Source organism: Pelophylax lessonae, assembly GCF_965119305.1.
Source record: "Pelophylax lessonae genome assembly, chromosome: 13".
In the NCBI taxonomy this organism is placed as follows: Eukaryota; Metazoa; Chordata; class Amphibia; order Anura; family Ranidae; genus Pelophylax; species Pelophylax lessonae.
This window is the reverse complement of record NC_138780.1, coordinates 207,960,765-208,032,853: the sequence shown is the minus strand read 5'-3', so window position 1 is coordinate 208,032,853 and position 72,089 is coordinate 207,960,765. Positions and strand designations below refer to the sequence as shown.

Genomic DNA, 72,089 nt, shown 5'->3' with positions numbered 1-72,089 from the left:
CTGTGCAATGGTTCCCGTTCTAATAGGAGCAACTCAAGTCACTCCGACTTGGATAAAGTTTCCTGCACCTTTTTTTTGCAAAGTCGGAGCGACTTGCATTGACTTCCATTATGAGAAGTCGTTGCAAGCCGTGGTGCACGGGGCGACAGCATTAGTCGCCCGAAGTCGGGTCGGATCAGTGTGAACCGACACTTAAGGTAGTACATAAAATCTGGTGGGTCTTAAATGCCAGTTTTGGATCTAGTGGGAAAGGTTAGAACTAGTGATCGACCGATATTGTTTTTTTTTTTTTAATGCCAATACCGATATTTTGATCATCTGATACCGGTATCGGCCAATATTTTCACAGGGATCTGGGGGTCTAAAAGGCCACAAACCCCCCTCCTCGGAACTGAAAAGTATTAAAAATGCAAAGTTTGGCTGTTTTGAATGCTGTCAGTGTTATTAATTTGGTGCCAAGTACCCGGAAGTGATGTCATGAAATCACTTCCGGGTTTTTTACATGGAGACCCAATCAGAGCCTAATGCGGCTTATATCGGGTCTTCTCTTCGGCGGCGGTGGAGGTAGGATGCCCAGGTCTCCCGGTGGGATGGGAGACCCGGGCGAGCAGCGGGATGGGGGAGGGGGGGGGCATCCCCCTCCTGCTCCTTGTAATGACAGCCGAGTGACGTCTCAGTCACATCGATTGTCATTACAAGACAGCCAACCCTCGGCTATGGACGCCGGTACCGGGGTGATGCCTTTAGCTGCAGGAATCACTCCGGAACAGCACTTTCCCGAAATATCGGTAACCTCAGGGGCCGATTCCGATATATCAAGTGCATATCGGCCCCCGATATATTGGCAGTGCCGATAATCGGTCGATCCGTAGTTAGTACCTCTGTCAGGGGCAAGTGATCTGTATGTCCTACTCAGGATGTTTCCTTACATTTAGTGAGAGGAAGTCTGCTCAATGCCCCAGAATAGAAAGAACGTGGGGGCAGATTACATTGCAATGGGGGGGGGGGGGGGGGGTGCAGATTACATTGCAATGGGGGGGGGGGTGCAGATTACACTGAAATGGGGGGGGGGGGGTCCCTTTTCTCAAACATTGAGAATTTTGGTTTGCCTTGCTGCTTTATAATCATTGAATCACACGAACACACACTGTGAGAAGTTAACAGGTTATAGCTTAAGGTGAGGCTTTAAGTATCTGCTATGGCTGTGTGATTGCGCCAAATTACAAAGTAATGAGTATATAAAGAAATTACATTTAATATGTGAAGATTGTTGTCATTCGCTTCTGGAAGAGAATTTTCACCTTAATTTCATCTACAACAGGAATCTTACCCAAGCCTCTCCACAAATGGCAATTCTTAATATAAAAAGAGACAAATTTCCACCCCGATATAGATCTATAGTATTCCACATACTGACAGCATCTCGTATAACAGGAACAGCAAAATGGAAAACGAATCTCGCACCCAATATATCTGACGTTAGACCGTTAATATGAAAGAGAATAGCTTGTACCACCAACATCTTAAACATTTGCATATAGATGAGCAACGTGGACCCTTCTCCACCCAAACACATGAAACAAGCCGATCATTCATCAATGATTTCTCCTCTTCACTACCATCATTAATATTTGACAACCTTCCTACCCAAACTCCATGGAAAATGGTGCAATCCTCCTCCTCCCTCATTACCCCCCCTTTACATCTCCTGTTCTCCCCCTTCCCCCCCCTTTACATCTCCTGTTCTCCCCCTTCCCCCCCTTTACATCTCCTGTTCTCCCCCTTCCCCCCCTTTTTACATCTCCTGTTCTCCCTCATACCCTTCTTCCCTAATCCCACAATGGGTAAATACTGAACTTCTCTGACAACATAAACTGAGGTTTACCTAATCTATATGTTTTGTTGTATCTTTACATTTACTGGAGACCCTAAGGCAAGGGGGTGACAAACTCCATTTCCCTGAGGGCCGCATCAGCATTGATTGCCCTCAAAGGGCCGGTTGTATCTGTAAGATTAGGTGTCCAGAGCACCCCACCCCCTCTATATCCGATGTAAAGAGCCCCCTCACTATCAGAAGTCAAGAGTTCCCCACCCTCCCTTACATCACAGTAAAATCAGAGGAGGGCTGGAGTCAGCTGCATGGTGAGTCCAATGGAGGAGGAGATGAGGGGGTGCTGCGGCTACTTAGATAAGTGCAGGATCTGTAGGAAGAGTCCTGTCCTCCTCTCTGTTGCTGATTGCTGACACAGGGTGGGGTGGAGATGAGGGGGGTGCCGCAGGAGAGGTATGAGGGCCACATGAAATGGCCTGGCGGGCCGCATTTGGCCCACGGGCCTTGTGTTCAACACCTATGCCCTAAGGCTAAATCAAGGAACCATTGTCAATTGGTCTGAGAAGATGGGGGTGGTGCACCTCGCCCCGGGGCACAGATTGATCCTGATTGGGGGGACCTTCCCTGCACTAAAGTTTGGTATTTCCATGACACAAAGCATGGACACCGAAGAAACCTACTAAAGCATTGTTCTGATATCGGTCTCTATGTTAATCTATCTGATACCATTTAGAAGTCACAAGGCTCAGAGAGGAAGACCAATGTTTACCTCCTCTCTGCCCTTTGCTTTATGATTTGTTTTCCTATAATCCTTTGTATTGCTATCCTGTTCTCCCTTTTGTCTTAGAAGAAAACTCAATAAAAACGATTGAAACATAAAATTTAAAGATTGTTGGTTTAATAATTTTTTCAGCACCGATCGGTCAAGCCGTCCACCGCTTACTCCTCACCCAAGCCTTCCGTCCGGACCGCCTTCTGGCCATGGCTCATGTCTTTGTCTCCACCATCCTGGGGGAATCCTTTATGACGGTCATAGATCAGCCATTGGATCTGGCATTCATCGTGGATACAGAGGTAATGAGCCTCAAAAACAAAAAAAAACTGTATTCCCAATAAAAGCAGCAGATAAAATGTAAACCTTTACTAATGAATTGATGGTTATATATTACAAATAATTTGTGTGAATTCTGATTTCCGCAGGTAAAGCCCAGCACTCCAGTACTGATGTGCTCCGTTCCCGGATATGATGCCAGCGGACGGGTGGAAGACCTGGCAGCAGAACAGAATACACAGATTACAAATATAGCCATTGGTATGGGCTGTTGGCTCTCTAAGCAGGGACGGTTACATGGGGCGGTTACATGGGGCTGTTAGTGTATTGCTGGATCTTTTGCTAATGGCAATTGTATTTTTTTTCACTTTCAGGCTCTGCAGAAGGATTCAACCAAGCAGAGAAAGCCATCAATACAGCTGTGAAGTCTGGAAGGTTGGTTCTAAAAAGTTTTTGCATTTTAGGTACTGCAGAATCCTCCGTCCCAATCAGGCCTCATAGTTTCCTCGCTCCAGCCCCCATAGTTTCCTCGCTCCAGCCCCGGGTGCAGGCTCCCAGCTGTGCCTTGTGATTGGTCACTCAGACATCCAGCTGTGCAGGATGGGAGTAAGAAATATACTCCCCATACACTACAGGAAAGGGGTAAAGTGCAGGAGTTTCATACTGGCCTACTTGGCACAGACCTGGAAGAAATACAAAGGACACCAAGATTCACATAAGAATTCACCGGCCTCTTTTTTGTACTTAGGCCGAGTTTTAGAGTTGGTTAAATTGCCTTGCTTGGCCAGAACCCATTTTCACTTTAATCTGTCTGGTAGTGCAAACATTACATGCAAAGAACAGTAAGATTGTATTGGGGTCAGTGGCCGTTACTTTGCATTGGGGTCAGTGGCCGTTACTTTGCATTGGGGTCAGTGGCCGTTACTTTGCATTGGGGTCAGTGGCCGTTACGTTGCATTGGGGTCAGTGGCCGTTACGTTGCATTGGGGTCAGTGGCCGTTACGTTGCATTGGGGTCAGTGGCCGTTACGTTGCATTGGGGTCAGTGGCCGTTACGTTGCATTGGGGTCAGTGGCCGTTACTTTGGTACCAGTTGCTGTTTGCTCTGTACCGGATTTGACAAAGAGCCTGCTCACACCTTTGTGCTGTAGTAATGTTTAATACTGCAGTGACCCAGCTGGTGTGAATGGACCTTTAGGTTCAGTTCACACTACTGCAACCTGAGTACTACTTTGATGCGACTTTGTCTTGTGCAGGTATAGATATGTAGAGAGAACCTGCGTGGGCATGTTCCCTTTCTTTTATAGCGCTCTTGCTATCAGTTTTTTTGCTAGTTATGTACCATTGGGAGTCCCACACCCCTTTCACTAATATAGGGGTAAGTCAGTAAGGCCACTATTCCCCAGTCACATCCCAGAGTACTGGGGTGTAGACACACATTTTGTGATGCATTCAGAGATAACCGCATACAGGAAGATGTCCGATCCCAATCGCCTCCATATAGAGGAGGTAACTTCCAATAAAGTCTATGGGCACGGATCTGATAGAAGCCTTGAAGTAGCACAGGATCCTTTTCTAAAGTCGGAGTGACTTCAGTAGGACCGCTCTCTATGACTTATATGGGATTTCACACGTCATGGGACTTGGGGGTCTTATAAGTCAGATCCCAAGTCATGGCGGTGTGACCTCAGCTGGATAATGTTCTATGGGTGGAATAACGGGAACATTTCTGACTGCAGGTGGGTGATGCTGAAGAATGTACATCTGGCGCCAGGCTGGCTGATGCAGCTGGAGAAGAAGCTCCACTCTCTACAACCGCATTCCTCCTTCCGACTATTTCTGACCATGGAGATCAATCCCAAGGTACAGCCTGAAAAATTGATCCAACATTAAAAATAAAACGTTTTTATCTGCTGTGTGCTGAGCCTTTAATTTCTATTCTAGGTCCCTGTGAACCTGCTGCGTGCCGGACGGATCTTTGTGTTTGAGCCTCCTCCCGGTGTGAAGGCCAACATGCTGAGAACCTTCAGCAGTATTCCAGTCTCCAGGATCTGTAAGGTACGGAAGGGAGGGCGTCACTGAGGATCCACCAATCCGCAAACTAAACATCCGTGACATCACTAAAGCTTTCTCTCAATTTCTAGGCTCCAAATGAGCGTGCCCGGCTCTACTTCCTGCTAGCTTGGTTCCATGCCATCATCCAGGAACGTCTGCGCTACGCTCCGCTGGGTTGGTCTAAGAAATATGAATTTGGTGAATCTGATCTGAGATCTGCCTGTGACACGGTGGACACCTGGTTGGATGACACGGCTAAAGTAAGTGACTGGGAGGGTAGCAATGTTTCTATGTGTGGGAGGTCATTTAAAGCCTGGCCACACTGATCAGATTTTGGGCAGTCCCTGCTAAACGGGCCGAATTTCAGAGGTCAAGCGTTTCATCGACTTCTGTCAAAGGGATGAACTGCAAAATTGCTGTAGATTAGCAGCTGCTGCCACTGCCCTGGGGGGGGGGTCAGATTCTTACCAGTCTATGGCCAGGTTTGCCCCCTGTCTACCATTGTACGTTTATAATTGGCGCAGTATACAGGGGGGGGTCCTACCAGTCTATGGCCAGGTTTGCCCCCTGTCTACCATTGTATTTTTATAATCGGCGCAGTACAATGGCGGGGTGGGGGGGGGGGTGATTCCTACCAGTCTATGGCCAGGTTTACCCCTTGCCTACCATTGTACGTTTATAAATGGCCCAGTACAATGGCAGGGTGGGGGGGGGGCAGATTCCTACCAGTCTATGGCCAGGTTTACCCCTGGTCTAACATTGTACGTTTATAAACGGCGCAGTATACAAGGGGGTTCAAACAAGCTTGCAGCTTTGAGTTGTTTTTTATAACTGGCAATCGGCTATCCTATGAAAGTGACCCCCCCCCCCCCCCCCCAATCATTGTTATCGGACCCTGAAGGTTGGACTCCCAAAAAATTGCCGGATTTAAAAAGCAGCGCTTCTGATGAGCTTTCACTGCAGAGGAATCTTTTAGCTTTGTGTGTTTTAAATGGAGAGTGACTGATTCACCACCAGAGAATGTTTAATGAAGTCACATTCACTGCTTGATAAATGGACCCCTGGGTGTTCAGCTTCCATTACTTACCTCCATCTGAATCCTTTTCCAGGGCCGCCAGAACATTTCCCCCGATAAGATCCCATGGTCTGCCCTGAAGACTCTGATGGCGCAGTCCATTTATGGAGGCCGCATTGACAACGAATTCGATCAGCGGCTGCTCAATACTTTCTTGGAGAGGCTTTTCACCACCTCAAGCTTTGATGCCGATTTTAAACTTGCTTGTAAAATCGATGGGCACAAGGACATCCAGATGCCGGATGGGATCAGGTAATTTTGTAGATATTATTCTACAGCTGTCATTTTTTCTATCACTGTTGGTAAAGTCTGAAATCCCAGTCTGTCCATTTATCTTCACCTATTAAAATTATTTTTTTGGTTTTGTGTAACGGTTTGGCACAGAGCAGCCACAATCCTTTTTCTTGTGACCCCCACCAGTGCTCCTGGTTTCTCTCCATTGACCAGGTCATCGATTCCCCCATCCCCCCTCCACCTATACTGGGGTGGTAAGGGGGTCTGGCTACCTCCCTTGGGCAGGGTGCTTTACTGGCAATGGGGGGTGGTTGCGATCGGGTGGGGCTCCTGCCACGGGGCCCCCCTTCTTGTTGGGTCTTGTCGTCCTGAGTCCCTTGGAGCCGCCATTTTGCCGAAGCCTATTCTGTGTAGGCTGGCAGCCATGTTTGTGTAGCCGCGGCGGCCATTTTTTATTAGTCCAGCATTGAATTGAGTGGTGGCCATTACTGTGGAGCCTTCTGTGCATCCATTTTAGCTGTGGGAGCCCCTCCTCCTTATCCCCTGGTGCTGACTCCTGGGCCTCTTTTCTTCCTGGACAAACACACACACGGAGTGCTTTGATCCTTGTGCTGCCTGGTGGGGTCTTCTCCCTCTCTGCTACAGGATAGGGGGGTGCTCTGTGGCTGGCGACCAGGTGGTGTTACCAGCATGGTGGGGGTGTCCCTTAGCGGTGTTTTTTTGCACTTTTTTGTGGGTTATCCTTATTTCTCATGGAGTCCTTGAAGCACATTTCCCCACTTGACCCCTTTCAGAGCCTGCGGGGGCCTCCGGGTCCCAACCATTCATTGATGCACTGACGGCGGTCCTGAAGTCCGTTGTGTCCCGGGTGGAGGTGGCTTTAGGGTGGCTCTTTCCTCTTCTTTCTATTTCTTTCTCTCTTTCCTTTTTTTTTCATTTTCTTTTTTTTTTTTCCTTTTTTTTTCATTTTCTTTTTTTTTTTTCCTTTTTTTTTTCATTTTCTTTTTTTTTTTTCCTTTTTTTTTTTTCCTTTTTTTTTCATTTTCTTTTTTTTTTTTCCTTTTCTTTTTTTTCTTTTTTCTTTTCTTTTCTTTTTTCTTTTTTTTTTTTTCCTTTTCTTTTTTTTCTTTTTTCTTTTCTTTTCTTTTTTCTTTTCTTTTTTTCTTTTCTTCTTTTTTTCTTCTTTTCTTTTTTTATTCTTTTTTTTCTTTCCTTTTTTTTTCTTTCTTTCTTTTTTTTTTTTTTTCTTTTTTTTCTTCTTTTTTTTCTTTTTTTTTTTTTTTTCTTTTTTTCTTTTCTTTTTTTTCTTAAAAAAAAAAGAAAAAAAAACTTTTATTTATTGCATTGAGGCCTTCAGAACATTACATCTGATGACGAGTGCTATACACAGGCATTGCATGAGGTTTTCAGTGTCTCCACCAGCTATATGACCTGCAGTTATGAGGGAGGAGGAATCGCTGTGGCGCACTGGACAGTCTGTGTGGTGGCTGATGGGACGTTAGTGTGAACAATCCCAAACCTAAATGAAGCCGCTGTGGGGGCGGAATGTTGTGTGTGTAAGCATGCTGCTTGTTGCATCCGAAATATGGTGATTGTATGAAGCAATGTCTAAAACAGACTTGTATTAGGGAATGTATTGCAGACATTTACTGAATGTTTGATCTTTGTTTTAACATGTAATGTTTTGTGTTTTCTTGTAGACGTGATGAGTTTGTACAGTGGGTTGAAATGCTGCCTGACACGCAGACCCCGTCCTGGCTGGGATTACCGAACAACGCAGAGAGAGTCCTCCTCACCACTTTTGGTCAGTTCAGCATATGCCTTAAACCCTTTTGGAGTTTATCCATGGGCTGCTTTACTCGCCACTCTTCCAGCTTTTCCTTCCCCGGTGTCCTCCATCTTGTTGCGGTTTATTAATGTCTTGTCACATTGTTCTTCGATTCTCCTGTAACACGCGTGTGTCTCATGATTGTGCCGCTGCAATGCGTGGTTGAAGTTGTGACTGATTTCTGTCTCTTCTCGGCCACACATTGGCGGTTGTCACCTCTGTTCTCATCCTTCAACAGTCTTGTATTTTCCTGGCATTTCTGACTCCTCTGCCTGTTAACTCTGAACTCATCCTTCTCTTTCCACTACCGCAAGAACGGAAGCCTTTTTTTTTTTAATTTTTTTTGGGCTTTCTGTTTTTGCGGTTTCCCATCATTTTGGTAGAAGTCTGTATTCAGAACTAGAACCCAACTGCAGCCAGTGCAATTGTATAGATTGCATTGGGGGCCCTAAGGCAAATGTACTGCGGCAGGTCAGCTCTATTGCATAAAATCCTGTACCTGTACGTCCTTTCATGCAGTAGTCACTAGGGGGCGTGATCTCGCACCAATTGGACATGGGGGAGCCAATCAGCAGGTCTGGCGGACCCGATGTCTGCTGGCCACCTGCAATTCTTCCCGAGAGAGGCAGAACAGCGGTCTGGCTATGTAAACAAGGCAGATCACAGTTGTGACCGGGGAGAAGATGGAGATCTTTCATTCCTAAGCAGGAACACGGATCTGTCTCTTCACCCCCCCCCCCCCACACACACACTCACACACAGTTAGCAAGCACTCCCTAGGGACACATTTAACCCTTTGATCGCCTCTGATGTTAACCCCTTTCCTGCCAGTGTCATTAGTACAGTGATAAAAATATGCACCGTCACTGATCACTCTAATGTCACTGGTCCCCCCAAAAAAGTGTCCGGTGTCTGATTTGTCTTCTGCAGTCCTGCTAAAAATCACTGATCGCCGCCATTACTAGTTAAAAAAATTAAAATGACATAAAAAAAAATCCCATAGTTTTGTTGACCCTAACTTTTTGCGCTAACCAATCAATATACGGTTAACAAAAATATGTAGCTGAATACATATTGGCCTAAATTGAGGAATTTTTATTTTATAGCCGAAAGTTAAAATAAATAAATAAAAAAAATATATATATAAAATTCTAAATTGTCCCTTTTTGTTTTTAGCGCAAAAAATAAAAACTGCAGAGGTGATCAAATGCCACCAAAAGCTCTATTTTTGGGGGAAAAAAGGACATAAATTTTATTAGGGTACAGCGGCGCACGACTGCGCGTATGTCAGTTAAAGTAACGCAGTGCCGAATCGCAAAGAAATTGCCTGGTTATTAAGAGGGTAAAACCTTCCGGGGCTGAAGTGGTTAAACATGGGTTCCTATAGAACACGTTCACAGCAATGCGATTTTATGGCTCTGCGTTTTTGGAAAGGGTTAGAGACTTTTTTAAAATCCAAAATGCTTTTTGCAATTCAATAGACTTCATTGGAGAAGCTGCAGAAAAGTATTTTGTGCATTTTTGCCACGATTTGGGTTTTTCCTTTTTAAATCTGCCCAGCAACAAATTTGCCAAAACAAAAATGCAAATCGTGATTAAAAAAAGCTGCATAAATTCTCAAAAGCAACATACGTAGGTGTAAATGGAGCCTTACGCTTCTATTCAGGGTGTGACATATTCAATGGCCCCAATCCTGGTTTAATCTCCCAGGCGGTATTCACTCGGTTACTCTGTAGTGAAACTTCCCTTGTCCCTGCGATCCCTGATGTCCTTCCGGCTGATGCCGGTGTTCTATCAGATTCTGCAACCGAAAGTGATGCTGGTATGAAAAAACTTACTGCGCATGCGCTCCTACATGGCTGCTATGCGTTCCAATAGCTTTGCTTTTTTTTTTTTTTTAATCAGAAACAAAGTTTATTAAAAGAAAACAAGAACTTACAGGCCGCACAAAACGTACTGCTTTACAAAAGGAGAATTGACAATCGGATAACATTAGTATCTCCCAAAGGAATCCAATAGCGTTGCTAATGTGACAGAACACGAAGCAGCGGCAGACATCTTCTTACACCCAGGCAACTCTTGCATTACAGCCCCATTTTAACAGAAAACTCACCTTCTATACTGAAATAGACTATTTCTCTGCGACCGAGTGAAATAGTCGATTTTAACATATAATCAGTTAGTTGCTGACCAAGTGCAGGGTGTACCAAGATGGCCGTCGCCACCTTCTACCTGCAGGTTACTCGCTATATTTACTATATTGCAAGAATAGAAATGTAATCCTGTTATTCAGTATATAAGGAGCGTTCACTGCTAAAATAAATGTAAAATTCAAGACTTGGCTGGGTGTAAGAAGATGGCCGCCGCTGCTTCCTGTTCTGTCACATTGGGAAAGCTGTTTGAACGCATGGCGCATCCGCAGTAAGTTTTTCTCGTCCGAATGTCCCTTCCGGTTGCAGAATTTGATAGGTAGCGGTATTCTGATAGAACGGCATCAGTCTTCCGGGTTCCCTTCCCTGCGAGCACCACGATTCAGAGTGGAATCGGGCGGGAAATTAAAAAAAAGTGCACAAAACATAACATGATACATTGTGATCTGTTAGGATTACATTACCATATCAAACCATTTCACCTCCGCTTTCTCCCCAGTGCCCTGCCTCCACTGTTATGGTTTTAATTTTTTTAATTCTTTTATTTATATTAATAATTTTATTAAACAGTTTTTTTATTCACTTTTACTGTTTCTTTTCTAAGAATTACAAGCCTACAATATAAAACAATTTCCATGCAAAACAATGTACCGCTTTTGACATTACAGAATACTGACATAATCAGACCGCCAGGGAGGTTGATGGGGGATCTTATGATCTTAAGGCCCCCCCATTATCTAATGGGGATCTTCTCCCCCCGCAAGCTGTAAGTCTGAAAAATAAAACCAGCGGCCATGCAGGGCTCCACTATACAACCGCGTCATCCACTCAGTGTTCTCTGAATGGGAGAACTACAAGGTCCAGCAGCCTTGGGGCTGTCTGCTTTTACTACTGTGCAATGTGTATTTTGGAGCTTGTAAAGCATTGCATTGCACGCAACCGTCAGCCAGTCTCCTTCAGATCTGTCAGTGTATGTGTCTGTACCGGTGAGCAGATACGCTGATAGGAAGAATCAATAAACTACCAGAGCCCTCCACAGCACCGTGGTAAATCAGTGAGGACTACAAGCCGACCACCACTAAGGATATCGGTGCTTGTAGTTCATTCATGAATGAATGAATGGCCGTGTGGGGGAGGGGTGTCGGTCATTCGTACAGTTTTGGCTGGGATTAGATGTTTGATAAATAGAGGATTTTAGATGACACTCTTCAGACAGAGAACCTTCAGGTTGTCCCCCTGTGCACACGTTTGGATCGTCCTCCAGCCCCGTTCTTTTGTTGTGCTTTTTTGTGTTCTTTTTGTGTTTTTGTTTCAGATTGAGTTTAGTTTGCTTTACTTTGGCCTGCATGTTTTTGTTTTCTCCCCTCTGTGGTTCAGGCATTGATATGATCAGTAAAATGCTGAAAATGCAAATGCTGGAGGATGAGGACGACTTGGCGTACGCAGAGACAGAGAAGAAGCAGAGGAAGGACTCCACGTCTGACGGGCGCCCGGCCTGGATGAGAACCTTGCACACCACTGCCTGCAACTGGCTGCACGTCATTCCACAGTCCCTCAACCACCTCAAACGCACCGTGGAGAACATAAAGGTTAGTGGACAAAAAAGGGTGATGGGCCTTTCAAAGGAAGTCTATGGGGGTGCAAGGTGTGAGAAGCCTCAGGTGGAAGTTGCTGTTAAAAACAGTTTGCAGACTAAAGTCTGTCAACCCTGTCCTGGGCCTGGTAAGCCGCTCTGTGACTGAGGAATAGCAGTTCCCATCTGAGGATAATTCAGCTGCTGCAGGTATGGTGACCGCTCCTCCTTGTATCCTTGTAGGTGTGGTGGCCGCTCCTCCTTGTAGGTGTGGTGGCCGCTCCTCCTTGTAGGTGTGGTGGCCGCTCCTCCTTGTAGGTGTGGTGGCCGCTCCTCCTTGTAGGTGTGGTGGCCGCTCCTCCTTGTAGGTGTGGTGGCCGCTCCTCCTTGTAGGTGTGGTGGCCGCTCCTCCTTGTAGGTGTGGTGGCCGCTCCTCCTTGTAGGTGTGGTGGCCGCTCCTCCTTGTAGGTGTGGTGGCCGCCCCTCCTTGTAGGTGTGGGGGGCCGCCCCTCCTTGTAGGTGTGGTGGGCCGCCGCTCCTTGTAGGTGTGGTGGGCCGCCGCTCCTTGTAGGTGTGGTGGGCCGCCCCTCCTTGTAGGTGTGGTGGGCCGCCCCTCCTTGTAGGTGTGGTGGGCCGCCCCTCCTTGTAGGTGTGGTGGGCCGCCCCTCCTTGTAGGTGTGGTGGGCCGCCCCTCCTTGTAGGTGTGGTGGGCCGCCCCTCCTTGTAGGTGTGGTGGGCCGCCCCTCCTTGTAGGTGTGGTGGGCCGCCCCTCCTTGTAGGTGTGGTGGGCCGCCCCTCCTTGTAGGTGTGGTGGGCCGCCCCTCCTTGTAGGTGTGGTGGGCCGCCCCTCCTTGTAGGTGTGGTGGGCCGCCCCTCCTTGTAGGTGTGGTGGGCCGCCCCTCCTTGTAGGTGTGGTGGGCCGCCCCTCCTTGTAGGTGTGGTGGGCCGCCCCTCCTTGTATCTTCATTGAAGGACAAAGCTGGATCTTCAGATTGTAACGGATGGGTGTGCAGTTTCCAGTTATGAGTTGTATGATGACTGGGTGCTCTGGGGACATTCCCTTCCTCTGCCGTGACCTCTGGGGCGCTTCCCGCTCACGGATTTTTGGCATTGTCAGTACGAGGCCACAGTCCTGGAAGCCTCTGTTTTCAGCCCATAATGCAGTCCATGCGGTATCAGGGTCCTGGGGAGCCCCCTTTGTCCTTTTTCTGACTCTCAATAGCTGGTTGGGGAGGGCCCGCATTGAGTGGGTGTTATTGCAATTAGCCCTTAGGTGTACTTTTTCCATTGCCTGCATCCATGTCTGAGGCCTCGGACGAGATCTCCTTTTCTCCTGGGGACCTGGATTGAGGGCCTTTTTTTCTGTCAGTGGGAATAGTTCCTATCAATACCTGCTTGGAAGGACTCTGAGGCCAATTGAGAGCCCAGAGCAATCTAGGCTGGAGAGACTTTTTCAGAAACCAAGCTTCACCGAAGAGCCCAACGGAGGCTTCCAGGACTCTGGGCGTGTATGGGGCAATGTGTTGAAAAGGTCAGAGCTGGAATCCAGCACACCAGACAGGCTGTGACTGGCACAGGAAGGGAGAGGATCTCCATACCCAGAGCACCCGTCCACTGCTAGATAGGGAGCAATTCCCAAAAGAGAACTAAACACCAATCTGTGATGATCTAAAGCAGTGTTTCTCAACTCCTGTCCTCAGGATCCACTAACAGGCCAGGTTTGCAGGATCACTGAAATACATACCAGGTGATATAATTTGCTTCTCCGTGATTTCTGTATCCTAGTCTGCATCTCCCCAAGGTAATACCTAAAATCTGGCCTGTTAGTGGGTCCTGGGGACAGGAGAGGAGAACCACTGATCTAAAGATCCAACTTTGCACTGTAATGAACCTGGCGAAAAATTTTACACTGTGCACACAAGTCCCTTTTTTTTTTTTTTTTTCCTCCTTTACCTGTCCTGCCATAGTCCTACCTGCTCTCCCTTAGTTTGTGAGTGAAGCTGGAATCCCAGCGTCCGCCAAGCTGTGACTTGGCTTTTATACCGAATAGTCTTGGTAGTAACTAGTGTGTCATGGGAAGGTGAGGCCTTGACTTTGATTCCTATAGTTGGTGTAACGGAATTGCGACCCCCCCCCCCCCCACCCCCCCCCCCACAATGTGCTTCCGTCAGAATACCGCTCCCTTCAGTCTTGAACATGGATATCCGATCTAGCCGAGAATAGCTTGTCTAAGATCTGAAACATTTATTGAACAAACTCACATATATATATATATATATATATATATATATATATATATATATATATATATGTATGTGTATGCCCCTCCAGGTCAGGTGCCTGATTACATTATCATATGCAGATGAGCTTGTGTACAGAAATATAATTAACCTGAGCTAATTATCTAGCCATCTGGACAGAAACAATAGGTGAATGAGAATCCACATCTAGACAATGTTATAATTAACATGTTAATTAACTTGGCACTGCAACAAGGCTAAAACAAAATACATAACGCATCATCCTACGTATAAACACGGAACACCTTATTAAACAGACAATAGCAGGAGACCTCAGTAGCAGAATGTCCCTCTCCTACTTTAAAGTACATAGAATCCACATCTAAGCAATGCTTTGATTATTTAGGAGTCAGACTTCATGGTAACAGGTATAGGTCTCACAGTGTAAAGTGGGATTCAATCTTCATATATTTATTGAGAAATGTTATTGATAAATATTTCTTTCCCATTTGAAGTAATCCAAACCATTTTCTCAGTGTTCATTCAGTAGTTGTCCATTTTCTTGGTAACCCTGTGCCCCTAATAGACACAGGGTGAGTTACACATAGGAGGGGGCTTAGGGAGCTGAGAGGGAGATTTTCCAACCTCTCTAAGGTAAGCTGGGTTCCATGGGCCCATAGTCAGTAGGCGAGAGGTTAGCCTGCAGTCCCCTCCACAAGCCCCTGTCCTGAATGAGTTTGTCACAGTTGGTGTTTGCAAATCTGCCCAGAATTTATGGGATGCTGGAAACGGGTGCCTGCAGATACCGGATATTTTATATGGAAAGGGTTATGTTCAGATATTTGGTGTTGGGGTGCAAAGTCTCTATGGCGCAATAAAACGTGCTAATCTGAGGATCTGCAAACCTCAGATGAACCCTGAAATCTTCACTGACTATGTGAAGGCCATCAGATAGCTTTATGATGATTTGTCCATACAGGACATCTGCTATGCTCCGCCTTGATGTGTTTACTGGAAATGTTCACCTGTATTCTCCTTGCAGGATCCGCTCTTCAGGTTCTTTGAACGAGAAGTCAAGATGGGTGCCAAATTACTGCAGGATGTGCGCCAAGATCTCACCGATGTCGTCCAGGTCTGTGAAGGAAAGAAGAAGCAGACGAACTACCTGCGCACACTGATCAATGAGCTAGTGAAAGGTAAGTGGCCAGGACAGATTCTACCTCATCTTCTGGGGTCCCCCACGGGCACTCTCTGCTTCTCTTCTGTGACTGCCCCCACAGCAAGCTGGCTGATATGGGGGCACTCATACTGGCATGCTCCTGAGCAGAGCGGTGTACGTCAATAGACCCACACAGCGTCTCCGCCTGATCCACCAGAGCTAGAGCCCCAAAGTATATGGAATCATTGAAAATGTTTGTCCTTTTTCCTGCAGGCATCTTACCTCGAAGTTGGTCTCGTTTCACCGTCCCAGCCGGGCTGACGGTCATTCAGTGGGTGGCCGATTTCAGTGACCGCATTAAACAGCTTCAGAACATTTCTCAGGCAGCTGCTGCCAGCGGAGCCAAGGAACTAAAGGTAGGTCAATTGATTGCATGTGGTGCGATATACGATATACAATCTACTAGTGATCGACCGATATCGGTTTTTCGTTTGCCAATATTTTCTTCTTTTTTTTTTTTCACTTGACAGGTACTCTTGTGGAGGGATCTGGGGGTCTAACCCCAAACCCCTTCTCTGCACTTGAAAGCATTCAAAACGCCAAGTTTGGCTGTTTTGAATGCTGTCATTTTTTTTAATATGGCACAGAGTACCCGGAAGTCACTTCCGGGTTTTTACATGGAGACCCAATCAGAGCCAAATGCGGCGTTGATCGGGTCTTTAGTAGCCATGCAGGCTGGTTGCCCCGGTCTCCTGGTGGGACGGGAGACCCGGGCGAGGCGTGGAAGGGTGGCGGAAGGGGGACGGCCCCTCCATTCCTTGTAATGACAGCAGAGTGGCTTCTCAGCCGCATCGGTTGTCATTACAAGACAACCGACCGCTGACTATGGACGCCGGTACCGGGGTGATGCCTCTAGCTGCAGCCATCACTCCGGCACAATCACTTTCCCGAAATATGGGCAATATTGGTCACCTTGGTGGCCGATTCAATATATCTGCCCTTGATGTATCGGCTTTGCCGATAATCGGTAGATCACTACAATCTACATGTAATGTCATCACCAACATGGAGTAACAAGCTTCTCGACAGACTTAAGATAACTCGGGATTTTGGGTTTACAAGCAGTCAGACACTTCTGTAATGTTTCACACTTTGGATGTAGCTCTACTTTTATTTCAGTTTCTGGTCCATTTTCTGTTCCACAGAACCTCCACGTGTGGTTGGGTGGTCTGTTTGTCCCTGAAGCCTACATCACCGCCACCAGGCAATACGTGGCCCAGGCTAACAGCTGGTCGCTGGAAGAGCTCTGCCTGGAAGTCAGCGTGACCACTACCCAGAATGCCGTGCTGGATGCTTACAGCTTCGGAGTGACAGGTATGCCCAGCTGCCTGATGTATACATATTGCACTGGCATGATTGTCCTAATATTGCACAGGCATGATTGTCCTAATATTGCACAGGCATGATTGCCCTAATATTGCACAGGCATGATTGCCCTAATATTGCACAGGCATGATTGCCCTAATATTGCACAGGCATGATTGCCCTAATATTGCACAGGCATGATTGCCTTAATATTGCACTGTGGAAAGGGGCAGTACACCTTCCTGCAAAAAAGGCTCAACTGAGGCTTCAGCAGATTTTCAATGCAGCTCTTGGAGGGGAGTTTAGCTTGAAGGGAGACCCAGAGAGTAGAGAAAGGAAGAAGTCTTGAGAGGGAGAAGACTCTGTAGTCTGTTCTTTGGCTTCTTCTGCTGAGACGATGGGTAATCTTGCCACCAGTGGCATCCTTGTCATCATGACTTGGCCTGAAAAGACATCCCTTGAAGGTCATCCAGGACAAAGTCTCTGCAATGAAGTGCTGGAGATAAAGTGCCCCCTCCTCTAATTTACTGCCATGTGACAAGGTTTTTAGCACACGGTCACACCTGAGATTTGGTGTTCAGGTCCAACCACAGCAGCAGTTGGGTTTTGTTTTTTTCTAAGTGACAGCCAGATGAGGGTGAAGGGAGCTCTGCCAACTATAGAAAAGGCTTGTGCCACTTATGAGGCTGGGTTCACACTGATGCGATGCCGGAACCACAGCGATTCCTGTGCAGGCACTGCTCTCTGCAAACTGTTACGGGTGTCGGTGTAAAGTTAATGACCCCCCATGCAGTGCAAACTGTGGGATCGAATCGCATGGGTCTGAACACCCATGCAATCTGATTCCAGTGCGGACCAAAAAAGGCAGCAATTTGGTCTAAACGTGATGTAAATTCAGCCATACAAACTTTATTTACATCGTATGTGATGTGTACAGCAATGCTGTGCGAATCATATGCGATGTCTGGCAGCGCACAAGTGTGAACCCAGCCTCAAACCTTTATATTCTGCTGCATCCTCTACTGGGATGGAAGTATCTTGAGGTGGGACGCGGCCCTATCCACAGTGGGAATAGACCACTTCTGTACAAAACCAACATAAGAGATACAAGGCTGATTTGCTGGGGGGGGGGGGGGGGATCTCTGTCCCCAGGTCACTCCACTTAGTTAATGTGGCACACGCTGTTTCTGGCATTTTATTCTGTCATTTATAATGGTGCAGAGAGTTTAGTCCCTCAGTTTTTGTGGAATGGTTAAGAAAAGTTGTTTGGCTTTACTAATTTCTAAAATTTAATCACATTTTAGGTCTCAAACTTCAAGGAGCGACCTGTACCAACAACAAGCTGTCCCTTTCTAACGCCATCTCTACGGCGCTGGCTCTTACACAGCTGCGCTGGTCCAGACAGACCAACGCTGAGAAGAAGGCCAATGTGGTGAGTAGAACTCCAGAGTAGAGATGGGTAAAGCCAATAGACTTTTCTGCAAATTAGTTCGCTAGTGTGAAAGGGGCCTTAATCGGGCAGCCTATCAGGTTTTTCAGGCGGACCCGATCAGACCCTCCATTCTCCTCTATGGAGACACGTCTGTTTACACCCACCGACATCCTATCTACTAAAAACAGATGGGTGGGGGATCCGTTCCCCATCTGTTGATTGGATGGCAGTCAGGTGGTCCCCTTACATCTAGTAGAAAAGGAAAGTCCAAGACGCCCTGAGGACCACCTGACTGCCATCCAATCGACGAATGGGGAACGGATCCCCCACCCATCTGTTTTTAGCGGATAGGATGGCGTGAAAAGGAAGAAGTAATTCATCCAGGTGACAGACCCTTCCCCAGTGTATATATACTGTACTCACCTGAAATATATGACCAGAAGGTCAAACAAGCCATTCCCATAAAGGGTAAATCCAAAGGCAATGGACTCCAACTTCACCCAATCACTAACCAGGCTAAAGATAGGGACTTTATCTCCTCCAGGGATAACTTTTATCAGGTCCTGTCCTCAGCGGTCACTGTAGAAGAGTCCTCGGCCTGTGATCAGGACATACAGGGGTCCCCTTCACCTGTCAGGCCAGAGCACCACTTCCAAGTTTCCTCCAAGAGGGAAGACTTGTTCTGGCCTGACAGGTGAAGGGGGGACCCCTGTATGTCCTGATCACAGGCCACGGCCTCTTCTACAGGGACCACTGAGGACAGGACCTGATACAAGTCATCCATGGAGGAGATATCTTTAGCCTGATTAGTGATTGCGTGAAGTTGGAGTCCATTGTCTTCAGATTTACCGTTTAAGGGAATGCTTGTTTGACCTGCTGGTAACAGAGCACATCTATTTCAGGTGAGCGGGGTGTATATACACTGGGGAAGGAAGGGGTGTATATACACTGGTGAAGGGTCTGTCACCTGGATGAATTCTTCCTTTCACACACTGATTTGGATTGCTTGGATCCTCTGGGCGTCTTGGATTTTCCTTTTCTACTAAATTTTTATATTTTAGAAATATTTTTAGTGCGCTGCAGTTTTATAATTTATTTATGTTTGAGGTTATTTACCGTTGCATTCGTATGGTAGGAATCCATTTGCGCTGATTGTATTACTATTTTTATATCGGTCCCCTTACATTCTCCTGCCCATAGAGGAGAGAGGTCTGCTCTGCATTAAGTGGACACAGACCACCAGCAATCCGAAAAACAATCAGATCTTCAGCTCACAGCCATCTTTCTTTCTTTATTTTTAGGTCACTCTTCCGGTTTACCTGAACTTCACTCGGGCCGATTTGATCTTTACGGTTGACTTTGAAATCGCCACGAAGGAAGACCCTCACAGCTTCTATGAGCGCGGCGTGGCCATCCTGAGCACAGAGTAGACGCCGGCCCTCATTTCTGTTTCCAGTTTTTATGTTCTGCATACAAGAAAGAGAAGAAAGTTTTATGTCAGGTGGTGGAAGGAATGTGAGAAGCGGAAGGAATACATTGAAGTGTATATAGAGGGTCAGGGAGGTGATTGGTTATATGGAGAGAGGTATATAGAGGGTCGGGGAGGTGATTGGTTATATGGAGAGAGGTATAGAGGGGGTCGGGGAGGTGATTCGTTGTATGGAGAGAGGATTTGGTAGGTTCACATTTAGACGGTGAGAAGGATGCAGGTTTGTTCGTATTTTATAACAGAAATAATTGGTGACATCGAACATTTATTGTCTTCTCGGTTTATGGAACCGTTATCCTGTATACCGTGTTCACTGCAGTTTAGGAAAAGTGTGCCGCTTTAAATGTTTTTGTAGTAATCTGTGAAATGTCCACATTTTATCCGAATAAATATTCAGTACGCGATTTTGTGTGCGTTTTGATTCTTCTGTATTTACAGCTGAAGGCAACCGAAAAATCAGAAGATACCTTTTATAGCGCAAAGAGTAAGCTTGAACCGTTAATGAGAACATCCAGAGGCGTAATTAGAACCTTCAGGGCCCCGATGCAAGAAACATTAAAGGGCCCTCCTGGCCGGGGGGCCCTTACCTTCAAGCCTGAGGCTCTTCTCACTGAGCCTGGGGCCCTTTTATTATGGTTCCGCAGTGGGCCCCCTTCCTGCCATCTTGGGGCCTCCCCGCGGTGGTGGAATGCCAGAGCTTGGTAACAACAAGTGTGACCTTTGCAATCCTGGAAGTTCACCCACTGGTGTCAGTCATTTTTATTTTTTGGTATTTTAATTGTATTTTTAATCATTTTATTTTTTTTACATTAATCATTTTATTTTTTTTACAATGTGACTGACTATGACTCTGTCCATTCAGAAAAGGAAGGAGCTGTATTGTGACACATCCCCTGCAGCAGCCAGCAGGAGAGGGAAGGGAGAACAGTGTGTGTGGGGGGGGGGGCAGGGGAGCACACAGGGGCCCAGAGACAGTAGAACACAAGTGAACTGGATAGGAGGGGTGGTGGGGGCAGCATACAGAGGAACCAATCTCCTCCTCCTTTTTCCTTCTGTAGCTGCAGGGGAAAAATGTACAGTGATTTCTCTACATGCTGCCCCTCTCCTATCCAGGTGTACAGGTCCCCTGGAGCATGGGGTCCGGTTGCAATTGCGACCCCTGTAGTTACGCCCCTGGGCACATCAAGTGTGTTCAACTTGTACTGCTCTGCTCATTACTGCCGTCTGATGGCTGCTTTGGTTCATTACAGGCACTATATACCTGAAAAGATGTTGAGTGGCCTTTGCCTGGGTTTTACTAATAAAGACATGGCATGCTGCACTTAGATTACGCCCTCTTGTCTTTAACCTAAATGATATCCCTGACTTCTTGCATATCTTGGAAACTTAGGTGTAGAGACCTCACTGCTCCAGTTCCTACCTTACATGTCTCACTCAAGCAGGAAGGATGGTGCTGCCTTTTATAGGATTTTTATTTTTTCTTGTGGCCCTTCAACAAATAGGAATGTTTGTGTGTCATCAGAGTGTACGGTGTACACCAACCGTATTCTGTGCCATGTCCTATGTTATAATGCAAAATGGGAATTGGAGGAGGATTTGGACTTTAGTTACATAGTTAGGTTGAAAAAAGAGACAAGTCCATCTAGTTCAACTAATAAAAGGGAAAAAAACATACAATCCCATATACACAATCCTATACCTGCTGCTGATCCAGAGGAAGGTGAAAAAACCCCAGCAAAGCATGATCCAATTTACTACAGCAGGAGAAAAATTCCTTCCTGATCCCCCGAGAGGTAAAAGGATACTCCCCTGGATCAACTTTTACCCATAAATATTAGTAGCCATTTATATTATGTACACCTAGAAGAGAGAGAATAGGAAAGCTAGCCGGATAATGACAGAGCGCGGATCATCAAACTGTAACAGCTTTAATTGTAATTGCCGGGCGCTCGCCGACACACACAGTCCCGCCTCCTAGCCCGGCTTCTTTGATAGACAGAACACAAAGGAGCTGGGCTAGGAGGCGGGACTGTGTCGGCAAGCACCTGGCAATTACAATTAACCACTTCCCGCCCGCCCTATTACAAAATGACGGCGGGAATGTGGTTGTGTTATCCTGACCGGACGTCATATGACGGCGGCAGGATAACACCGCTCTGGGCGCCCCCCGGGGGCGCGCAGAGCGGTGATGGGAGGTGTCAGTCTGACACCCTGCACCTCCGATCTTGGTAAAGAGCCTCTGACGGAGGCTCTTTACCATGTGATCAGCCGTGTCCAATCACGGCTGGTCACATAGTAAAACAGGAACAGCCGTTGATCGGCTTTCCTTAGTTCGTGCCTGACAGGCACGAGTAAAGGAGCGCCGATCGGCGGCTCCCCTGACAGGGGGGGGGTCGGCACTGGTAATCAGATCATTGATTACCAGTGCAGACCCTCGGGGGGGGGGGGGGGATGCCACTAGAACCCCCAGGGATGCCCACTATGACCCCAGGGATGCCCACTATGACCCCAGGAATGCCCACTATGGCCACCAGGGATGGCAATCAGGGCTCAGGGAGCCCCCCATTGCCCTCCCCATCAGTGATGCCCACCAGTGTCCTCCCGATCAGTGCTGCCCACAAGTGCCCATCATTGCCATCCTTTAGCGTCGCCCACCAGTGCCCATTATTGCCCACCAGTGCCGCCTATCAGTGCCCATCAGTGCCCACCAGTGCTGCCTATCAGTGCCCACCAGTGCCGCCTATCAGTGCCCACCAATGCCGCCTATCAGTGCCCAGCAGTGCCGCCTATCAGTGCCCACCAATGCTGCATATCAGTGCCACCCCATCAGTGCCACCCCATCATTGCCTCCTCATCAGTGCCTGTCAGTGCAGTCTCATCAGTGCAGGAAAAAACTTATTTATTTACAAAATTGTATAACATAAACAAAAAACTTTTTTTTTTTTTTTCAAACTTTTCTGTCTTTTTTTTATTTGTTTAGCAAAAAGTAAAAATCGCACAGGTGATCAAATACCACCAAAAGAAAGCTCTGTTTGTGGGGGGAAAATTATATAAATTTGGTGTAAGTACAGTGTTGCATGACCGCGCAATTGTCATTCAAAATGCAACAGCGCTAAAAGGGGAAAATTGGCCTGGGCGGGAAGTGCCCTGTATTAAAGTGGTTAAAGCGGTTACAGTTTGATGATCCGCGCTCTGTCATTATCCGGCCAGCAGTGGCAAAGTGGGGGGGAGGGGTGTCAAGCCGGTACTCGCGCCGATCATCTCCTCTGGTCATCAGCTGCTCCCTCAGTCTGTGCTGCGCTGCTCGCGGGGGCGGTAAGAAGGTGAGCGCACAAGGATTGAGCAGCCTCCCTGTGTGAATGGATAGGAGGAGCGGTGGGGCGGCTGCATATAGAGCCGCTGGATGCCTGAATCTCCTCTCTGCAGGCATTCAGCAGTTGCAGGAGGAATATGGAAAGATCAATTCCTCTATATGCAGCCGCTTCATCCCCCTCCTATCCAACTTTCTTTTTTTCTTTTGCTAGCCCCCTCCCAGTGCTCTTCAGCCTCCCCCCCGCCCTCCAGACCCTTGATGGGCACTGAAAATGTTAATATTTATTTTTGTAACTTCTGCATTAATGCAAAAACATTTTACAGTGTAATTTTATGAGGGCGTTTTTAAGGGTGGAGCAGGTTAGGAGTTGGGTGGGGAAACTGGTGGTGAGTAACCTTTAAGCCCCGGTTCACACTACTGCGTGTGCGGGGTTCGCATGTCATGTCGGAGCGCACTGCTCCGACATGACATGCGATCAGCTGTGCGGTGCGAGTATAGCCATACAGTTTGTATGGCTAAATTCGCACCGCACCCGCAGCAAAGACGCACAGGAGGCATTTTTGCTGCCGCATCAGGATCGGATCGCACAGCGGTTCACACTTGTGCGATCCGATCCTGTGCGAACTGCACGATCGCACTGCGATATGCGATCAAACTGGGGGTGTCGTTAAGATTACATTGACACCCCCAGCGGATCGCATATGGCAGTGTGAACTGCCGGGGGTGCGTGTGCGATGCGGGAACAGGCTGCGAATTCGCAGCCTTCCCGCATCGCATCAGTGTGAACCGAGCCTGAGGCCTGGCTAGTAGCTCAGGACTTTAAAATTTGAATATAAATATAAATTTTTTTTTTTTTTTTTTTTTAAGCAATCTAATGAGCTGGCCAGAACCACCTCCTGGAGGGAGTCTATTCCACATTTCTTACTGTGAAGAAACCTTTCCATATTTGAAGATAAAATCTTTTTTCGCTAGATGTAAAAAGTGCCCCCTTGTCCTCTATGATGACCTTATGGTGAAATTGGTGTTCACTTTATGGGCCCCTTCTGTATTTATACATGGAGATCATATCTCTCCCCCCCCCCCAATATCTCACATAAGTGAGTACACCCCTCACATTTCTGAAATGAGACTTTGCTACAATGTAAAGTAGTGAGTGTACAGCTTGTATAACAGTGTAAATTTACTGTCCCCTCAAAATAACTCAACACACAGCCATTAATGTCTAAACCGCTGGCAACAAAAGTGAGTACACCCCCTAAGTGACAATGTCTGAATTGGGCCCAATTAGCCATTTTGCCTCCCTGGTGTCATGTGACTCGTTAGTGTTACAATGTCTCAGGTGTGAATGGGGAGCAGGTGTGTTAAATTTGGTGTTATCGCTCTCACTCTCTCATACTGGTCACTGGAAGTTCAACATGGCACCTCATGGCAAAGAACTCTCTGAGGATCTGAAAAAAAGAGAATTGTTGCTCTACATAAAGATGGCCTAGGCTATAAGAAGATTGCCAAAACCCTGAAACTGAGCTGCAGCACGGTGACCAAGACCATACAGCGGTTTACCAGGACAGGTTCCACTCAGAACAGGCCTTGCCATTGTCGGCCAAAGAAGTTGAGTGCCGTGCTCAGCATCATATCCAGAGGTTGTCTTTGGGAAATAGACGTATGAGTGCTGCCAGCATTGCTGCAGAGGTTGAAGGGGTGGGGGAGGGGTCAGCCTGTCAGTGCTCAGACCATACGCCGCACACTGCATCAAATTGGTCTGCATGGCTGTCATCCCAGAAGGAAGCCTCTTCTAAAGATGATGGACAAGAAAGCCCACAAACAGTTTGCTGAAGACAAGCAGACTAAGGACATGGATTACTGGAACCATCTCCTGTGGTCTGATGAGACCAAGATAAACGTATTTGGTGTCAGATGGTGTCAGGCGTGTGTGGGGGCAACCAGGTGAGGAGTACAAAGACAAGTGTGTCTTCCTACAGTCAAGCATGGTGGTGGGAGTGTCATGGTCTGGGGCTGCCAGCACTGGGGAGCTACAGTTCATTGAGGGAACCATGAATGCCAACATGTACTGTGACATACTGAAGCAGAGCATGATCCCCTCCCTTCAGAGACTGGGGGGCAGGGCAATATTCCAACATAACGACCCCAAACACCTCCAAGATGACCACTGCCCTGCTAAAGAAGCTGAGGGTAAAGGTGATGGACTGGCCAAGCGTCTCCAGACATAAACCCTATTGAGCATCTGTGGGACATCCTCAAACAGAAGGTGGAGGAGGGGAAGGTCTCTAACATCCACCAGCTCTGTGATGTCATCATGGGGGAGGGGAAGAGGACTCCAGTGACAACCTGTGAAGCTCTGGTGACCTCCATGCCCAAGAGGGTTAAGGCAGTGCTGGAAAATAATGGCGGCCCCACAAAATATTGTCACTTTGGGCCCAATTTGGACATTGTCACTTAGGGGTGTACTGACTTTTGTTGCCAGTGGTTTAGACATTAATGGCTGTGTGTTGAGTTATTTTGAGGGGACAGTAAATTTACACTGTTATACAAGCTGTACACTCACTACTTTACATTGTAGCAAAGTGTCATTTCTTCAGTGTTGTCACATGGGAGGGGTGTACTTACTTTTGTGAGATACTGTATATGGTGGGCAAGCATACTTGCTAGAAGTAACAGCCTGCAAAAGGGACCCGGATTCATAAAAACTTTCTAACCAATTGGGGGGGGGGGGGGGGGTATTAGCCATTCTGCCAACGTGGGAACTTTCCTTAAAATTGGCACATACATGAGATGATTTAGTGGGAGGGGCACAGACACATTACATGCATGTTCTACCTGAGGAGGTTAAAAAAAAAAAAAAAAACGCTAACATTTTAATTTCCAGTCATGGCCAGTTTGTATATTACTATTAACCCTCTCTACACCACTGAACATTACCTGCACATACCCATCTCTGCATTCAGATAGAACATTTCTTAATTGCATTTTAAAAGTAGTCGGTCACAACGGAGACAGGCGCTCACCAGCAAAGCAGTGTCATGCAGCTGTGCACCAAGGTGGGGGGAATGGGAAGTTGGGGGGGGGGAGAGTCCAACATTGCACCTAGCATGGTGGTTTGCAGCCATACTACAGGCAGCTCTCTCTGACTTACACTGTATTTATACATAGTGATCATATCCCCCCTTATGTATTTATACATGGTGATCATATCCCCCCTTATGTATTTATACATGGTGATCATATCCCCCCTTATGTATTTATACATAGTGATCATATCCCCCCCTTATGTATTTATACATGGAGATCATATCCCCCCCCTATGTATTTATACATGGTGATCATATCCCCCCTTATGTATTTATACACGGAGATCATATCCCCCTTATGTATTTATACATGGAGATCATATCCCCCCTTATGTATTTATACATAGTGATCATATCCCCCCTTATGTATTTATACATAGTGATCATATCCCCCCCTTATGTATTTATACATGGAGATCATATCCCCCCCCTATGTATTTATACATGGTGATCATATCCCCCCTTATGTATTTATACATAGTGATCATATCCCCCCCTTATGTATTTATACATGGAGATCATATCCCCCCCCCCTATGTATTTATACAAGGTGATCATATCCCCCCTTATGTATTTATACATGGAGATCATATCCCCCCCCCTCTGTATTTATACAAGGTGATCATATCCCCCCTTATGTATTTATACATGGAGATCATATCCCCCCCTCTGTATTTATACAAGGTGATCATATCCCCCCTTATGTATTTATACATGGAGATCATATCCCCCCCCCTCTGTATTTATACAAGGTGATCATATCCCCCCTTATGTATTTATACATGGTGATCATATCCCCCCTTATGTATTTATACATGGTGATCATATCCCCCCTTATGTATTTATACATGGTGATCATATCCCCCCTTATGTATTTATACATGGAGATCATATCCCCCCCTCTGTATTTATACAAGGTGATCATATCCCCCCTTATGTATTTATACATGGAGATCATATCCCCCCCCCCCCTCTGTATTTATACAAGGTGATCATATCCCCCTTATGTATTTATACATGGTGATCATATCCCCCCCCCCCCCCCCTCTGTATTTATACAAGGTGATCATATCCCCCCTTATGTATTTATACATGGTGATCATATCCCCCCTTATGTATTTATACATGGTGATCATATCCCCCCCTTATGTATTTATACATGGTGATCATATCCCCCCCCCCTATGTATTTATACATGGAGATTATAGCCCCCCTTATGTATTTATACATGGTGATCATATCCCCCCTTTTGTATTTATACATGGAGATCATATCCCCCCTTATGTATTTATACATGGAGATCATATCCCCCCCCTTATGTATTTATACATGGAGATCATATCCCCCCTTATGTATTTATACATGGAGATCATATCCCCCCTTATGTATTTATACATGGTGATCATATCCCCCCCCCCTATGTATTTATACATGGAGATTATAGCCCCCCTTATGTATTTATACATGGAGATCATATCCCCCTTATGTATTTATACATGGTGATCATATCCCCCCCTTATGTATTTATACATGGAGATCATATCCCCCCCTTATGTATTTATACATGGAGATCATATCCCCCCCTTATGTATTTATACATGGAGATCATATCCCCCCCTTATGTATTTATACATGGAGATTGTATCCCTCCCCTTATGTATTTATACATGGAGATCATATCCCCCCCTTAATCTCCTCTTCTCAGGAGAGAATAAATTCAGTTGCTCTAATCTCTCCTCATAGCTGAGCTCCTCCATGCCTCTTATCAGTTTGGTTGCTCTTCTCTGCACTTTCTCCAGTTCCCCGATATCCTTTCTGAGAACTGGAGCCCAAAACTGAACTGCATATTCCAGATGAGGTCTTACTAATGATTCCCCCCAGATCCTTCTCCGCTATGGACTCCCCCTAGTATATATGATTCATGCATATTCTTAGCTCCAAGTGCATAACTTTACATTTATCAACATTAAACCTCATTTGCCACTTTAGGCGGAGGAATTACACATTTTGTTAAATAAAAATTAACGACTTTTTTCAGCATCAAAAGTTAAAATAAAACATCACATATACAACAGGAGCATCATCTTTCAGGTAATGCTACCCTAAGAGTACGCTGTACCCCCAGACTTGTGGTGATAACCGTGTAATACTGAAAAGTCAGACTGCCATGTATTGATTTCATGTTCTTTATCTGGAAATGATGTAAATTCTCCTGAAGAAGCAAAGAAGCCACACGGCCTGTTGGGCTGAATCCAGCTGTCCTGGATTGCAGCGATTTCTGAATTTTCAGTATTACAATTACACTCGGTCTTCTCACTTATCATAAGTCTGGGGGGGGGGGGGGGGGTAGAGCTTACCTTTGGGTAGCAGTTTAAGTATGAGGCTACTCTTGTGATCCTTCTCCTTATTCAGTTGATTTATTAAAAGAGATGCAAAGAATACCCAAATTGTGCAAAAGAAGAAGGAAAAAAAAAAAAAAACTGCTATGATTGGGAATGGTGCGCCCTGCCTTGGGCTACCAGCACCGATGTAAACGGCTTTTTGCCTTGCCTGTAAAAGTCATTCCTTGCAGTGCAAATCCAGAGAAGACGGTTATATAGGCAGGACCTTCAGCTGATTGGACAATGGCAAAAAACAATTGCAGTGAGGATCCCCCCCCCCCCCCCATAACCCCTCCCACTCCAAGCAGGCCGCAGTTCTTTAGCAAGCAATAAGAGGACTACAGAGAGAAGGGTCACCTGAAATGGATTTTACAGGCAAGTAAAAGATCCAGTTTTCTTGTTCATACAGTATAGGGCTCAGGCAGATTCAGGGGTGACTTGGACATCCCAAAGCAATACTGGGGGTGGGGCTAAAAAGAGAAAAACACCAAAGGGTCCAGAATCAAAATCAAACAGCAGCCTAAAGCACCTTGTGACCATAAACTGCACTAGCCAATGCAGGAACATCCACCAAGAAAAACTTGGTGAACAGAAGACCAGGTGGTGGTCCTACAATCTACAACCTGGCCTGATGTCAAAAAGTCCAGGATGCATTCCCCATACTCCCCCCCCTATACTTGCATCACTCGCAGAGCCCCCAACAATGCAGAGTGTCCAGCGCGCCCATCCAATGCAGAGTGTCCAGCGCGCCCATCCAATGCAGAGTGACCAGCGCCCCCATCCAATGCAGGGTGACCAGCGCCCCCGTCCAATGCAGGGTGACCAGCGCCCCCGTCCAATGCAGGGTGACCAGCGCCCCCCCATCCAATGCAGGGTGACCAGCGCCCCCCCATCCAATGCAGGGTGACCAGCGCCCCCCCATCCAATGCAGGGTGACCAGCGCCCCCCCATCCAATGCAGGGTGACCAGCGCCCCCCCATCCAATGCAGGGTGACCAGCGCCCCCCCATCCAATGCAGGGTGACCAGCGCCCCCCCATCCAATGCAGGGTGACCAGCGCCCCCCCATCCAATGCAGGGTGACCAGCGCCCCCGTCCAATGCAGGGTGACCAGCGCCCCCGTCCAATGCAGGGTGACCAGCGCCCCAGTCCAATGCAGGGTGACCAGCGCCCCCCCATCCAATGCAGGGTGACCAGCGCCCCCCCATCCAATGCAGGGTGACCAGCGCCCCCCCATCCAATGCAGGGTGACCAGCGCCCCCCCATCCAATGCAGGGTGACCAGCGCCCCCCCATCCAATGCAGGGTGACCAGCGCCCCCCCATCCAATGCAGGGTGACCAGCGCCCCCATCCAATGCAGGGTGACCAGCGCCCCCATCCAATGCAGGGTGACCAGCGCCCCCCCATCCAATGCAGAGTGACCAGTGCATGGGGATTAGAACGCCGCCTGAATACAAAAAACCAAGTTCTTCTGCTTACCCGGCAGGGAGGCTGTCATACGAAGTCCCGCCTCCTACCTACGATAAATGTCACCAGTGTTCTGTCTATCATAGGTAGGAGGCGGGACATTGTATGACAGCCTCCTCACCAAGTAAGCAGAAGAACTTGGCTTTTAGTAATCCAGCAGCGCTCTAATTCCCTTCCCCTCCGGAGGCAGCCCAAGCGGGAACTATGGTGCCCCCCTGCTCCAGTTCACGGTGCACCATGGAGGTCTGGTCACCCTAGGGTGGCAGCCAGGCTAGTAGGGAAACCAGCGGCTGTGGCTGCGCCCCCTAAGCAGCAGTGCGCTCTAGGCGGCTGCCTAGTTCGCCTAGCGGGAGCACCAGCCCTGCAAGGAGCCGAGTCTTCACCTCCTCATTAATACTGGGAGGTCTATACCAAACTCCAATGATAATCTTTGCATTACGCACACCCATGTACATTTCACCCATACTGCTTCAGACTCAGCACACTCTCCATCAAATAGGTCCTCTTTCACACTCACTTTGAGTATACTTCTCACAGAGACAGACACCACCACCCCCCCTCCGTTTTGCCGTCTTTCCAAAAGGGAGCATAGCCAGTAATTATTGCTCTGACTCCTTTAGCCATGTGCAATTTGATTTGCATTTTTCAACACAGCAGTTAGGATTCACCTGGTAAATGTGAAGAGAAAAAAAAAAAAGTGGCTAGAGCTCCCTCTACTGGACAGAAATATTTAAAAAAATGTTTTGCCAAGAAAAAAGAAACTATAGAAGAAAAAAAAGCACGAAATATTACCTTCCAACCCTGTATGTGAACATGTACATCATGAACACACTTTGTCCCCGTAGGTCTAAGATATGTACACAGTTATAGGATTTCTCTTGCCACATTACATTTCACTACAGATCACATGATCTGTAACCATGCTGTTGGCTGCAGATGTGAGCCTCAAATTATGAGCAGGTAGTGACTTTACTGACCCTTCGACCAGGAACAAAAGGAACCGACTCCACGCCGCTTCTTCCTGAACAGAGCCGAGGAAGAAGCTGCTGACTGTTAATGAAGTGGAACCGCGGCTCAAAAGTTTTCTTTTGAATTTGGACGGAGTGATGAAAGGATCAAACTCCCGATGATTTTCTATTGGTGAGGAAAGGAAAGCGATTAGGCTCTGTTCACACATTCACATCTCGGATCGTGGGCAGAATCGGCGCGATACAGTCTCCGACAGTCTCCTGCAGCAGGTCTGCAGTCTCCGACAGTCTCCCGCAGCAGGTCTGCAGTCTCTGTCAGACTGCAGACCTGCTACGGAGTGGCTGCAGTCTGAGTGTTTTTCTGTATGATAGAATGTTATGTGTGGCCATTTGGGGGTGTCAGGGACCACATTCGAGGCCCCCTATATCAAGAAAGTTAACAACCATAGATGTAAGCTCATTGGTTGGAGAAGAAAGTACTCAGATGGACTTACAGGTCAGAAGAAGAGCTGTGTGATCAGTTTAGAGTCACCCTCCTTGCTATGTACAAAAGTAATAGGGGGGGGGTCACAATTCTACGCATGTCACAGATTTTGCCAGGTAATTATTCCTAGATTTCTTTTTTGGAATGTATTCAGCAATTTGGATGGAGTTACCAAATATATTACTGGAGCCCCTGAATGCTTCAACCACTTCCACCAGCATTACCTAGAGAAGCCACACCTCAGACAGAAGTAATCAATTTCCACATTTATTTCATTATGAGGGTACAGCAGACAGGTAAACAGAAGCTGCTAAGGCCATTCAGTTCATCCCGGGATCATCTTTAGCTCTGTGGGCAGAAAAAATGTAATGAATACAGAAAAGGAGCCTTAAAATCTCCGATAAGATGACATAAAAAGTCTGAACATATGGGACCTGGAGTCATTCAAATCACAATAATTCAATACAACTTGAGCCAGAGAGGGGGGAATAATACTTCTATTACAGAGAATGGAAGGGAGGTAGAAGAAACAGGACACCAGAGAGGGGGTATAATACCTCTTCTATTACAGGGAATGGAGGGGAGGTAGGAGACACAGGACACCAGAGAGGGGGTATAATACCTCTTCTATTACAGGGAATGGAGGGGAGGTAGGAGACACAGGACACCAGAAAGGGGGTATTAATACCTCTTCTATTACAGGGAATGGAGGGGAGGTAGGAGACACAGGACACCGGAGAGGGGGGTATAATACCTCTTCTATTACAGGGAATGGAGGGGAGGTAGGAGACACAGGACACCGGAGAGGGGGATATAATACCTCTTCTATTACAGGGAATGGAGGGGAGGTAGGAGACACAGGACACCGGAGAGGGGGGTATAATACCTCTTCTATTACAGGGAATGGAGGGGAGGTAGGAGACACAGGACACTGGAGAGGGGGATATAATACCTCTTCTATTACAGGGAATGGAGGGGAGGTAGAAGAAACAGGACACCAGAGAGGGGGGTATAATATACCTCTTCTTTTACAGGGAATGGAGGGGAGGCAGGAGACACCGGACACTGGAGAGGGGGGTAGAATACCTCTTCTATTACAGAGAATGGGAGGGGAGGTAGGAGAGAGGGGTAGAATTCCTCTTCTATTACAGGGAACATTTATCTGGATTTGGGATCTGTTGGAAATCTGACCGGGTTATCTTTCCACACATTCGCCTATGTTATGGTGGATAGCTGTAAATCAGCCCAATCACCATAGCACACACAAAAATAAACTAGTGCATTTTCCACCACATACCATAATGCACTTTAGGGCGGGCTGTACGGCAGGGTGGGCTTGTAGTTGTTAGTCTATTGGGGTAATACATAGTATCAAACTTTCACCATAACTCAGTTCTGAAACAGAAGCCCAACTCCAGGCACATTTTTTCTATTTTGTTTTGGATGGGGCAGGGTAGGGATAGATCCTCTGTCAAGTTTTTATATCTGTGTCCTCACCGGGCACAAATTGTTTTTTGTCTTCCCGTAAAATCCTTTTCTTTGATGTTCATTGATGGACACATTTCCAGAATCTTCTTAACCATTGGGTTATGCTGCCCCCTACAGGAGTAGGACACTAGGCAGGAAGAAGCTTTACTATGCCTATGGGGCAGTCCCAGGGGGTATACTCCCACTTCCTGCTATAGGCATTCAGTTTTGTTGCAAGCAGTGTCAGAAGAAAAATAACCCAACTCAATAGAGGGGTGGGTGCTGTGTCCATTAATGAACATCAGAGAAAAGGATTTTACGTTAGACAAAAATGTGATTTTCTCTTTCGTTCATTGGCGGACACAGCTCCATATCTTCCTAACCATTGGGATGTTCCAAAGCAGTGTTAAACATGAAGGAAAAAAACACAGCAGAAAAAACACCCAAAAAAAATTCCCAAAGGCTAAACCTAGCCAACCAGGTAAGATGGAGCTCAACCAGGAACAACTAGAGCTCACCTGAAAACAATACACCCTCAAAGAGGACCAGGTCGCCAGAACAGCGGCCTGCAAAACCTTGCGGCCAAAAGCAGCATCCGCAGATGCCAAAACATCCACTTTAGAACATTTTGGGAAAGTGTGCAGACGACCATGTGGCCACCGTCCAAACCTGCATCACTGATGCCGGATGAAAGGAGACCCAAGAGGCACTAAGCGCCCGAGTAAAAATGTGCCTTAACAGGGAAAAAGAGGAACTTAATTGAAAAGGCCTGCACCACCATCCAAACTCTTTTTGGGGTCTATTTGGAAGTACAAATAGTGAGTCTGATTTCCTAAACGACTCGATAGCCACTAGGTACACCCTGATCGCCCGGACCACATCCACAGAATGCAAAGCAATCTCCTCAGAATGTTTAGGCTTAGGACTCAGGGAAGGCAACACCATGTCTTCATGCAGATGGAAACCAAAACCAACCTTAGGAAGGAATGACTGACAGGGGCAAAGCACCACTTTATGTCTATGAACCACTAGGCAAGGTGAACAACAAGACAATGCTGCCAGCTCGGACACACTGTGTCCAGAAGTAATTGCCACCAAGAAGGCCACCTTCTGGGACAATGAAAGCTGCGGAATTCTCACAAATATTTTCAGAAGGTGGTTTCTGGAAAACCGACAGCACCAAAATTGAGGTCCCGCGGAGGCAACGGAAACCGCACTGGAGGAGCCAAGTGGCGAACCCCCGGAATAAAGGTGCGAACCAAAGAATGCGTGGCCAAAGGACGTTGAAAGAAAACCGACAAGGCCGAAACCTGGCCCTTGATGGTACTGAAGGCCAGATGCTGCTCAACACCTCGGTGGAGGAAAGCCAAACTCCGAGCCACCAAAAAGGAGCAGAGGTGAACGCCAAGAGATTCACACCATGCAAATTCCAAATGTGATTGTAAATCTTCCTAGAGGTAGATTTGCTAGCTTTTAGCAGTGTGGGAATCACCGATTCAGACAACCGTCTATCCTTCAGCACCTGGCTTTCGACAGCCAAGCCATTAAAGCCAGCGACTGTAAAGCCAGATGGAAGATTGGCCCTTGGGCCAACAGATCTTCTCTGAAAGGAAGTCTCGAAGAGCATCGGCAACCGACTGTATCAGATCTGCATACCTGGTGAGGTCAGTCTGGAGCCACTAGGATGGCCGGAATCCCCTCTGCCACGATCCTTTGCAAGAGTCTTGGCAGAAGTTTTCAGAGAGGGAAAGGCATCTCTCAGAGAATACTGGCCCCAAGGAGCCACCAATGCATCTGTGGGATTGGCCAGGGGATCCTGAGACCGTTCCACAAACCTCTGCACCCTCCTGTCGAGATAGGAGGCCAACCAGTCCACCTCGGGAGTTCCCCACTGGAGACACAACTAATGAAAGCCCTCCAGATGAAGTGACCATTCTCCCTGTTCCAATGCCAGATGGCAGAGATAATTCCACCCCTTGAATATGCACAGCAGAGAGGGCTAGAACAAAGCATTCTGCCCACCTTAGAATTGCAGCTACTTCCCAAGCCACCAGGACACTGCGGTGATTGACAAAAGCCATGGCCTTGTCTGATTGTGGTGACCACCGTCCAGTACAGGGGGGAAGGAACGATTTTTCCCTTTCGAAGCGCCGGAGACGGAAGCCACCAAATCAGGGACCCTGTCGTCCCCCGGCTCAACATGATCAGATTGTCTAGAGCAAGGGTCTTCAAACTATGGCCCTCCAGTTGTTCAGGAACTACAATTCCTATCATGCCTAGTCATGTCTGTGAATGTCAGAGTTTTACAATGCCTCATGGGATGTGTAGTTCTGCAGCAGCTGGGGGGACATAGTTTGAGGATCCCTGGTCTAAAGACTGTGGATTCTTGTCCCAGCTAGCAAGAATCTCCCTTTGCAGAGGTCTCATGAGGAACTGTGCAAACTGAAACGCCTCAAAAAAGGTAGAGACCCTCAGGTTCAGCACCGCATGCACTGCTGGACAACAGGAGCCGAATTGCATCCTGCAGCTTTCAGGGCTTGTCCCATGGGAGAAAAACCCTGGCTGAGGCGCAATCCAGAGGGAGACCCAGATAATCCAACTTGGTGGATGGAACCAGAGCAAATTCCTGGAAATTCAATTTCCAACGGAACTCCTGCAGAGTACGCACAGTATTCCCTAGGTTGTCCGTCAGAGCAGTCAGACTCTGCTCACAGATGATCGTCCAGGTACTCCAGTACAGCAATCCCCCACTGGCACAACAATGCCAACACTGGGGCCAACACTTTATGAAGTCCCGAGGAGCAGAGGCAAGACCAAAGGGTAATGCTATGAATTGATAATGCCCAGGGCAAGCGGAGGAAGCGCGGATGACCGACATATTGGAATATGAAGGTAAGCGTCCTTGATATATATAGGAGGCCAGAAGATCCCCTTGATGTAGGGATGCCACTACTGTACGAATGGACTCCATTCGGAACTTATGTACCCGCACAAAGTGGTCCGAGTTTTGAGGTCCAGGATTGGACGTACCATGTCTTCCTTCCTGGGAACTGTAAACAGGTTTGAAGAAAACCCTGGAAACCCGAGAGTCCACCACAGGTGGGACTGTCCACCTATTCAACAGAGACTCCTCAAAGAGATATCGTCTAGCGAAACGCTTAGGACAACCCCACTGCCTCACGACAATTTTGTCAAAGTAGGCGGGAAAAGGGAATACCTTTGCTGCTTTTGGAGGAGCTGCGGGTACCAAAAGGGGACCGGCACCTCCAATGCAACAGCAGAAGCTGCATCCTCCATTTTTAAAGCTACCTGCACCGATACAATCAGTGCATCAACCAGCGCCTTTTCATGTGTGGCTGTAGTAGAATATCCTCCCTATCAGAGCACTCGAAGTGCGTGGACGCAAACCCAGTAGGGTCGCTACATACTAAGCTCACCCAGAAACATTATAATCAGGGGAGGCCGCCAACTGAGATCCCACAAGAGAACGCCAGCCAAGGATTCACAAATGGACCAACCATGAGACCCCGCAAAAAACAAGAGGGTCGCCCTCTGAGCCCTCCATAGAGGACATAACAAGACATCGCCCCCTTAAAAGGGAGGGCCGCCCGCCGTGATGCGGACGCGCAGGCAGGGTACACTCGCCCACACAATAATGGTGGCAAGACTGTCACTAAAAAAAGAAGCACCCCCACAGCACCACCCGGATCAAGAGAGGTGCCAAGCTGACCATATGGCCCAGTGGGCCGCAAGCCGTAGCCTAAATTTTTGTGGAGGCCCAGCTGCAATTGCAGAGATCTTCAGTCTGGCAGATGCCCGAAGGGAGAGTCGGGGGCTTCAGCTAGACTCAACAGGGAAGCCCAACTCAGGCACATGGCCTAGTAGGCCGCAGCCTACATTTTTTAGGGCACCCAACCGCCAGGACACGAACCCCAGCAGAGCCGACCACCCAGGGCAGCAGAGGGGGAAGGCGAATGCCAGTGGCTTCAGCCAACCTCACAGGGGCTGCCTCACATAGGTTCAGGTCAGCAGTCCGGTCAGCCACCGGGACAGCCGACAAGTAGGCCGCAAAGAAGCGGCCTAAATTTTTGGCCGGATCCGGCTTCGTGAGGAGCGTACCTGCGGATGGAAAAACATCAGCTCCCTCAACCCAACAACCCCTGCAGGGAGCCCCGAGGACATCCCTGCCCTAGTCACCAAGCCCCAGGATGGCAGAGAACCCTGCTCAACCCCCCATTGCGCACCATGGAAAACCCGGTCAGCAGCAGCAACTCCAACCAGCCCCCCTGAAGAGCATGTGGCAACAGCCAGCTCATAACCACACCCAGGTGGGGGGGGGGAGAATAGGGGGGCCGAAAGACCCACAGTGACCAAAACTTAGAGGGGCTTGGGGGGGGGGGGAACCCAGGGGTCTGACCGTCCCAGGAAGGGGCCCAGCTTTTTCCTGCCTAGCGTCCTACTCCTGTGGGGGGCAGCATAACCCAAGGGTTAAGAAGATTCTGGAGCGGTGTCAGTCAATGAACGAAAGAGAAATTTATTTTTGTTTCCTCCTAGGACAGGAATGGACAAAATTTGTATAACAAGGGTACAAAGCAAAAACGCATTTCCTGGCACAGTTAGACAATATCCATGGATTGAAACTCTACTTCTTCAAATCATAAGACAAGCTATTTATCAATCATTATTTCCCGGAGTGCCAGGGATTTTTTTTGGTTAGCCATTTCTTGTATAGGTGTCACAGGGACAGGAAGTGAAGGAAAAATTTTAAACAATGGTGTCACAGAATACAGAATCAAGACCGGGCTTTTTCTGGCACTTTTGTTTTTGTTTTTAAATCAATCAGTATTTATTCCTAGAAAATTACTTAGAACCCCCAAACATACGTTTTTTTATCAGACACCCTAAAAAGGAAGAAAATGGGAATTGTTGCAATTTTTTTATGCGACACGATATTTGCCCAGTGATTTTTCATACGCAATATTTTTGGAAAAAATACACATTAATGAAAAAAAAAAACAAAATATATACCCCAATTGTTTTGTAAAGTGTTAAAGATGAGGTTACGCCGAGTAAATAGATACCCAACAAGTCACGCTTTAAAATTGCGCACACTTGTAGAGAGGTGACAAACGTTGGTACTTAAAAATCACCAACGTTCGCGGTGATACTTTGTGTGTGGTGCGAATACCGTTTACATATGAGTGCGCGACTTATGTATGCGTTCACTAAGCACGAAGGAATAGGGGGGCGCTTTTTTTTTTTTTTTTTTTTTTTATCTTTAAACTTTTTTTTTTTTTTCTTACACTGTCCCTTTATTTTTTTTGTTATCACTTTTATTCCTACTACAAAGAATGTAAATATCCCTTGTAATAGAAAGGATGATCGGTCCTCTTTATGGAGAGATCTGGGGTAAAAAAAATAAATAATCTCTCCTTTACTGTTAAAAGCAAAAGATCAAAAAATAATTTTTGTTTAAAAAAAAAAAAAAAAAAATGTTTACTTCTAGTCTGGACTGGAAGTGACGTCATGAGGTCACTCCAGTCCTTGGAGGCAATCAAAGAAGATCTAGTCTTTTATCGCTTCTGTGCCTGCACTGTTGGGAGTGTTTCTTGGGCACACTGGTAAAAACGGTAAGCCCCAAAAAACACTAGCAAGCCGCGGGAGGGGGGGGGGGGGGGGGGGGTGTGTGATGGGAGTCCCCCACCCCGCCACTTATGAAAGCATTCTAGCATCTCATTAGAAAGCCAAATAATGGGCGTTAGTGCTGCGCTACCCTTAGAGTGCTAAGTAAATGGTACCTTGATTAACCACTTGCCGACCGCCGCACGACTATCTACGTCGGCGGTCAGCCCCTCACAGGCAAACTAACGTAGGGCTACATTGCTTGCTTGTGAGGGTCTAGGGAGCAAGCGCGCGCCGCCGGAGGCACGCTCCCGCGTGGTCACGGACCCCCCCGCGCGTGTGACCAGCGGACCCGATGTCCGCCGGTCACTCGGCGATCGGCGGGGGAGAGTGAGAATGTCAGGCAGCTTGTGTAAACAAGCCACCTGTCATTCTCCTCGCTGTAAAGACACTGATCACACGGATCTACTATGTAGATCCGTTGATCAGTGTCCTTACAGCTCAAGCCACAGCCAATCACAGTAGAAAGCACGCCCCTAGGGACACACACAGCCCCTCCCTCCCAAATAAAGTTAACCCCTTCACTACCAGTGTATTTTTACAGTAACAGTGCATATATATAGCACTGATTGCTGTAGTAATGTCACTGGTAACCCCAAAAGTGTCAAAAATGTCAGTCAAGGGTCCGATCTGTCCGCAGCAATGTCGCAGTACCGCAAAAAAAAAAACGCAGATCGCCGCCATTACGCGTTAAAAAAAAAAACAACAAAAATCTTTCCCTTTGTTAGTAAACGCGATAACTTTTGCGCAAACCAATCAAAATACGCTTTTTGTGATTTTTTTTACCAAACATAGGTAGCATAAAACAAATTGGCCGAAAATGTTAAAAAATTTTGATTTTTACATTTTTTTTGGGGGGGAATTTCATATAAAAAAAATGTGAAAAATATTGCTATTTTTGCAAAATTTACGCTCTTTTTTTGTTTATAGCGTGTGGTCAAAAAAAATCGCACAGGTGATCAAATACCACCAAAAGAAAGCTCTGTTTGTGGGAAAAAAAGGACGCCAAATTCGTTTAGGTACAGCGTCGCACGACCGCGCAATTGTCCGTTAAAGTCACGCAGTGCCGAATCGCAAAATACCCCCTGGTCGGAATGGGGGTAAAATCTTCCGCGGCTTAAGTGGTTAATAAAGTGCAAAGCACATGGAAATTTATGTAGCGCTGCCAAAGTAGTGAATAAAATATGGTACCTTAATCAATACAGTGCAAAATCACATAGAAATATTGGATAGCCATCATCCTGACAAAGTGCAAAAAAACACATCTACAAAGTGCACTGTGCAATAGTGTAATCTCCAATATATAAATACATATATAGAAGAGTATAATCAAAGAACAAATCGGAAAAATCAGGTTTGTACAAATAAGGAAGAAGTCATGTGATTGGGATGTAACGCGTAGGGCGTAAGCAGAGGTTACCGGTAGTGATGTGGATATCGTTATAAGCAGGACACTCGTGAGCAGTCACCGGATGCTTTTAACTTATTTGTACACACCTGATTTTGCTGATGTGTGTGTGTAAAATCAAAGAACAAAATATGTATGTATGTATGTATGTATGTATGTATGTATGTATATATATGAGATTACACTATTGCACTCTATGTCATGATAATGGCTATCAAATATTTCTATGTGACGGCCTATTTTTGGTACTTCTTGTTTACAAGTTAAAATCAGTATTTTTAGCTAGAGAATTACTTTGAACCCTAAACACACACACACACATATACATACATACATATACACACACACACACATATACACATACATAATGTATATATACACATACATATATACATACACGTATATACACACACACATACACACATATACAGTTGTGTTCAAAATTATTCAACCCCCCAATGCTGTAAAGGGTTTTAGGGAATTTAGTGAACATTTGTAATTGTATTCAGAATGAAATCCTACAAGGACTTTTTAAAGAACCATATGCAACTAAAATGACATCAATTGGTTTTGTAATACAGTAGTAAATTATTATATTGTGAATTCTTCATTGACACAATTATTCAACCCCTTAAAGGTCTACCACTCTGAAGAACAGAGGTTCATTGAAGTGTTTTCAATCAGGTATTGTGGATGTGTCAGGGAGCAGCAATAAACCCAATTAAGCACCAATTAGGCAGCTTTAAAATGACTGTGATACTCAGCTCCTTCTAGACATTTACTGGTGTGGTTACAAACATGGTGAAGTCAAGAGAATGGTCCAGGAAGACAAGAGAAGAGGTGATTACTCTTCACAGGAAGGGCAATGGCTATAAGAAGATTGCAAAGATGTTAAACATACCAAGAGACACCATAGGAAGCATCATTCACAAATTCAAGGCAAAGGGCACTGTTGAAACGCTACCTGGTCGTGGCAGAAAGAAGATGCTGACTTCGACTGCTGTGCGCTACCTGAAGCGTAGAGTGGAGAAAAGTCCCAGTGTGACTGCTGAGGAACTGAGAAAAGATTTGTCAGATGTGGGTACTGAAGTTTCTGCTCAGACAATACGGCGCACACTGCGTAATGAAGGCCTCCATGCCAGAACTCCCAGGCGCACCCCCTTGCTGTCTCCAAAGAATAAGAAGAGTCGACTGCAGTATGCCAAAAGTCATGTGGACAAACCAGAGAAGTTTTGGGATAGTGTTCTGTGGACTGATGAAACAAAATTAGAACTGTTTGGGCCCATGGATCAACGCTGTTTGGAGGAAGAAAAGAATACCTTGCCTACTGTGAAGCATGGCGGGGGGTCAATCATGCTTTGGGGCCGTTTTGCTTCTGCAGGTACAGGGAAGCTTCAGCGTGTGCAAGGTACCATGAATTCTCTTCAGTACCAGGAGATATTGGATGACAATGTGATGCAGTCCGTCACAAACCTAAGGCTTGGGAGACGTTGGACCTTTCAATAGGACAATGATCCCAAGCATACCTCCAAGTCCACTAGAACATGGTTACAGATTAAAGGCTGGAACATTTTGGAGCGGCCATCACAGTCACCAGACTTAAATCTGATTGAGAACCTCTGGTGGGACTTAAAGAAAGCAGTTGCAGTGCACAAGCCTAAGAATTCGCCTGAACTGGAGGCTTTTGCCCATGAAGAATGGGTGAAGATACCCGTAGATCGCTGCAAGACACTTGTGTCAAGCTATGCTTCACGTTTAAAAGCTGTTATAACTGTAAAAGGATGTTGTACTAAGTACTAAGATTAAATGCCACTTGGGGGTTGAATAAAACTGATAATGATGTGAGCACAGAAAAGACATTTGTGGTTATTTCATTATAAATGTTATATTTGTCTGACCTACACCGGCCTCTTTGATTTCATTGTAAGCAGGATGACTGAATGATCAAAATCAATGTCAAACTGGCCAAAACAATCAATTTCAGTGAGGGATGAATAATTTTGAACACAACTGTATACACACACACACACACACACACACACACACACGATATATATATATATTTTTTTAGCAGACTCTGGAGAATAAAATGGCGGTCGTTGCAATATTTTTTGTCACACGGTATTTGCGCAGCGGTCTTTCATCTGGATTGTAGGTAGCGCTTGCCATGCTGATGTAGTGCCGGCTCCCAGGCAGGGATGTCATCCAACACATGAGACTGCTGCCCATTGCCGTGTCCCTCCCTGCACCATGAGAGCCTGTCTTGTCATTTCCCTTATTTATGACTTGGTTCTTGAATGCTCCATCGCTTTGGCTTTACATTCATGCCTGTGAGAGAGTGGGATGTATAAGGTCGAATTGATGTGGATCATTAAGCGTGTCTGACCCCCTATAATCAAGGGGTCCAGTGGCTCTGGTGAGCGGTACCTTTACATTTCACTGTGCGATCGTGTGGAGGTGAAGGCTGTTCTGAGAATCACTCCTATCAAGTCTATGTTTCTAATATTGGCTGTTTGTTTAACCCAATTGATTTGGACATTAGAGACAATTTTTTTGCACGATTATTTGCACATTGAAATTCAACTGTGATTTTTATTTAAATGTTGAGCGCTACATTTTTTCACTTTTTCATTTAATACATCGGAGACCCGATCAAAGCCGAATCCAGCTTTGTTCAGGGGTCCAACCAGCCGGTGGACGTGCCTGCTGGTTGCTCGGGCCTCCCGGTGGGACGGGAGACCCAGGCACAGCCTAAAGAATGGTTAGGGTTAGGGTTGCCCTATTGCCGGTACAGACACAGGAGAGGGTTTTGACTCAGGAAAAGGGTCATGGACCCACTTCAAAAGGTCAGGAGGTGTGGTCTCAGAGGTCAAATGTCACAGCTCCCCCTACTGCTGGACACAGCTCTGGTGGTGCTGGCAGGCACTTTGCGCCCGCGTGCTCCACCTAGTGTTGGACCCAGGAAGTAGGCGTGGAAACAGGAGGTGGCGCTAAAGAACGGTACCGGGGTGATGCCTGCAGCTGCAGATCATTAGGTGGTTAAGGTACCATATTTTATTTACCACTTTGGCAGCTCTACATACATTTCCATGTGTTTTGCACTTTATTAATCAAGGTACCATATTTTACTGAGCACTTTAAGGGCAGCGCAACACTAACACCCATTATTTATATTATAACAGCTGAGGAGAAGCGTTAAAGTGTGAGCAGTCCCTACTGGATGTTTATTTTATGATCTATTCATTCACAGACACTCTTTATATGCACACTGATAGCCAGCCGCTGGCTGGAAAAAAACATGGTTATGGCTGATCGCTTAGCCATAACCCCGGTAAACCATATAGAGATTATAGAGATTATATATATATATATATATATATATATATACACACACACACACACACATATTCACATATTGCGGTCAGCAAGTGGAGAACTATTCCCTGCACCATCCAAAACCAATAAAACCATTTTTGGTTGAAGTAGTGTGGAAGACAAATACACTGAACTGACTGCACAAGTGAACAACAAAATGACCCTCAACAGCAAAGTGGTTGAAACTTACGGAATGTTCCGCCACACGAGCCTTCTTCCTTCTCAGCTTCTCAATGTCCATTTTGAGTCCAAATTTCCTTTTGATGACAGAAGACTCCATCATATTGAAGTCACTGTTCTCCTCGGAGGTCAGACTGGCTGCAAACACGGAAGGAGCAGAATTGGCCACTCTTGAATTTACACCAATGAGGACGAAGTGCCCGGATGTAGGACCGGCTGCCTCAGCCATGATGCCGGAGTCCATGGAAAGGTGGGACTGGGAGGTGGCACTCTGACACAATGGGACTTTATCTGGTGAAGGGTCTGCGGTGGCTCGAGGTCGGAAACTGACGTCTCTAATCTCACATGAGGCGAGGCTGCAGTCATCCCATGTGTTCTGTGGCTCCTGTGAAGACCCCGAGCTGCATTCCATGTGGACATGGCCATCCTTAGCGCCAGGGATAGTGGAGTCGGTTTCACTCAGAAAGGGATCGTGGGTGCTGCTATCAGATTGTGCCGACGTCTCTTCAGAGTCCCCATCGTATGGGTCCCGGAACTACAACAGAAGGTGTGCATGTCATCCAGCAGGACACAGACTTCAAATGCCTTAAAGAAGGGATCCGCAAACTACAGCCAACCCAGCTGTTGCGGAACTACACATCCCATGAGGCATTGTAAAAGTCTGACATGCACAGACATGACTAGGCATGATGGGAATTGTAGTTCCTGAACAACTGGAGGGCCGTAGTTTGAAGACCCCTGCGGCTTAAAAGGGATTTCATCACTTTGCCCATTCAAGTTCTCTTGAAGGCACCTACCCACTAGGGATAGACCGATATGGTTTTTTAAGGGCCGATACCGATATTTTGGTCACAACCTATCGGTATCGGCCGATATTTTGTACATTTAAAGTTTTGACAAATAAAGAATTTTTGACACAAATCTGGTTCTGAACATGTAATTTTTTGTTTAATGCTTAATGGCTGGCAACCCTGTGGTGGGTGGGTGGCTGGCTGGGACCGTGTGGTAGGTGGATGACTGGCTGGCACCCTGTGGTGGGTGGGTGGCAAAGGGCCTTCTGGGTGGCTGGCTGGCAGGTACAGGGCCTGTGGGTGGCTGGCTGGCAGGTACAGGGCCTGTGGGTGGCTGGCTGGCTGGCAGGTACAGGGCCTGTGGGTGTGGGTGGCTGGCAGGTACAGGGCCTGTGGATGTGGCTGGCTGGCAGGTACAGGGCCTGTGGGTGACTGGCTGGCTGGCAGGTACAGGGCCTGTGGGTGACTGGCTGGCTGGCAGGTACAGGGCCTGTGGGTGTGGGTGGCTGGCAGGTACAGGGCCTGTGGATGTGGCTGGCTGGCAGGTACAGGGCCTGTGGGTGTGGCTGGCTGGCAGGTACAGGGCCTGTGGGTGGCTGGCTGGCTGGCAGGTACAGGGCCTGTGGGTGTGGGTGGCTGGCAGGTACAGGGCCTGTGGGTGTGGCTGGCTGGCAGGTACAGGGCCTGTGGGTGGCTGGCTGGCTGGCAGGTACAGGGCCTGTGGATGTGGCTGGCTGGCAGGTACAGGGCCTGTGGGTGGCTGGCTGGCTGGCAGGTACAGGGCCTGTGGTTGTGGGTGGTTGGCTGGCACCGGGCTGCTGTGGGTGGGTGTATAGCTGTGATACACTCCTGCGAGACTAATCCCGACTCCAGACGATGGTGTCCAAGGTAAGGGAGGCGGCCTACGAAGGCAGAATGACGTCACAAAAATATCGGCCAGTTCCAGGGCCGATTCCGATAGATCGGGGAAAGTGCACATCGGCCCCCGATATATCGGTCTATCCCTACTACCCACCCATGAATACTCCATCATACCACTATGTAGTTCATCTCTCAGAACTGTAGCCTTCAACCATGTGTAAGCTGCAAATTGAAGCTTACACAGGGTTAACAACCCCAAGTGACAGTTTCAGGACTGGCCTACCCATAGATCAGGAGTCTTCAAACTACGGCCCTCCAGTTGTTCAGGAACTACAATTCCCATCATGCCTAGTCATGTCTGTGAATATCAGAGACAATGCCTCATGGGATGTGTAGTTCCACAACAGCTGGAGGGTCGTAGTTTGAGGATCCCTGCCATAGAACAAGGAGGTAGGAAGGAGAATGGGAGAAGGGGGATGGGAGGCAGGGTGGTTGAGTCACATGCTCTTCCGTACCCCAAGCACCGGGTATTTCTGAGAGCATTTTACAAATTAAGGGGCAAAAGAAAAGATCACCAAAGGCAAGGTGTCAGTGGGTGAGGGGCTTAGGCTGTCAAGAGAACCGATCACTTTGGCCAGAAATTCACCCTCATCATAAAATTTACAACAAAGCCACCTTCAAAAAAAAAAAAAAAAAAAAAAAAGGGGGGGGGGGGGAGGAAAAGGACTTTAAGTGAAGCACATGACATGCTATAGCCATGTGCCTCCATCCCTATACAGGAGAGATGAATATGAAAGAAGCCGGGACTTTAATGGAAGCCAGTGGCAAAAAGCTGGTAAAAGTCGCCTTCAGAAATGTTTAGTAATGAGAATCTACAGACCGATACTTGTAGATAATTGCGGCATTTTATTCCATGCATAATCTTATTTATCATTTCCTACCCATTCTTCTCATGGTGGCCATTTTCACTGAGGTTCTCATAAAATATCTGTGTGTCTCCCCATGTCCTGTGCTGACCGATTCTGGGAGGGTCTGGTTCATTATAATCACCTGGTACACTCTCAGTGTCTGATGAGAAAAGCTGCAGGGTCTGCATCCCTTTAGAAGTATTTAACCCTCAGGGAATATCTCACTGATACAGAAAGGGGAATGCCTAAATTCTGACCTGTATATCTTTGTTCAGTGAGCCAATCACAGAAGCAGGAAATTACATTTCTGGGAGCGGTCTGTAGGCTGCCATTTTGCATTGAATTTTTATGGCAGCTGCAGACTAAAAAGGCAAAGTCATTTGTAATACCATTGGCTTGTGTCCTAATTATATATATATACATACACACACATACATACAATTTTATTTAAAATTAAATTATTTTAATTTATCCATTTGGTATATTTTTTTCTAATAAAAAAGCGGAGTTAACCTTTAAAGTGGAACTTTAGTCAGAAAATAAAGTCCTGCTGGATTACTTCAGGCCGGCCCCTTTTGCAGGTATAGCAATGTAAAACAAAAAAAAAAAAAAACTGTTCAGTTGCTCTCTATTGTTTGGCACAGTACTGAAATCATAGAGAAAGATCTGCTGACAGCCTAAATATTTACTGCTGCTCAGGGGCTCTGGGCTTCAGCAACATGGCGGCCTCTGGCAAGACGAAACAGGAGCAATGCTGGAGTCCGTTTACAGCACATACCGATTTTGGTAGTATAAATATTAATGTGGAATGGATGCTCCTTGTTAACTACTTCTGGTCCGCGCTATAGCCGAAAGACGGCTGCAGTGCGGACCCACATTTTCGGGAGGCCGTCTTTAAACGGCCTCCCAGACCCAGGCTCCCCGCGCGCTCTCACGAGCGCGCATCGGGGAAAATCTGTGTTGGCTGTGTCCCTTGGACACAGCCAATCACAGATCGTGGTGAATGGCCAATCACAGCGGCCATTTACCATGTGATCGGACCGTCCAATGAGAGATGATCTCATATGTAAACATATCTCTCATCGCCAGCGCTCCTTCCTCACACAGAGACTGCAGTGTGAGGAAGAGGAGAGCCGATCAGCCGCCGGGGACACAGAGGAATGTAATCAGGGCACCGATCACCAGTGCCCTGATTACTAGAGGAAAAAAAACATACACAGTGCCCCCCCATCAGTGCCCACACTCAGTGCCCATAGTGCTGCCAGTCAGTGCCCATCAGTGCCTGCTCATCTAGACACTGATGAGCACTGACTGGCAGCACTATGGGCACTGAGTGTGGGCACTGATGGTGCTGCACATCAGTGCTCATCAGTGCCATCCGCCAGTGCCCATCAGTGCCGCCTATCAGTGCCCATCACTTTCGCCCGTCAGTGCCGCCTCTCAGTGCCCAGCAGTGCCACCTCTCACTGCCACCTCTCAGTGCCCAGCAGTGTCGCCTATCAGTGCTCATCAGTGCGGCATATTAGTACCTCCTCATCAGTGCCCATAAGTGCCACCTCATCAGCGCACATCAGTGAAGGAGAAAAATTTATTTATTTTCAAAATTTACTCGCAGAAAATAAGAAAAACTTTTTTTTTTTTTTTCAAAATTCAAATATATATTTTTATATACAAAAACACATACACACTGTATGTGCTAGTGAAGCAACACAAAGGTCCGATCATATAAAATAGTCCACACATATATATATAGGTTATGTTATTTGCATTTTAGTGCTGCACTTTTTATATATAAAAATCAGGAAGTAACAGAAGAAATGGGGCAAAAAAAAAAGGTTAAAAGTAGAAAATATAATCTACTGTCCTATCCATTTATAAATGCTAACGGTATAAAGATTTACAATATTCAGCACTGACAGAGAGCGAAGTTCCACATTAAACAGTTTATAATAAATACCTGTAATGTCAGTAATTCCACATTGGAGGTGATCTCATGGGTCGGAGTGCTGAACAATGGATTTCCAAAGTTCTAAAGACAAAAAAAAAAAGAAATGAGGGGGAATGGAGGTGGATTTGCAGTGTACCCCTCCCCCCCCCCCTTATTCCATAACAGTGCATCCACATTGCAGCATATTCGTTCTTAGATGTGTGGCTGCATTCATTTGCTTTTTTCAGGCTGTTTCACCCGGTGATCCCGCCAGTAACACTTCGCTGCACTGTGTGAGGAGAACGCAGGACTCCCGCCCCTCTCCTCTCCTCCAGAACACAGACGGGAAGATGGGATGAGGAGTTCTGACCAGAAACAATGTAACTGATAAGAGTGTAACACAGGCAGAGATCACAGGAAGGGATCAGCTAAGAGGATTTCTGGCAGGATCACCAGGAATTTCTTTGCCCTTATTGGACAGACATAAAACACTTTGCAGGCTTCCTCTAGGACCGGGGAAGCTTTATATGAAGTCCTTGTTCTGTATTGGAAGCCCTGGAATCAGAGGTCCATCTGTGACCGTCTACCGCCAACCATCGAACCTTCCTGTAGATCCGGGGTCTTCAAACTATGACCCCTCCACTTGTTCAGGAACTACAATTCCCATCATGCCCAGTCATGTCTGTGAATGTCAGACTTTTACAATGCCTCGTGGGAGGTGTAGTTCCCCAACAGCTGGGGGTCGTAGTTTGGAGATCCCTGGTAGATCCTTCACTTCCCTCATCACCCATCAGACGAGGGTTCCGGAGATCACTGAGGACCCAAAAAGGAAGATTCTTACTGTGCTGAGACCCAAGAATGTTTTATAGGGACGCCCCAATATACCGCCCCCCGAAACTTTCCACCCGAAAATAAGGTGATTGGCAGTGCACCGATAAAAAAAAAAAAAAAAAAAAATGGCTAAAAAGATTAGCTTCTGCATCCAATCAGAGCGCGTCTTTCAGGTACACCCTGCCATGGTGCACATGGGTGGACAGGGTGGCTGTCCAATCGTTGTGTGACAAGGGGTGGGGTCACTGCCATGTGGTCAATTGGCTGTGAATGTCCCCAATCAGCAGAGAGAGGCCTGAGGTACCCAGAGAGCCTCATGGGAACCACAAATACCAGGTATGTCCTGGCACTGGCACCCTGGGGACACCATGAGTACAAATACCCAGATATTACCACCCTGGGGGCACCATGAATACAAAAACCCAGATATTACCACCCTGGGGGCACCATGAGTACAAATACCCAGATATTACCACCCTGGGGGCACCATGAATACAAAAACCCAGATATTACCACCCTGGGGGCACCATGAGTACAAATACCCAGATATTACCACCCTGGGGGCACCATGAGTACAAATACCCAGATATTACCACCCTGGGGGCACCATGAGTACAAATACCCAGATATTACCACCCTGGGGGCACCATGAGTACAAATACCCAGATATTACCACCCTGGGGGCACCATGAGTACAAATACCCAGATATTACCATCCTGGGGACACCATGAATAGTATTAAAAAGTCGAATACAATACAATTATATTAAAAACTATATATGCATGTCAGTTTCGGTTTTCGGCTAAGTGACTCCTGAATTTTTGGTTTCAGTCCAGAATTGCCCCACCGAGATTTCATGGCCGTATATTAAAAAGGAACAAACGCGAACATGTCTGTGGGGTCACTCGTCATCGGTATTGATCTGCTAAATTTCACACTTGGACAGAAGGTCAGGTGATGACTTCTCCCAAACCCAAAAGTCCCATAGAAATGTCACAAAACAACTCCCTGTATTTACTAACGGTCACATCGCTGTCCTGGCTTTAATGTTTAATTAGACAAGAAAAAGGTTTATTAAGGTGGAGATCTGACCTGATAATTCCTGAGGGTTTCCCAAGGTCATTGTAAATCTAGTAGTAGTTCAGCTGGACTTATTCTGGAAAGTTGAAGACATTTTGTGGATTCCCCAAGCTTCTTCTCCAGTTCTGAGTCAGGAAGACACCCCAATATTTATATCCAACAGCCATGGAAGGTGCAGTTATGGGCTGTCCAAGAACCGGTGAAGATAAGGATTGTCCAAAGACACTATGCAGACTTCCTGACACCAAGGATGGGACGATGGAACGAACAATTCCACAACTTTCATACCTCCCATTATTTTCAGGGACAATTAACAACTGCCTGGACTCACGGGGGAGATTTACTAAAACTGGAGCACACAGAATGCGGTGCAGCTGTACATTGTAACCAATCAGCCTCCAACTTCACCATACAACCTCTAAGCTGATTGATCACTATGTACTGCTGCATAGGGATTGGATGACGGGGTTGGTGCTACATGTGTGGATAGAAATGCTGAGAGATCTTCCTGACATTTATTGGAACTGAAGAAGTAGAGGATGGGAGGTGTGAAAGTTGTGAAGCCATGCGGTTCCAGGTACTTCGAACCACAGAAAAAAGCTATTCAGTCGAAGGGATTGCATGAGGACTCGAGGACATACAATGCGATTAGAGGAGAAGCGTTTTAACCTCAGGCAACATGGGGGGTTCTTTACTGTTAGAGCTACAAGATTGTGGAATTCTCTACCACAAGAGGTGGTTTCTGCGGGAAGTATGGTGGCTTTCAAAAGACTCTTAGATGTACATCTCAAGGATCAGAACATTCAGGGGTATGAGAGATGAGTACGGCCACACACACCTACACAGGGGGAACTGGATGGACTATTGTCTTTATTCAACCTCACCTACTATGTAACTGTGTAACTATGTAACTATGTACAGTGGGTACGGAAAGTATTCAGACCCCCTTACATTTTTCACTCTTTGTTATGTTGCAGCCATTTGCTAAAATCATTTAAGTTCATTCTTCTTCCTCATGAATGTACACATAGCACCCCATACTGACAGAAAAACACAGAATTGTTGACATTGTTGCAGATATATTAAAAAAGAAAAACTGAAATATCACATGGTCCTAAGTATTCAGACCCTTTGCTGTGACACTCATATATTTAACTCCGGTGCTTTCCATTTCTTCTGATCATCCTTGAGATGGTTCTACACCTTCATTTGAGTCCAGCTGTGTTTGATTATACTGATTGGACTTGATTAGGAAAGCCACACACCTGTCTATATAAGACCTTCCAGATCACAATGCATGTCAGAGCAAATGAGAATCATGAGGTCAAAGGAACTGCCTGAAGAGCTCAGAGACAGAATTGTGGCAAGGCACAGATCTGGCCAAGGTTACAAAAAGATTTCTGCTGCACTTAAGGTTCCTAAGAGCACAGTGGCCTCCATAATCCTCAAATGGAAGACGTTTGGGACGACCAAAACCCTTCCTAGAGCTGGCCGTCCGGCCAAACTGAGCTATCGGGGGAGAAGAGCCTTGGTGAGAGAGGTAAAGAAGAACCCAAAGATCACTGTGGCTGAGCTCCATAGATGCAGTCAGGAGATGGGAGAAAGTTGTAGAAAGTCAACCATCACTGCAGCCCTCCACCAGTCGGGGCTTTATGGCAGAGTGGCCCGACGGAAGCCTCTCCTCAGTGTAAGAAACATGAAAGCCCGCATGGAGTTTGCTAAAAAACACCTGAAGGACTCCAAGATGGTGAGAAATAAGATTCTCTGGTCTGATGAGACCAAAATAGAACTTTTTGGCCTTAATTCTAAGCGGTATGTGTGGAGAAAACCAGGCACTGCTCATCACCTGTCCAATACAGTCCCAACAGTGAAGCATGGTGGTGGCAGCATCATGCTGTGGGGGTGTTTTTCAGCTGCAGGGACAGGACGACTGGTTGCAATCGAGGGAAAGATGAATGCGGCCAAGTACAGGGATATCCTGGACAAAAACCTTCTCCAGAGTGCTCTGGACCTCAGACTGGGCCGAAGGTTTACCTCCCAACAAGACAATGACCCTAAGCACACAGCTAAAATAACGAAGGAGTGGCTTCACAACAACTCCGTGACTGTTCTTGAATGGCCCAGCCAGAGCCCTGACTTAAACCCAATTGAGCATCTCTGGAGAGACCTAAAAATGGCCGTCCACCAACGTTTACCATCCAACCTGACAGAACTGGAGAGGATCTGCAAGGAGGAATGGCAGAGGATCCCCAAATCCAGGTGTGAAAGACTTGTTGCATCTTTCCCAAAAAGACTCCTGGCTGTATTAGATCAAAAGGGGGCTTCTACTAAATACTGAGCAAAGGGTCTGAATACTTAGGACCATGTGATATTTCAGTTTTTCTTTTTTAATAAATCTGCAACAATGTCAACAATTCTGTGTTTTTCTGTCAGTATGGGGTGCTATGTGTACATTCATGAGGAAGAAGAATGAACTTAAATGATTTTAGCAAATGGCTGCAATATAACAAAGAGTGAAAAATTTAAGGGGGTCTGAATACTTTCCGTACCCACTGTAACTTCATTCCATCTTTGGTGTCAGGCAGTGTTAATTTTGGCAGCAAATTTCGATTTAGTTTTAGTCTTAGTCTTAGGACTAAAATGGCATTTTAGTTTTAGTCCCATTTTAGTCGACTAAAACTCATTTTAGTCATCTATAATGGAATGGGTGAAGTTCAATTGGAATTTGTAATGCATTATTTAAGCATTTCTCTACAATTTCCAAACTTATTATATACTATTGCTGGTCCTGGAGTGAAAAATCTAATATCTTATTATTTATGGTATTAAGCTTTGAGCATGCACCAGTGTTCATTTTGGCAGCACATTTTGATTTAGTTTTAGTTATAGTCTTTTGACTAAAACGCCATTTTAGTTTTAGTCCTATTTTAGTCATCTGAATAGTTTTAGTCCTATTTTAGTCATCTGAATAGTTTTAGTCCTATTTTAGTAGACTAAAATTGTGTTAATTTAGTCGACGAGAACGTTTTAGTCGGTTTTAGTCGACGAATTTAACACTATGGTGTCAGGAAGTCTTCATTGATGGTCACCTTTTATATTACATGGCTGAAAATGTGAATTGTCGTGAATTTGCTGGGGTAGAGATGGGAGGTGGGGTGGGTTATGGAAACAGAAGGTGCTAAATGTCCCCGCCATTGTTCAGGGTTGGTTGTCTCAGTTTGAGGTTGATGGCCTCTTTTTATACCTCTTGTGTACCGGTTGTCCTCTCTGTACAAAAATGTGACCTCACCGTCCCGGAAAGAATTAGTAACGGAATATTTCTGCACTCCTTGGAATCTTTATTGAAGCATTAAAACGCCATCATAGGTGTGACCGGAACATTGAACGGTAAATTTAGCAATTAACATTATAAATTATGAGGTTTGAGTAAGTGTTAAATTTAGTGTGAAACGCGTTAGCTTTCAATGTTCCGGTCACACCTGTGATGTAGTTTTAATGCTTTAATAAAGATGAAACTAATATGCTCAGTTACACTCCGAAGTAGACAGTAGTACTGTGGCATCCATCCCAATTAATGAAAAAGAAAGAACATGGAGACACTTTAATAAAAAGATACCAAGGAGTGCTGGAATATTCCGGATTTGTGCATGTTACTAAATCTCACTGTGCAGCACCCTGGGTTCCAGTCCACAATAGGTGAGAGTTGGTCACCAGGGATGAGCTCCGGCGTGTTCATATGCGCCCGATCCCGCCAGGAAGGCGACACCGCACTCCGCTAATCACAGGCAGGGAGACATTTCCCCATCCACAACTCCACAGATCAGGAAAGGTCTCACTGCCTGTGATTAGCGGAGTGCGGTGTCGCCTTCCTGGCGGGATCGGGCGCAGACAAACTCATCTCTATTGGTCACTCACCTGGAGCGGCATTACTTTGGTCCTGGAAAGAATGTATCTTTCCTTTAAGGTGTAGGAAGACCCGAGTCCTTCATGACACCAAGGATGGGATGATGTAACTAGAACAGAGGGGTTCCACAACTTTCACACCTCCCATCCTGCCCTTGGACAATCAACATCTGCCTTGACACCTCCCATGGTGATTGGATGAAGGCGTTCCCTGTCTGGATATAAATACTGGCGTATCTTCCTCACACTTCCAGTATAAAGACCCGAAGAAGCGAATTGGAGAACCTACAAAAAATGTCTTCAACATTACAGAACAACTCCACTTGGATGTGGCCCCCTGATATTATCCATAATAAATCAATATAATGAAATACCTCGTTATTGTCGGACTCGGAGTCGGTGCTGGATTCCACTCGGCATTTTATCTAAGACAAAACAAAAGATTTGTTGGGTCAGTACTGGAGAGAGACAAGCGGAGGTGTCATGGCTGGTCATGTTGGGACAACACTTCAGAACTTTCTTCCTGCGCCGATCCATGGTGTGCCTAGGAGGAGGCTGTAAATTTGGGTCATATCTGGTGGTGATGGTGGTGTGATACATTTCCACAATGGGCGGTGAATGTAAATTTGTATCATTTCCAGTTACACCAAACGGCAGCAAGGCTGGGTTCTGGGATGCCATTGGGTTCTGGGATTCCACTGGGATGCCATTGGGTTCTGGGATTCCACTGGGATGCCATTGGGTTCTGGGATTCCACTGGGATGCTATTGGGTTCTGGGATTCCACTGGGATGCCATTGGGTTCTGGGATTCCACTGGGATGCCATTGGGTTCTGGGATTCCACTGGGGTGCCATTGGGTTCTGGGATTCCACTGGGATGCCATTGGGTTCTGGGTTCACACTTCTGCGGTTTCCCTGCAGCAGCATTAGTGCACACAGCAGCTCATTCACTTCAATGGGTTGCTGCACCTGTGGCAAACACAAGGAAAGGGTCCCTGAACCGGGTGATCCCGGTACCGGTAATCTATCAGTGCTGTGCAATGCGTTTCCCTCACACAGAAAAATGCACCATAGTTTCCAACGTGTGGGGGTGCCATTAGGGATTAATGGCCCCCTGGTGCTTCTGCTACACAGTGGTGCATTTTTGCTGCGGGAACGCATAGATGTGAACCTAGCCTGAATTGCACGCCAATTTTAAATTAAAAGCTCCACCCAGACCTCCATGAATGGTGAGCATTCCTACAGCGCCTTGAAAAAGTATTCACACCCCTTGAAATTTCCCACATTTTCTCATGTTACACCCAGAAATGTATTTTATTGGGATTTTATGTGATAGACCGACACAAAGTGGCCATAATTGTGAAGTGGAAGGAAAATGATAAATGATACAAATAAATCTGTGAAAAGTGTGGCTGCATTTGTATTCACCCCCCGGAGTCAATACTTTGTAGAACCGCCTTTCCCTGCAATTACAGCTGGGAGTCTTTTTGGGGATGTCTCTACCAGCTTTGCACATCTAGAGAGGACATTTCTGCCCATTCTTCTCTGCAGAATATCACATGGTTCTAATGTGCTGTGATCCAGGTACCGGTACCCGCACGGGTGCTGTGATCCAGGTACCGGTACCCAACCGGGTGCTGTGATCCAGGTACCGGTACCCAGCCGGGTGATGTGATCCAGGTACCGGTACCCAGCCGGGTGATGTGATCCAGGTACCGGCACCCAATCGGTGCTGTGATCCAGGTACCGGTACCCAATCGGTGCTGTGATCCAGGTACCGGTACCCAACCGGGTGCTGTGATCCAGGTACCAGTACCCAACCGTGTGCTGTGATCCAGGTACCGGTACCCAGCTGGGTGATGTGATCCAGGTACCGGTACCCAGCCGGGTGATGTGATCCAGGTACCGGTACCCAGCCGGGTGATGTGATCCAGGTACCGGTACCCAGCCGGGTGATGTGATCCAGGTACCGGTACCCAGCCGGGTGCTGTGATCCAGGTACCGGTACCTGATCGTTGCTGTAATCCCTCTACCTGGTACCCTTTCAGTCCTGTGGATACGTGTGCAGGTCTTACAGCCCTTCTACATACAGGGAAATGTTTAGGGAGCTTTTCATAGACTGGATGGATGTCGATATGAAAGTTGAGGTGGTGTTGGGAAAATCTCTGTAAGTCTTTTGTGCTCGTGTGGAAGAAGCTGGGTTTAGATCAGCCTTTTTCAACCAGTGTGCTGTGCAGGGGTGGACTGACAACTCATGGGGCCCCCGGGCAATCAGAGATCATGGGGCCCCCTGTGTCCACACAAAGCCCCACCTACAAATTGCAGCTCAGCCACAGAGTGGGCATTTAAATATCTACCACAGCATAGCCTGCATGGAAGTTCCTGGCTTCTTTCTGTAGTGTGTAGCCTCTCATGGGGCCCCCTACTGTCCCTGGGCCCTCGGGAAGTGCCCTAATCCCCGAATGGTCAGTCCACCCCTGGTGCTGTGGCACCCTGGTGTGCCTCCTGGGTTCTTCAGGGGTGCCTTGGCAAAATTCCTAAATATTGCAACGAATTGCCACAGGATTTTTCTTTGCAGCATTAGAACCATAGGCACCATGCAGGTCAAACCACTGGCACCCTGACAACCAATTACATCACTGGTTGAGAAGGAGAACGACGGGTGCTTGCATGGCATCCTTGTTTACTCTTCCCCTCTCCATCAGCACTTGGGTCACATTGGAAAGCAGAAGTAGAGAAACTGAAGAGAAATGCTAGAATACTATTTAGTACCAGTCTGCAATTGTGGAGGAAAGGAATCACTTCTAATGTTGGATGGCCCAGTTTTTGGATGTTGTTGCTATATTTAAAATTATTTGTTTAGTTTTTTTTTTTACATTGTGGAATGGGGTGCCTCAAGATTGTGCAGAATTTTAAAGGGTGCCGCAACTGAAAAAAGGTTGAGAAACACCGGTTTAGATGGCTGTAGGGGAAAGTTTAATCTCCATTATCCTATCCGTAGTTGGGTTTTGCCGTCGTCCCTGGGAAAATATTGTGTAGGTTTGTTGGTACCTCAAACCAATATGAATGGGACTTTTAAGGCAAGTGTGAACAAATTGAATAAATATAAAGTAAGTAAATAAAAATAGAATTTAATGCTTAAAAGGCATGTACAAGGTAGGTACATAAAGGGATGATAGGGTTATAGACCCTTGTGAAGGGGTGTGATAGATAGAAGGTTGTGACACGTGGTTATGGTGACTTAAGGATGTATCTCTCCGTTATTGCATGCTTGATGCTTGGACTTTCAGAGAGTATCTCCTATGTTTCCAACGCGTTTCGGCTCATATAGGGCCTTTCTCAAGGGTGTCAGTCACCAGTTATATATTTGTTTTAATCCTTGTATGTTGGGGTGGCTCCCTTCTAGCACAGCGAGAACCTATGCGGTTTCATATATGGTTGTATGAGGCAAGGTGGGTCATACGGATCTCACCAGGTAGCTGTATGGGTCAGGTGGTGTTCCTTGATCCAATCCTCTTAAAAGAGTTTTTGTGCCACTTTGATTGGTTGGTATGTATCCCCTGCCCGGTTCTTAGTTTTCAGGGTGGAACCGTTCCTAGGAGATGACCTGGAGGTTCCCTTTGAAATTGTTGTCACAAGCTTGCACAGTTGTATTCAGGGATCGCCGCTCTCTGTCCGAGATGGATTGGACCCATACAGCTACCTGGTGAGATCCGTATGACCCACCTTGCCTCATACAACCATATATATATATATGAAACCGCATAGGTTCTTGCTGTGCTAGAAGGGAGCCACCCCAACATATAAGGATTAAAACAAATATATAACTGGTGACTGACACCCTTGAGAAAGGCCCTATATGAGCCGAAACGCGTTGGGAACATAGGAGATACTCTCTGAAAGTCCAAGCATCAAGCATGGGATAACAGAGATACATCCTTAAGTCACCATAACCACGTGTCGCAACCTTCTATCTATCACACCCCTTCACAAGGGTCTATAACCCTATCATCCCTTTATGTACCTACCTTGTACATGCCTTTTAAGCATTAAATTCTATTTTTATTTACTTACTTTATATTTATTCAATTTGTTCACACTTGCCTTAAAAGTCCCATTCATATTGGTTTGAGGTACCAACAAACCTACACACTGGTTTAGATGGCGATCTCTCTTCGACCCTCTCGGTGTGGGTTGTAGGTGACCCCCAGTGGGGCCCGATTCTTCTTTTCTGTGTGTTTATAGGGTAAAGGATCGGTTCTGGGGAATGGTAATCACTTTTCTCATCTGTGTGTTGGTGACAAAAAAAGGAATCACAGCGACAAAAACATAACAGTGTTCTTCTCTGCCGGCTTCTCTGCCCGCATTCTCCACCAGGAGAAGAATTCTTACCATGTACTTCCGAGCCAAATGCTCAACGTAGTCCGGATTCTTCTCACATTCCACCTCCGCACCTGAGCAAAGAGAAAAGTTGAATGACATTTGGGTCGGATTATCTGCTGGGTCTTCAAAAGCTTAGCATTATTTATAGCACATACTGGGAGCGATCGGTCCGGAGTTGGGGGCAGGGTACACCTCTGACATCTCCCAGGAGACCCGATGATGTCACAATTTCAGTCTATTATGTAACGCAATACAGAGGGAGCGGCCATAATCTGCTTTATGTCAGCTATAGTTACAGATATAACCGTTTCCTCCGCTGGGAAATCGCTGTGAAATGTATAAAATGACGATTTATAGCCAATGAGGTCAAATGAAAGCCAGAAATTCTCTATAAAGTGACCAGGAACTTTAATGTTAGGAAGACTAAAGGCTGGGGCTTCATCATAGGTACAGAGGGCTGTCGTGCCCCCCCACAGGTACAATGCATTGACCATATTTGCCCCACTGCTGGTCTAATTTACCCTCAGGAATTGCAGTAGGCACAGGGGTCCCTCTATATCTGCCCCCGACTATGTGCAGGTACAGTAGGTTCTCCATGTGCACCTATGCTGGGGGAGGGGGGTCCCTATATTATGCAGGTTGGGTGGGGTCTCTATGTGCAGGTACATTGGGGTCTCTCTCTGTAGGTACTGGGGGGGGGGGGGGATCTTTATCTGCAGGTACAGGTGGAGGTCTCTATGTGTAGGTACAAGGAGGGTGGGGTCTCCATGTACAGGTACGGGGGGAAGGGGGGTGTCTATGTACAGGTATGAGGGGAAAGGAGGGTGTCTATGTACAGGTACGGGGGGAAGGGGGGGTGTCTATGTACAGGTATGAGGGGAAAAGGGGGGTGTCTATGTACAGGTACGAGGGGAAAGGGGGGTGTCTATGTACAGGTACGAGGGGAAAGGGGCGTGTCTATGTACAGGTACGAGGGGAAAGGGGGGGTGTCTATGTACAGGTATGAGGGGAAAGGGGCGTGTCTATGTACAGGTATGAGGGGAAAGGGGGGTGTCTATGTACAGGTATGAGGGGAAAGGGGGGGTGTCTATGTACAGGTACGAGGGGAAAGGGGGGGTGTCTATGTACAGGTACGAGGGGAAAGGGGGTGTCTATGTACAGGTACGGGGGGAAAGGGGGGTGTCTATGTACAGGTACGGGGGGGAAAGGGGGGTGTCTATGTACAGGTACGGGGGGAAAGGGGGGTGTCTATGTACAGGTATGGGGGGAAAGGGGCGTGTCTATGTACAGGTATGAGGGGAAAGGGGGGTTGTCTATGTACAGGTATGAGGGGAAAGGGGGGGGTGTCTATGTACAGGTATGAGGGGAAAGGGGGGTGTCTATGTACAGGTACGGGGGGAAAGGGGGGTGTCTATGTACAGGTACGGGGGAAAGGGGGGTGTTTATGTAGAGGTATGGGGGGAAAGGGGCGTGTCTATGTACAGGTATGAGGGGAAAGGGGGGGTGTCTATGTACAGGTATGAGGGGAAAGGGGGGGGGGTGTCTATGTACAGGTATGAGGGGAAAGGGGGGGTGTCTATGTACAGGTACGGGGGGAAAGGGGGGTGTCTATGTACAGGTATGGGGGGAAAGGGGCGTGTCTATGTACAGGTATGAGGGGAAAGGGGGGTGTCTATGTACAGGTACGGGGGAAAGGGGGGTGTCTATGTACAGGTATGGGGGGAAAGGGGCGTGTCTATGTACAGGTATGAGGGGAAAGGGGGGGTGTCTATGTACAGGTATGAGGGGAAAGGGGGGGGTGTCTATGTACAGGTATGAGGGGAAAGGGGGGTGTCTATGTACAGGTATGAGGGGAAAGGGGGGTGTCTATGTACAGGTACGGGGGGAAAGGGGGGTGTCTATGTACAGGTATGAGGGGAAAGGGGGGGTGTCTATGTACAGGTATGAGGGGAAAGGGGGGGTGTCTATGTACAGGTATGAGGGGAAAGGGGGGGTGTCTATGTACAGGTACTGGGGAAAGTGTCTATGTACAGGTATGAGGAGAAAGGGGGGAGTTTATGTACAGGTACGGGGGGAAAGGGGGTGTCTATGTACAGGTACGGGGGGAAAGGGGGTGTCTATGTACAGGTACGGGGGGAAAGGGAGGGCGTCTCTATGTATTGAGTACATCACACTATTGGTGGGGTATAGTCCACTATTAGAGGGGTATTGCCCTGTATTTGGGGGGGGGGGGTGTTGGCCAGTATTGGGGTGTATATCCTAATATTGAAGGGGTACTCTCCAGTATTGGAGGGGGGTGGGGTGGTATATCCCAGTATTGTAGGGATATTTTGGTAATGGGTGTATATCCCAGTATTGGAGGGGGGAGGGGTGGTATAATGCAGTATTGTAGGGAAGTTTTTGGGAATGGGTGTATATCCCAGTATTGGAGGGGTATTCCCTGGTATTTGGAGGGTATATCTCAGTACTGGAAGTGTATTCCCCAGTATTAAGGGGTATTTTCTGGTTTTGGGGGGGGGGGGGGTAATATTATGATACTGGGAGTTTTATTCTGGTACTCATGGGGTAGTTGCTGGTATTGGAGGGTATATCATGGTATAAAGGGTATAGCACAGTACTGGGGGGGTATTTTCCTGTTTTGGAGGGATAATATTCTATCTCCGTACTGGAGGGGTGGTTTCAGGTATTGGGGGGCATTTCCTGGTGTTGAAGGGTAATATTCCCGTAATGGGGATTATGTCCTGGTACTGGTGGGGTAGTTCCTGGTATTGGAAGGTATATCACAATATTAGAGGGTATATTCTGGTACTGGTGGGGTAGTTTCTGGTAATGGGATGCCAAGGTATTGGGTGAGGGGGGTAATATTCAGGTAATGGGGGGTATACCCTGGTATTGGAGGAGTAATTCCGATATTGGGGGGTATATCCTGGTACTTTGGTAGCACCCAGTATCTATTAGTGGGTATTTCCTGGTGTTGGGGGTATATTTTATTATTGGGGGGGGGGTTTTCCAGTAATAGGGGTATATTCTGGTACTGATGGGGTAGAACCTGGTATTGGAGGGTAATATTCCAGTAATGGGGGGGGGGGGGGATATATCAAGGTACTGGTAGTTCCCGGTATTAGGGGTAATATTTAAGTAATGAAGGGTATATCCTGGTCTTGGTGGGGTAGTTCCCAGTGTTGGAGGGTATATCCCAGTTTTGAGGGGGTAATATTCCAGTAATGGGGGGGGGGGTGTATCCTGCTATTGGAGTGGTGGTTCCCCTTATTAGGGAGTATTTCCTGGTCTTGGGGGTATATTCCATTACTAGAGGGTATATCCCGGTACCGACGGGGTAGTTCCCAGTATTAGGGGGTATTTCCTAGTTTTGGGGATATATTCCAGTATTGGGTGGGGGCAGGGGTAATTTTCCAGTAATGGAGGGTATATCCTTGTACTGGTTGAGTAGTTCCCAGTATTAAGGAGTATGTTACCATACTGGGGGAGGGCGTTGGTAATATTCCAGTATTGGGGGGGGGCAGGGGTAATTTTCCAGTAATGGAGGGTATATCCTTGTACTGATTGAGTAGGTCCCAGTTAGGGTATGTTACCATACTGGTGGGGGGGGGGGGGGGTGACGTTGGTAATATTCCAATATTGGGGGTAGCAGGAGTAATATTCCAGCAATGGGGGGGGGTATGTCCCTGTTCAGATTAGGTAATTTCCCTTATTAGCGAGTATTTCCTGGTTTTGGGGGTATATTCCAGTATTGGGGGGGGGGGGGTAGGGGTAATATACCAGTAATGGAGGGTACATCCCGGTACTGATGAAGTAGTTTCCAGTATTAGGGGGTATATTGCTGAATTGGGGGGGGGGTAATATTCCAGTAATGGGGGTGAAGCCTGGAATTTTGGGGTGTAGCGACCCATATTAGGGTGCGTTTCCTGGTCTTGGGGGTAATATTCCAGTAATGAGGACATATCCTGGTACTGGTGGGGCAGTTACCAGTATTGGAAGGCATTTTCTGGTATTGGGGGTGTAGTTTCTGGTATGGAGGGGTATTCTCTGGTGATAGGGGGTAGTTCCCGGTATCGGGAGTATATGCTGGTACTGGTAGGAAAGTTACCGGTTTTGGGGGTATTTCATGCTATTGGGGTGTATTCTCTGGTATTAGGGGGGTAGTTCCCGGTATTGGGGGGGTAGTTCCCAGTAATTGGGGGTGGTCCCCAGTATTAGGGGGGGTAGTTCCCGGTATTGGGGGGTGGTCCCCGGTATTAAGGGGGTGGTCCCCGGTATTAAGGGGGTGGTCCCCGGTATTTAGGGGGGGTAGTTCCCGGTAATTAGGGGGGGGTAGTTCCCGGTAATTAGGGAGGGGGGGTGGGTAGTTGCCCAGTATTGGGGAGGGGGGGTGGGTAGTTCCTGGTATTGGGGGGGGGTAATGCCCAGTATTTGGGGGGTAGTTCCCGGTATCGGGGAGGGGGGGGTGGGTAGTTCCCAGTATTGGGGGGGTAGTTCCCGGTATCGGGGAGGGGGGGGTGGGTAGTTCCCGGTATTGGGGGGGAGTTCCCGGTAATGGGGGGAGGGGTATATCCCGGTATTGGGGTTCCCGGTATTGGGGGGAGGGGTAGTTCCCAGTATTGGGGGGGAGGGGTAGTTCCCAGTATTGGGGGTGGGTAGTTCCCAGTATTGGGGGGGGGGGGGGGAGTAGTTCCCGGTAATGGGGGGGGGGAGGGGTAGTTCCCGGTAATGGGGGGTAGTTCCCAGTATTGGGGAGGGGGGGGGAGTAGTTCCCGGTAATGGGGGGTAGATCCTGGTATCGGGGGGGGGGGGGTGGGAGTAGTTCCCGGTAATGGGGGGGGGGGGGGAGTAGTTCCCAGTGTTGGGGGGGGGGGTAGTTCCCAGTAATGGGGGGGGGTAGTTCCCGGTATTTGGGGAGTGGTCCCGGTAATGGGGGGGGGGGAGTAGTTCCCGGTATTGGGGGGGAAAGGGGTATTTCCCGGTAATTGGGGGTAGTTCCCGGTAAAGGGGGGGAGTAGTTCCCGGTAATTGGGGGTAGTTCCCGGTAAAGGGGGGGAGTAGTTCCCGGTAATGGGGGGGGGGGGGGGAGTAGTTCCCGGTATTTGGGGAGTGGTCCAGGTAATTTGGGGGCGGGGTTCCCGGTATTGGGGGGGGTAGTTCCCGGTATTGGGGGGGAGGTCCCGGTATTGGGGGGGGAGGTCCCGGTATTGGGGGTAGTTCCCGGTATTGGGGGGGAGTAGTTCCCGGTATTGGGGGGGGGGGGGGGGAGTAGTTCCCGGTATTGGGGGGGGTAGTTCCCGGTAATTTGGGGGGTAGTTCCCGGTAATTTGGGGGCGGGGTTCCCGGTAATTTGGGGGCGGGGTTCCGGTATTCTCTGAGCTCTCACAGGGACGGTGTGCGGTAAGTTGTAGATTCCGGTACCGGGTTCGGTCAGTCGCCGTTTTACCTTCTCCTCCTCCCGCCTTCCCTCCTCCTCTCCGGCGTCTCCCGGACATCTCTCCGCCGCGCACACCTGACTCCGGTACACAGCGCCCAGCAGTCACGCCCACATACCTATAGCCACGCCTATGGGGTGTTCCCATTTGGTCGGCAGAGCAGCAGAAATTCTGCTCCAAATCCGGATAATAAAACCCAATAAAATGCATTATGTGCCCCGCCCCCAGAATGGGAGGGATAGAGCTATGAGCCAATCAGATGGGCTGCACACACTTGTTCTGACCACAAGCACGCTGACAGGAGGGGGGAGCAGATTGTGCTGAATCTGGTCATTGTGGGGGTACTGAGACAAGGAGGGGCTGAGACATGGGGGGGGGGTGAGACATGGGGGGGTTGAGACATGGGGGGGGGTGAGACATGGGGGGGGGTGAGACATGGGGGGCTGAGACAAGGAGGGGCTGAGACATGGGGGGTGAGACATGGGGGGCTGAGACAAGGAGGGGCTGAGACATGGGGGGGTGAGACATGGGGGGGGGATGAGACATGGGGGGGCTGAGACATGGGGGGGTGAGACATGGGGGGCTGAGACAAGGAGGGGCTGAGACATGGGGGGGGCTGAGACATGGGGGGGTGAGACATGGGGGGGTGAGACATGGGGGGGGGTGAGACATGGGGGGCTGAGACAAGGAGGGGCTGAGACATGGGGGGGTGAGACATGGGGGGGCTGAGACATGGGGGGGCTGAGACATGGGGGGGCTGAGACATGGGGGGGCTGAGACATGGGGGGCTGAGACAAGGAGGGGCTGAGACATGGGGGGGTGAGACATGGGGGGGGGATGAGACATGGGGGGGCTGAGACATGGGGGGGTGAGACATGGGGGGCTGAGACAAGGAGGGGCTGAGACATGGGGGGGGCTGAGACATGGGGGGGTGAGACATGGGGGGGTGAGACATGGGGGGGGGTGAGACATGGGGGGCTGAGACAAGGAGGGGCTGAGACATGGGGGGGTGAGACATGGGGGGGCTGAGACATGGGGGGGCTGAGACATGGGGGGGCTGAGACATGGGGGGGTGAGACAAGGAGGGGCTGAGACATGGGGGGGTGAGACATGGGGGGGTGAGACATGGGGGGGTGAGACATGGGGGGGCTGAGACATGGGGGGGTGAGACAAGGAGGGGCTGAGACATGGGGGGGTGAGACATGGGGGGGTGAGACATGGGGGGGTGAGACAAGGAGGGGCTGAGACATGGGGGGGTGAGACATGGGGGGGTGAGACATGGGGGGGTGAGACATGGGGGGGGTGAGACATGGGGGGCTGAGACAAGGAGGGGCTGAGACATGGGGGGGTGAGACATGGGGGGGCTGAGACATGGGGGGGCTGAGACATGGGGGGGTGAGACAAGGAGGGGCTGAGACATGGGGGGGTGAGACATGGGGGGGTGAGACATGGGGGGGTGAGACATGGGGGGATGAGACATGGGGGGGGTGAGACATGGGGGGATGAGACATGGGGGGGCTGAGACATGGGGGGGGCTGGGGTGGATGAAATGTGGAGGGGCGGCTGCAGGTGGATGGTATCCTGGCCCACATTGCAGCTGTAAGGGGCCAATCCCAGAGCCGGGCGAGGTAATGCAATGTCCAGGGTAAAGAAGACAAACTGCCCCCCCCCCCTCCTCCATTATGTATGAGCTCAGTGGATGCTCCCCCCCCCCCCCCCCCCAGGAGTCATCGGCTTAGCAAAATTCCTTCTATCAGAATGAGCTGACTGGTGCCCCCATCTATACAATAACTGGTGCGCCCAGGGCAACCGTCCCTCCTGCCCGCCCCCTCCCCCCACCCATCCACAATGGTCTGTCTTGGCGCTGTGCGCAGTACAAAGTCAAATCACTCAGAAAAGTTCATCCATCATCACTGAAAGTGTAAAAGCGGAGAACACTGCGGGGACAGAGAGAAAGGCGACGCGTTTCATCACGAATAGGCGCTGACAGAGCGAAACGCGTCGCCTTTCTCTGTCCCCGCAGTGTTCTCCGGCTGGATTCTCCCCCTTTACACTTTCAGTGATGATGGATGAGAATCCTCGCAGTGCGAGAAACAGAGAGAAGTGGAGGATTGAAGCTGCAGACCCACCTACAGCAGCCGCATTCCGTTCTAGAATCCTGGAAGGACCCCTACATTACTCAGGAGAGGGACCGGGGAATGGACCCCTACATTACTCAGGAGAGGGACCCTGGAAGGACCCCTACATTACTCAGGAGGGGGACCGGGGAACGGACCCCTACATTACTCAGGAGAGGGACCGGGGAACGGACCCCTACATTACTCAGGAGAGGGACCGGGGAACGGACCCCTACATTACTCAGGAGAGGGACCGGGGAATGGACCCCTACATTACTCAGGAGAGGGACCAGGGAACGGACCCCTACATTACTCAGGAGAGGGACCAGGGAAAGGACCCCTACATTACTCAGGAGAGGGATCGGGGAACGGACCCCTACATTACTCAGGAGAGGGATCGGGGAACGGACCCCTACATTACTCAGGAGAGGGACCGGGGAAAGGACCCCTACATTACTCAGGAGAGGGATCGGGGAACGGACCCCTACATTACTCAGGAGAGGGATCGGGGAACGGACCCCTACATTACTCAGGAGAGGGATCGGGGAACGGACCCCTACATTACTCAGGACAGGGACCGGGGAACGGACCCCTACATTACTCAGGAGAAGGACAGGGGAACGGACCCCTACATTACTCAGGAGAGGGATCGGGGAACGGACCCCTACATTACTCAGGACAGGGACCGGGGAACGGACCCCTACATTACTCAGGAGAGGGACCCTGGAAGGACCCCTACATTACTCAGGAGGGGGACCGGGGAACGGACCCATACATTACTCAGGAGGGGGACCGGGGAACGGACCCCTACATTACTCAGGAGAGGGACCGGGGAACGGACCCCTACATTACTCAGGAGAGGGACCGGGGAAAGGACCCCTACATTACTCAGGAGAGGGATCGGGGAACGGACCCCTACATTACTCAGGAGAGGGACCGGGGAACGGACCCCTACATTACTCAGGAGAGGGACCGGGGAACGGACCCCTACATTACTCAGGAGAGGGACCGGGGAATGGACCCCTACATTACTCAGGAGAGGGACCAGGGAACGGACCCCTACATTACTCAGGAGAGGGACCAGGGAAAGGACCCCTACATTACTCAGGAGAGGGATCGGGGAACGGACCCCTACATTACTCAGGAGAGGGATCGGGGAACGGACCCCTACATTACTCAGGAGAGGGACCGGGGAAAGGACCCCTACATTACTCAGGAGAGGGATCGGGGAACGGACCCCTACATTACTCAGGAGAGGGATCGGGGAACGGACCCCTACATTACTCAGGAGAGGGATCGGGGAACGGACCCCTACATTACTCAGGACAGGGACCGGGGAACGGACCCCTACATTACTCAGGAGAAGGACAGGGGAACGGACCCCTACATTACTCAGGAGAGGGATCGGGGAACGGACCCCTACATTACTCAGGACAGGGACCGGGGAACGGACCCCTACATTACTCAGGAGAAGGACAGGGGAACGGACCCCTACATTACTCAGGAGGGGGACCGGGGAACGGACCCCTACATTACTCAGGAGAGGGACCGGGGAACGGACCCCTACATTACTCAGGAGAGGGACCGGGGAAAGGACCCCTACATTACTCAGGAGAGGGATCGGGGAAAGGACCCCTACATTACTCAGGAGAGGGACCGGGGAACGGACCCCTACATTACTCAGGAGAGGGACCGGGGAACGGACCCCTACATTACTCAGGAGAGGGATCGGGGAACGGACCCCTACATTACTCAGGAGAGGGACCGGGGAACGGACCCCTACATTACTCAGGAGAGGGACCGGGGAACGGACCCCTACATTACTCAGGAGAGGGATCGGACCCCTACATTACTCAGGAGAGGGATCGGGGAACGGACCCCTACATTACTCAGGAGAGGGATCGGGGAACGGACCCCTACATTACTCAGGAGAGGGACCGGGGAACGGACCCCTACATTACTCAGGAGAGGGATCGGGGAACGGACCCCTACATTACTCAGGACAGGGACCGGGGAACGGACCCCTACATTACTCAGGAGAAGGACCGGGGAACGGACCCCTACATTACTCAGGAGAGGGATCGGGGAACGGACCCCTACATTACTCAGGAGAGGGACCGGGGAACGGACCCCTACATTACTCAGGAGAGGGACCGGGGAACGGACCCCTACATTACTCAGGAGAGGGATCGGACCCCTACATTACTCAGGAGAGGGATCGGGGAACGGACCCCTACATTACTCAGGAGAGGGATCGGGGAACGGACCCCTACATTACTCAGGAGAGGGACCGGGGAACGGACCCCTACATTACTCAGGAGAGGGATCGGGGAACGGACCCCTACATTACTCAGGACAGGGACCGGGGAACGGACCCCTACATTACTCAGGAGAAGGACCGGGGAACGGACCCCTACATTACTCAGGAGGGGGACCGGGGAACGGACCCCTACATTACTCAGGAGAGGGACCGGGGAACGGACCCCTACATTACTCAGGAGAGGGACCGAGGAAAGGACCCCTACATTACTCAGGAGAGGGATCGGGGAACGGACCCCTACATTACTCAGGAGAGGGACCGGGGAACGGACCCCTACATTACTCAGGAGAGGGATCGGGGAACGGACCCCTACATTACTCAGGAGAGGGACCGGGGAACGGACCCCTACATTACTCAGGAGAGGGACCGGGGAACGGACCCCTACATTACTCAGGAGAGGGACCGGGGAACGGACCCCTACATTACTCAGGAGAGGGATCGGGGAACGGACCCCTACATTACTCAGGAGAGGGACCAGGGAACGGACCCCTACATTACTCAGGAGAGGGACCGGGGAACGGACCCCTACATTACTCAGGAGAGGGATCGGGGAACGGACCCCTACATTACTCAGGAGAGGGATCGGGGAACGGACCCCTACATTACTCAGGAGAGGGACCGGGGAACGGACCCCTACATTACTCAGGAGAGGGACCGGGGAACGGACCCCTACATTACTCAGGAGAGGGATCGGGGAACGGACCCCTACATTACTCAGGAGAGGGACCGGGGAACGGACCCCTACATTACTCAGGAGAGGGACCGGGGAACGGACCCCTACATTAATTAGGAGAGGGACCGGGGAACGGACCCCTACATTACTCAGGAGAGGGATCGGGGAACGGACCCCTACATTACTCAGGAGAGGGACCGGGGAACGGACCCCTACATTACTCAGGAGAGGGACCGGGGAATGGACCCCTACATTACTCAGGAGAGGGACCGGGGGAACGGACCCCTACATTACTCAGGAGAGGGACCGGGGAACGGACCCCTACATTACTCAGGAGAGGGACCGGGGAACGGACCCCTACATTATTCAGGAGGGGGACCGGGGAACGGACCCCTACATTACTCAGGAGAGGGACCGGGGAACGGACCCCTACATTACTCAGGAGAGGGACCGGGGAAAGGACCCCCTACATTACTCAGGAGAGGGACCGGGGAAAGGACCACCACATTACTCAGCAGAGGGACCCTGGAAGGACCCCTACATTACTCAGGAGAGGGACCGGGGAACGGACCACTACATTACTCAGGAGAGGGACCGGGGAAAGGACCCCTACATTACTCAGGAGAGGGACCGGGGAAAGGACCCCTACATTACTCAGAAGAGGGACCCTGGAAGGACCCCTACATTACTCAGGAGAGGGACCGGGAAAGGACCCCTACATTACTCAGGAGAGGGACCGGGGAATGGACCCCTACATTACTCAGGAGAGGGACCGGGGAACGGACCCCTACATTACTCAGGAGAGGGACCGGGGAACGGACCCCTACATTACTCAGGAGAGGGACCGGGGAACGGACCCCTACATTACTCAGGAGAGGGACCAGGGAAAGGACCCCTACATTACTCAGGAGAGGGATCGGGGAACGGACCCCTACATTACTCAGGAGAGGGATCGGGGAACGGACCCCTACATTACTCAGGAGAGGGACCGGGGAACAGACCCCTACATTACTCAGGAGAGGGATCGGGGAACGGACCCCTACATTACTCAGGAGAGGGATCGGGGAACGGACCCCTACATTACTCAGGAGATGGATCGGGGAACGGACCCCTACATTACTCAGGAGAGGGACCGGGGAACGTACCCCTACATTACTCAGGAGAGGGACCGGGGAACGGACCCCTACATTACTCAGGAGGGGGACCGGGGAACGGACCCCTACATTACTCAGGAGAGGGACCGGGGAACGGACCCCTACATTACTCAGGAGAGGGACCGGGGAAAGGACCCCCTACATTACTCAGGAGAGGGACCGGGGAAAGGACCACCACATTACTCAGCAGAGGGACCCTGGAAGGACCCCTACATTACTCAGGAGAGGGACCGGGGAACGGACCACTACATTACTCAGGAGAGGGACCGGGGAAAGGACCCCTACATTACTCAGGAGAGGGACCGGGGAAAGGACCCCTACATTACTCAGAAGAGGGACCCTGGAAGGACCCCTACATTACTCAGGAGAGGGACCGGGAAAGGACCCCTACATTACTCAGGAGAGGGACCGGGGAATGGACCCCTACATTACTCAGGAGAGGGACCGGGGAACGGACCCCTACATTACTCAGGAGAGGGACCGGGGAACGGACCCCTACATTACTCAGGAGAGGGACCGGGGAACGGACCCCTACATTACTCAAGAGAGGGACCAGGGAAAGGACCCCTACATTACTCAGGAGAGGGATCGGGGAACGGACCCCTACATTACTCAGGAGAGGGATCGGGGAACGGACCCCTACATTACTCAGGAGAGGGACCGGGGAACAGACCCCTACATTACTCAGGAGAGGGATCGGGGAACGGACCCCTACATTACTCAGGAGAGGGATCGGGGAACGGACCCCTACATTACTCAGGAGATGGATCGGGGAACGGACCCCTACATTACTCAGGAGAGGGACCGGGGAACGGACCCCTACATTACTCAGGAGAGGGATCGGGGAACGGACCCCTACATTACTCAGGACAGGGACCGGGGAACGGACCCCTACATTACTCAGGAGAGGGACCGGGGAACGGACCCCTACATTACTCAGGAGAGGGACCGGGGAAAGGACCCCTACATTACTCAGGAGAGGGATCGGGGAACGGACCCCTACATTACTCAGGAGAGGGACCGGGGAACGGACCCCTACATTACTCAGGAGAGGGATCGGGGAACGGACCCCTACATTACTCAGGAGAGGGACCGGGGAACGGACCCCTACATTACTCAGGAGAGGGACCGGGGAACGGACCCCTACATTACTCAGGAGAGGGATCGGGGAACGGACCCCTACATTACTCAGGAGAGGGACCAGGGAACGGACCCCTACATTACTCCTGAGAGGGATCGGGGAACGGACCCCTACATTACTCAGGAGAGGGACCGGGGAACGGACCCCTACATTACTCAGGAGAGGGACCGGGGAACGGACCCCTACATTACTCAGGAGAGGGACCGGGGAACGGACCCCTACATTACTCAGGAGAGGGACCGGGGAACGGACCCCTACATTACTCAGGAGGGGGACCGGGGAACGGACCCCTACATTACTCAGGAGAGGGACCGGGGAACGGACCCCTACATTACTCAGGAGAGGGACCGGGGAAAGGACCCCTACATTACTCAGGAGAGGGACCGGGGAAAGGACCACCACATTACTCAGCAGAGGGACCCTGGAAGGACCCCTACATTACTCAGGAGAGGGACCGGGGAACGGACCACTACATTACTCAGGAGAGGGACCGGGGAAAGGACCCCTACATTACTCAGGAGAGGGACCGGGGAAAGGACCCCTACATTACTCAGGAGAGGGACCGGGGAAAGGACCCCTACATTACTCAGAAGAGGGACCCTGGAAGGACCCCTACATTACTCAGGAGAGGGACCGGGAAAGGACCCCTACATTACTCAGGAGAGGGATCGGGGAATGGACCCCTACATTACTCAGGAGAGGGACCGGGGAACGGACCCCTACATTACACAGGAGAGGGACCGGGGAACGGACCCCTACATTACTCAGGAGAGGGATCGGGGAACGGACCCCTACATTACTCAGGAGAGGGACCGGGGAACGGACCCCTACATTACTCAGGAGAGGGATCGGGGAACGGACCCCTACATTACTCAGGAGAGGGATCGGGGAACGGACCCCTACATTACTCAGGAGAGGGACCGGGGAACGGACCCCTACATTACTCAGGAGAGGGATCGGGGAACGGACCCCTACATTACTCAGGAGAGGGACCGGGGAACGGACCCCTACATTACTCAGGAGAGGGACCGGGGAAAGGACCCCTACATTACTCAGGAGAGGGACCGGGGAAAGGACCACCACATTACTCAGCAGAGGGACCCTGGAAGGACCCCTACATTACTCAGGAGAGGGACCGGGGAACGGACCACTACATTACTCAGGAGAGGGACCGGGGAAAGGACCCCTACATTACTCAGGAGAGGGACCGCGGAAAGGACCCCTACATTACTCAGAAGAGGGACCCTGGAAGGACCCCTACATTACTCAGGAGA

At 48.7% G+C, this 72,089-nt stretch overlaps 2 protein-coding genes across 4 annotated transcripts in view; one reads left to right on the top strand and one right to left on the bottom strand.

Moving 5' to 3' along the window:
• DYNC1H1 (dynein cytoplasmic 1 heavy chain 1) overlaps positions 1–19,659 on the top strand; it is a gene marked incomplete at its 5' end in the record, with an annotated part of 112,337 nt that extends 92,678 nt beyond the window's left edge. For 2 of the 3 annotated variants that reach the window (XM_082275242.1, XM_082275241.1), the window contains 14 exons: positions 2,745–2,905; positions 3,032–3,143; positions 3,257–3,317; positions 4,621–4,744; positions 4,826–4,939; positions 5,026–5,196; positions 6,046–6,263; positions 7,946–8,049; positions 11,601–11,812; positions 15,079–15,232; positions 15,469–15,611; positions 16,401–16,569; positions 17,865–17,992; positions 19,294–19,573. In XM_082275242.1, the coding sequence (XP_082131368.1) occupies positions 2,745–2,905; positions 3,032–3,143; positions 3,257–3,317; positions 4,621–4,744; positions 4,826–4,939; positions 5,026–5,196; positions 6,046–6,263; positions 7,946–8,049; positions 11,601–11,812; positions 15,079–15,232; positions 15,469–15,611; positions 16,401–16,569; positions 17,865–17,992; positions 19,294–19,422 (2,000 nt within the window). In that variant the 3' untranslated portion in view covers positions 19,423–19,573. The other variant, XR_014226067.1, reaches the window with a different exon arrangement.
• An 11,602-nt stretch (positions 19,660–31,261) lies between these two features.
• LOC309569244 (uncharacterized protein) lies at positions 31,262–63,470 on the bottom strand (the record flags this gene model as incomplete). Its single annotated transcript, XM_082274996.1, has 6 exons — positions 31,262–31,402; positions 43,301–43,825; positions 47,808–47,879; positions 53,967–54,017; positions 57,985–58,046; positions 63,422–63,470. 6 exons carry the CDS (start codon positions 63,468–63,470, stop codon positions 31,262–31,264), a joined length of 900 nt encoding a protein of 299 aa, XP_082131122.1.
• Between the last annotated feature and the right edge of the window lie 8,619 nt (positions 63,471–72,089).